The sequence below is a fragment of the Rutidosis leptorrhynchoides genome, chromosome 4 (assembly GCF_046630445.1).
Source record: "Rutidosis leptorrhynchoides isolate AG116_Rl617_1_P2 chromosome 4, CSIRO_AGI_Rlap_v1, whole genome shotgun sequence".
NCBI classification, from domain to species: Eukaryota; Viridiplantae; Streptophyta; class Magnoliopsida; order Asterales; family Asteraceae; genus Rutidosis; species Rutidosis leptorrhynchoides.
In genome coordinates, this window is record NC_092336.1 from 37944399 (window position 1) to 38016487 (window position 72089).

Consider the following 72089-nt stretch of genomic DNA (forward strand, 5'->3'; position numbering starts at 1 on the left):
AATGTATGACATCATAATAAATTTATATGTTAGAACTAGTAGGAAAATAAATTAGATAAGATAACAATTTCCCTTTAAATCTCATTTTCAATTTTCAGTTGTCAAAAAATCACAGCTTGAAATAAGTCGGTATATTTTGCATGTAAGTCAGTCGATATCTACTTGGTGATGTCTTTGTGAAGTTTGGGAATTATTATTATTATTATTAACCCTTACATACTAAAAGTCATTGTAGAATATGTAGTTTTAGTTGTTTTAGAATGTAAGTTTGCATTTGCGTTCACACTACACCCGATCCCTCAACTTCCACTTACTTTACACAACGACCCTTCGATTTTACACTTTTTCGTGGGTAAAAAACGTATTTATATAATTTTATTAAAATAAAAGAAAATAACTCCACCCGAATTTTTAACGGACCCTATCTCCTCGCTCGGTGCGAGTTAAATTTTCCCGAGACCACCGTTCAACTCGAAAAGGTCTCACGAACCCAACGGGACTAACTATACGCGAAACGGACACTTTTAAAAAAACGCTTAACACAACGACAGCCTGTATCTTTCTGTTCGTCGCAAGCTAAATTTTCCCGACAGCACCGTTACACTCGAAAAAATTTTATGAACAAAACGAAACTAACTACGTTCGAAACGGACACTTTTTAAAAAACGTTTAAGACAACGAGATCTAAAACGGCGCTTAAGACATGAGCCGTTTTTCCCTCTGTAAATACACAACGCTACGTTAATTATGAATACACAAGCCGAAAGCCCCCGCTGCATCGCGCGGGCCGGGTCCGGACTAGTTAAAACTAAAAGCAAGTCATTTCAACTTATAAAATTATGCTCCATAGAATTCAAACACGAACAAAGATAAAGAATCTTATTTATCACTAGGCTGGTTTTAATGTGGATAAATAGATAAATTCGATTAAATAAGTAGATATGGTGTCTTAGGTAGGTTCGTACGACACATTTTTCTTTCACACCTACTTTTAAATATACATTAGTTGTGGAATAATTTATATTTCTAAATATCATACTCGTAAAACATCTCAATATATTCATAGAGTGTTAGTATCTTATACTGATATCCATGCGCTTTTATATTTATGTCTTATTGACCGGAACTTGTTTTGAAAGCAGTTCCGTACCCTAGAGTAAAAGAAAAAAATGATTTTCTTCTATTTCATAGAGAAACTTTTTTTTTTTACTCTGAAGTTTTAAAATAACTTTCCATATATTCTATGGTAGAAAAATGGTTGTCTACAACTTATTTCTCTCATGACTCACATTAGTGAGATTGTGTATTGTTGTTTACGAGAAGACTTAAATATAATCTCGTTTCTGAGTCTGATCTTTCGAAATTGTACCGTTTTCAAGGATTGTTCATTTCGGAAAGAGAGTTGATCCGTACACCACATTGTTTTTGCCATACACCACCAAAACAATTATTTAGACAGTTTTACCCTTTCTTTGAGAAGTTAAGGGGAGTTGGTGGTGAACAAAAGGAAGGGTAAAAATGTTCAAAAAATTTATTTAGTGGTGTATGGCAAAAAAGAGGTGGTGTACGGATCACCTCCCTTTCGGAAATGCCACTTGATGGATAGTACCGTGGTTACCGGCTTCAACTATCTGCTAGATTTTCATAAGAAAATATGTAATTGGTCAATGTGGTTGCGATCTCTTTTATCTTCTTTATAAATATTTGTACATTATATTCTTTCTAACTTTTTGCTAGCTATTTAATAAAACTATTCATCCTTCGTAAAAAAAAAAAAAAAAAAAAAACTCAAATATAATCTACCTGGTGATTAGTATTTATGAAGACAAAATTGCTGAAATGGTTCCTGTAGTTTGTACTAAAATGCTGATTTAGTCTCTATGCTTTTTTTATTGAGTCCATCCTCGTGGTTTGCAAATACTGCTGATTTCGTCCCTCCGGCTGATGGCCGTTAAAAAACTCCGTTAACTCAGGTCACATGATAGGCACACGAGGGTAAATCCGTCTTTTAAATTTTTTTCTTTTTTTTTCCTTTTCTTTATTATCTTTAATTAGAAACTCACCTACTCTTCCCCAAATTCCTCAACTTTGTTCTGGTTTCAATTCCACTAAATCCTACTCACACATATACATAAACCCAAATTTTGTTCTAATTTCATTTTCGTCAAATCCCTACCCACCCACCTGCTCCTCCGTTTTTCTCTACATCTATACAAGAAATAAATAAACAAAATCTTTACAGAACATGAGATCAAAAGCTATTAACTTGAAATATAGCTACATCAAAAGCTATTAACTGTAAATACAATAGCTAGAAATAAAGAAACAAACAAGGAGAAAGAATCGGCGAGGAAACCCACCCCCACGGTGGATTTTGGATCTTGAAAAACGAATAAGCTGATGATGGTTCACGATCTGAAAACGCTGAAATTTATATGATATTCCTTGTAAATTAGAATAATGATGACGGCGTCACGGGAAAGATGAAGCAGCGGTAGCGTCTGTCGTAGCAATGGAAGAGAAAAGCGATAGTCGTCACCGGAGTACGAAACCTAGATTCCAATGGCGGTTTTGCGATGGGTGTTCAATTGCAGGTTCCTGGGATTGAACCATGAATTCCGTATTTAATATGTTGGAGTGGAACAAATAATTTAGTTTTGTAGATTATTATTGTTATTACAATATTACCTCATGTTGGTTAAGAAATAAGAACAAGCAGTAGGTGGTTTTTGTTTTGTTTCTCTTTCAATTTCAACACATTGAGTATTGAATGACGTGTTTTTTAAGATCTTGTTTTTGTTTATTGTTGGATTTGGATTTGGATTTGGAGGATATTATACCATGTTAATTAGTCTTTGAAGAAAATAAAAATATTAGGGATTGTTCATCTTATTTGGGGATAAAGATGAAGGGGATGAAAGAGAAAACATAAAACGAATTTTGTTACGAATCACAAGGATTATTTCAGCAAATTTGATACAAATCACAGGGACGATTTTAGCGATTTTGTAAATAAAAGAAAGAAATAGACGAAAATACCATCACATGTCTGGCACATTACTGGAGTTAACGAATTTTTTTGACGGCCGTCAGAAATAAGGACTAAATCAGCAACATTGACAAACCACTGGGATCAAATCCATCCAAAAAAAGCATAAGGACGTAACCAGCATTTTAGTACAAATCACAGGACCATTTCAACGATTTTGTCATTTATGAATTTATGCGTGTGAAAATATTTGATGTGACATATTTACTTGTACAGTTGTACCCAACAATGAACAATAACACATGTAATAAAAGTTATTCGTATATTAGATATCAACGTTGTACGCGTACTATTTAAAATTATTCATCTGGTTTACATATGAATATAGTGAAATATTGTAATGCATATTTTTATTTTACTGCAAAAAATAATTTGGCGGCACGGCGTCATTATAACCCGTTAGATGGGCCCAAGAAACAAACATTAAAATGGATAAAATGGGCCCAAGACATTACGGTAGATAAATGGGCCTAGGCGCCTAAGCTAGCATATACTAGAAGTGGAAGTCCACAAATAATATCGGATGATTGTTAGTATTAGATACTCCGTATATGTTAAAAATCTTCATGTTTGGAGACGATCGAAATTTATCACCGACAGGTAATGTTCAACCGTCAAAGTGTTTTCCAATTACTATTACTCCGTATTATCATTTCATTTTATACAGTTAAAAAAGTACTGTACATATTATCTTATGATAACATACATCAAATCTAAAATATCCACCTCAATTAGCGAAACCAATATTTTATCGTTGATTACACTTTTTATCAAGCAAATAACATTTATTTCTAGTAAAAAAATTTAGCAGCAAGACCACTTTTATTTTAGCGTACCTTACTAAAGAAAAGTCACACCTATTTTGCTGAGTTGGCAAAATGTAACGCCTCTAACCAGGCATTAGAGGTGACGTCTGTAAGGCGTCAGTCACTCAAGTGAGGGGAAAAAAGACAACGTTAGATTACTTTGGACCAATAAGAATTTTACTAAGCTTTTTTATATTTTTAATTTATATTTTCTTTATATCAAACTTCCAATCACATCGCACCATATCATCCAAAACTTTTTTACTCATTTAAATTAAACACTCACTACTATTTAACTTTACTCTTTAACATTGTCACGCCTAAAAAAAAAAGCTCAAAAAATATAAAATATGACTATACCTTACCATCACGGTTAAAAGCTGTCTAAAAGAATGAAAGTGAACTTCATGACAAACTAAAACAAGGTGTACATTTGGACCATTCACATTAGAAGTGTTATTCTTACATCTCTCCAATAACACCAACGGCAGGATATCATTATTCTTGTGTCTTTCTCACTTGTTATTTTGTAAACGACATTGGAAGACCCAAAAATATGTGAATCTGGTTATTTTTTATGTATTGTTTTGGTATTTTGTGTATAATAATATATGATCCTATAACAAGTTCAATCATTCAGGTGTCATCGAACTGAAACGTTCAATTTTTTTTTTTTTTTAAATCTTAGTATGGTGATAAAATGATAAATATATCCTACAGTCTTACAATAATCTATTCAAAGGTCTTAAAGTGAGATGGAAATGATATAATTTTGTCACTTACATTATGTCACAAAAATAATTACTTGGTTTAACTGAAAATAAAATAAGATTAAGATTGATTGTATACTTACTAGAATTAGATGAGATTGTACATTGTACATTCTTCTAATTCTAAGGAATAAAGTTTTATCAATATATTGTCATTTCTTAATAATAATATTGCAAAGATGCAAGGTTCTTTCATTCGAAATGAACAGTTATCATAAATAAGATGTAGAAAGGTATAGGGATGTGATGTAAGTGGGGACAAGAGGAAGGGCAGGTGTCAGAAGGTAAGTGGGGCCACGTAAATCTGAAGAGAACCATCAAGTTAAAGCACGTGATAGATAGCACGTGACCATGCCACGTAAGATAAAAGAGAAGATTAGCCATGAAAGACAGGTCACCTCAGCAAGGAGAACACATGCCCCCCACCAACTTCTTGTGCGTTTGCTTTTTAATGTTTGTTTTCCCCATTTTAATTTTTAATTTTTTATTAATTTAAATTAAAATTAAAATAATCACTTAAGCTTAAGGTCAAATGTGCAATTATACAATGACACACTAACAATATAATTTATTGTTCTTGAGTTAAATTTATTACGTATTAGAATTAGAATTTTTATTCTTTAAAAGAAAATAAGATATTATAAATAAAAGATGGATCGTTTCATTAAAATAATGAAGACTTCAAATATTACAGCAAAAATTTATAAATACGGCTCATAAATTAACGTATGAGTCGTATTTGTAGGTTCATGTTATAATTGACAATTAAAACAAAAACCTACAAATATTGTTCATAAACAAAGATATGAGTCGTATTTGTAGGTTCTTGTTATAATTTACAAATAAAGTGTATTACGTCTTGAATGCTGACTAAATGTACGACGTTTTAAGGTTAGAGTGTGGATATACAATTGATTGACCGTTAACACTCATATTAATTATTAAACTTATATTGAAGATAATACTCAATCGAAGGTGATTAAAACAATTGATCTTTGAAATATTTTGATGAATTTTACAATCTTTATGATGTGTTATATGTAGGAGATTGTGAACGCATATAACATAAACACTTGGGTTGTATATATAAGAGTTTGATGATATAGAAAGTGTATATAGAATTGAGTTAATCATTTACAGAGATACAACAGTATTATATAGCATAGATAATACAACAAACATAGCACAGTATTATATAGCATAGATAATACAACAAACATAGCAATAAGATAGGATCTAGAATAGTTAGCTGGAGGACCAAGTAATTCGGAAGTTTGGTTATTGTATTGACTTGTGATTCGTTGTTGGTGATGTGCCGATATGCCCCCGCAAGACGGAGGTTCCGTCGGTGACTCCGATCTTGGACCTGAATTTGATATAGGACACTCGAGAAAGCGGTTTTGTGAGTGTATCAGCCAGTTGATCATGAGTACTAATATGTTATACACGAAGAGTGCCATTTTGAATTTTTTTCGCGAACAAAGTGATAGTCCAATGCGATGTGTTTCATGCGACTATGAAAAACCGGGTTTGCGCAGAGATAAATAGCTCCTACATTGTCACAGTATAGAATAGGAGGTGTCGTAGGCGCAATACCAAGTTCAGAGAGTAAATTACGAATCCATAGCAATTCGGATGCAGTGTTAGCTATTGACTTAAATTCCGCTTCCGTGGAAGACCAAGAAACATATTTCTGGCGTGTGGATTTCCAGGAAACGACATTGCCCCCAAGATAGAGAATGTATCCGATAGTAGACCGACCATTTTCTTTAGTTCCGCCCCAGTCGGAGTCGCTAAAGGCTGTTAAGGTTAAGTTGCGACCACGGTTTAAGTACAATCCAAAGTAAATAGTGCCTTTGAGATACCGAAAAAGCAGCTTGAGAGCTTGTCAATGTTGTGATGACAGGTTATGCATATATTGAGACAATTTATTGGTGACAAAGGAGATATCGGGACGCGTCATTGCGAGATACTGTAGTTGACCTATTATTCATTGAAAATCATATGCATCAGTAGCACTTTTTGACTCATTAAGTGTGAGGATTTGAGAGTTGCTCATGGGAGTTGAGACAACCTTTGCACCATCCATATTTTAGGATTGAAGGATATCATGAATGTGCTTGTACTAAGAGAGGAAGAGTCCTTCTGAAGTGGGAATGACCTCTACACCTAAGAAATGGTATAAGTCTCCAAGATCCTTTAGAGCGAATTTGTCATCTAGATTTTGAATAAATCGAGTAATAAACTGAGAGTCATTTCCCGTAATAATAATATCGTCAATATAGACAATAAAGTCAACAATCGTGTTTTGGGACTTGAAGATAAACAAAGAGTGATCAGCAATGGAGCTGACAAATCCAGCAGCTAAGAGAAATCGTTTAAGTTCCATATACCACGCCCTCGGGGCTTTCTTGAGTCCGTACAACGCTTTTCTCAACTTGCAAATATGATGCGGATATTGTGGGTGAACAAAACCCACCGGTTGGGACATATAAACGTCTTTGGTGAGACTACCATTTAAAAAGGCGTTATTGATGTCAAGTTGCCGAAGTGACCATCCTTTTGATAATGCTAGGCACATGATGACACGAATAGTGACCGGTTTTGTAACCGGGCTAAAGGTTTCATTATAATCGATTCCAGGTCGTTGGTGGAAACCTTTTGCAACGAGACGAGCTTTATATTTTTGAATCGAGCCATCCGGGTTACGTTTGACCCGAAACACCCACTTATTTTCGAGCACATTCTGATCAGTTTTGGGCACTAATTCCCACGTATTATTGCGAAGGAGAGCATTAAATTTGGATGACATAGCATCACGCCACTCTTTATGTTTTAGAGCTTGAGAAGCGCATGTGGGTTCCACTGTTGTTGGGAGCGGATGAGCGGTGACATGATTTATGAACATTGGGTTGTAGTATTTGGGATTTGGTTTTCGATCTCGAGCTGGTTTTGGCGTGGTGACTGACGTAGGTTGGGGATAATTTATTTGGATAGGTGAAGTAGATGATGGTGAAGGTGGTGCAGAATCTGATGTTGGTGAAGAAGGTGTAGGTTCTGATGGTGGTGGAGATGGTGTAGAGTCTGATGGTGGTGAAGATGGTGTAGAGTCTCATGGTGGTGAAGATGGTGTAAGGTCTGATGGTGGTGAATTAGAATTTGTCGAAGGTGTAACCGGTGATGATTGTGTATGACTTTGAATTTTAGTTGGTGTTATGGGTGTAATAATAGGTGGTGATGGAGAATCCAGTGGAGTAGATGAGATAATGGTTGTAGGTACTGTGCAAGACTTGATGCCCGAAAAATTGGAGTAGTTCACGTGTGACCGTTTAAGCGGAAGCTCGTTTTCAAGGAAACGTACATGTCTCGAAATGTACATTTTGTGAACAACGGTATCATAACATTTATAAGCCGATAGGGACAGGGAATAACCGAGAAACACACACGCTTTTGAATTAGGTTGTAACTTAGATGTAGTATACGGTTTGAGCCACGGGTAACATAGGCACCAAAATACTTTTGGGTGTGAATAATTTGGTCGTCTATGAAATAAGGCTTCAAGTGGTGACTTATTTTGAAGAGTGGGAGTTGACACCGATTAATAAGGTACGCAGCCTTAGATACTGCGTACGTCCTGAATGTTAAAGGTAAGCAAGCTTGTTGCAAAAGTGTAAGTGCAGTTGTGATAAGCATATGATGGCGTATCTCCGCGAGCCCATTATGTTCGGGAGTGTGAGGAGGCGTTGTATAATGAGAGATACCATGCGAGCTCAAAAAAGAAGCTAAGCCCATGTATTCACCTCCATTATCGGAGTACAAATAGGTGAGTGGTTGTTGACATGATTTTTCAACAAGACGTTTAAATTGTGGAAATATGTCAGCTACATATGACTTCTTGTGAAGAGGATAAAGCCATATGTATTTAGTAAAGTGATCATTAAATGTAACATAGTAACGAAATTGATCATGCGATAAATCTGTAGGTCCCCATACATCTGAGTACACATGTTCTAATGGTCGTGTACTAACAGTAGATGATTCGCCAAAAGACAACTTCTAACTTTTATTACAAAAACAAGAATTACAGTTGAAGCTAGTAGAAGTAGAAGCAGACAACTTTGCATTCTTTGAAACATAGGATAAAACTTTCGATGATGGATGGCCAAGTCGGCTGTGCCATACATTATTAACAATCATCGAGTTTATTTGCAGGTTGCTTGATTGAGGAAGATGATATAAGTCACTTTTGCATGCTCCTTGAAACAAATGTGCCCCCATGTTCAGATCCTTCACCAAGTAGTGCCACGGAAAAAAAATTCAAATAAACATTATTAGTACGACAAAAACGAGCAACATAAATAAGATTAGTGCGTGAGTTCGGTGCACATAGTATATCATTTAATTTAAATAGATATGATGACGTTTTAATAGTAGTATTGCCAATATGAGAAATCGGTAAACCTGAACCATCACCAAGGATTATTTCTTCTGGGACCCCATAATCCGAGAAGGATTGAAGGTTGGAAGTATTAGCAGTGACATGATGGGATGATCCTATATCAAGAATCCACGAAGGGGTCGATGAAGATGAGGCCGCAGTGTGGTAAGCAACAGGAGTGATAGCATTCTCTTTTAGAAACCATGCAAGAGAGCGACAATCCTTGGTAGAGTGAGCCCGGCGATGACAAAAATTGCATTAGCTATCTTTGTCTGATGTTGTAGAGACCATTGAAGATGGTTCCAAAGATGAGTTGGCATGATTGGAATTATTGTACCTGTGTTGTGAATAGCTTCCACGTGAGTAATGATTACGATTGGATGATTGACGATGGCCTCGCTGGGTATAATTTACTATTGGAATAACAACAGGAGTCACATGAGTGGACTTTTTCTGTTGCATCTCGAAGTCGACGAGTTTGTCGTGTAATTCATCAAAGGTTATAGGCTTGTCCCTAGCACGAATGACTGCACAAATATCTTTTTAATCAACGTTTAATCGATGAAGGATGTGAAGGACTAAATCATCATCATCAACTGGGTTGTCAACAAGAGTTAGGTCATCTGCAATGGAGCACATCTCCTATAAATAGGTGGCTAGTGGTTTATCATCGGCTGAGTTTTCAATTAACCGTTGCTTTAGTGAGATGACTCTTGTTCGCGACTTGTTGCCATAGAGTACAGTAAGCCGATCCCAAGCTGCTTTGGAAGTGGTAACAGATGAGATGTGAGGTTGAATGTTTGCGGAGCAGCTACTAAGGATAGCACTTAAAAGGATTTGATCTTGTCGATACAAGCGACTGTAAGCTGGGTTTGGTTTATTGTCAATTTCACATGGTGGTGCGGCTGTGGTTGTCAATCCCCGTCCTAATCCATCTGGACGTAGTCACCAACATCTGGTCCCATTGCGATGATCGACTCCAAATAATGTCTTTAAAATGAGCAAATGCACAGCGAAAAATTTCTTTCATACCTGAGAATAAACATGCTTTAAAGTGTCAACCAAAAGGTTGGTGAGTTCATAAGTTTATCATAAAACAATAAAATTCATCATTTTGATAGACCACAAGATTTAAATGCTGCATGGTACAAATGGGCCCGAATCCTATACCCACCTGTAATGTACATGCGATATCTTTTAAATACAGTACATCTTTCTCGTGTACGAAATCATCTTTCATAAATCTTAGTAACCGTACACATATCTCGTGCACAAAAATAACATACACATAACCTGTGTATAAAATCATTCTCTCGATACATAACATTCACTTTTCATTGCTTTCATAGCTTGGCTTGGTAACCGACCTTAAAATATAATGCGCATAATAATATCCCCAAAACAGAACATCTTGTCTGTATAACAATCATATAAACTTCGAAGTACTAAACACCACACCCACTAGCCCTTCCGTCTAGTGAACATTTTGGGTGGGGGTGTTAAACCCGGTAGCTACCTTTAGGATTCGCGTCAATTAGGCGTGCACTAATTCTCAAAATTAGTGATGTTCCCTAATTCTTAGGTTACCAAGCAATAATAATCAGGGAAAAATATTCATATCAATTGTGGTAATTATCACGTCCACATAATTCAATGGTGGTAATTATCACGTCCACATAATTCATTCGAGGAATGTTTTGCTTGTCTCTATCTCGTCAAACATTTATAAAAGCATTTCATGTATTCGCAGTTCAAAATGTATTTCAAAAGCATTTAATAAAGCAGTTGTAAAAGTAGCGCATGTATTCTCAGTCCCAAAAATGTAAAGAGTAAAAGGGAATCAAATGAACTCACAATACGATATTTTGTAGTAAAAATATGCATACGACGGAACTGAACAATGCAAGGTTGGCCTCGGATTCACGAACCTATATCATGTATATATATTAACACATACAATTCAAGTCAAATGAATTTAGGTATGATTATTAATATAACTGTTATTTTTAGTAATTCATGTGTTTCATTATTAACTTAAATATATTTACTTTATATACCTTAAATAAATAATTTATAAAATGTAGTTTTATTAAGTTTATTTTTATATAACTAACCTTTATTGTAGTAATAATAATATTAATATTAATATTAATAGTAATATTATTAATAATAATAATAATAATAATAATAATAATAATAATAATAATAATAATAATAATAATAATAATAATAATAATATAGTTGTAATAATAGTAATGGTAAAAGTAATAATAATGATAGTAATAATATTAAAAAATGATAAAAATATTAATAATAATGTTAATACTAATGATAATAATGATAAAAATAATAATAATGATAATAAAAATATTAATGTTAACAATAACGATAATAAATAATAAAAAGTTGTATTATTTTTACAATAAAAATTATAATTTTGATCCTAACTCTTAATACTAATAATAATTATTAATAATACCTGATAGTAATTAATGATAATAATAATAATAATAATAATAATAATAACAACAACAATAATAATAATAATAATAATAATAATAATAATAATAATAATAATAATAATAATAATAATAATAATAATAATAATAATAATAAGTAAACTACCTCATGAAGTAGTCCCTAAAAAAAATGCCCAAGTCTGGGTTTGAACCTGCGACGTCCCGCTAACCCTATAACATACCCAACCCGTTCCGCTACCCGATACTTTCTGTTATAACTCGTAGTCTATATCTATCTAATCCGTATCTCCTAGTTGTCTTCTCAACACCACAAACCCCATCGTCATCATTATTTTAATTTCCATCATTATCATCATCATAATCAAATCATAACATCATCCTTATCATAACCATCATCAAGGCCTAATCATCATCATTTTATTATCGAGTCGTAAACATAACCATTATCAACGTTATTTTGTCATGGTTACGATCATGATTGCTTCACTATCATCGTATTTACCATCTTTATCTAATCGTATATCATCTATCATTATCTTCATCACTATCATACCCTAACCCTAATCATCATCCTAATCAGAACGTACCCGTTACATAGTTATCATCATCTTTATTTCATCATACCACCATTATTAATACTTTTATTTGTGACCATCATTATACGTATTATTACCACATCATAATCATTATCATAACTCAACCTATCAACATGATCTTCGCTGTAACATATCAACCGTTTATTTGTTTCGTGATGTTCATCAGAATAAACGTAGTATAAGTAATGGAATAGAATAGCTGGGCCTTCCTTGGCTTGATAGTCTGAATAAAACACGGCCCAATTAAGAAGCCTAATTATAGACAAGGATTTGTAATCCTAAATCATGTATCTGCAATCTGCGTTTATAAAATGGAACCAGAATAGGTGTCGTGGGGATAGGACAAACGAATATAATTATTCCCATCCTAGTCACAATACCATTAACATTATTATATAACAATCCCCATCAATTATCATTGTTATTGATTTAAAAGTCGAAGAATGAAGAGCATGCGTGATTAAAATATCATATAAAAGCTGTTGGTCTCGAAACAAGCAGAAGTACACAGTAGGATATATTGGTTATTATTTGGGTTACGTTTACAAGGGAATAGAAACAGAAAACAAAACGCAGATAGGTATTGGTGGTTTCGAGTTGTTGAAACAGAAACAGTAGCCTACAAGCAAATTAAAAGGTTCGATTGTTTAATGGGTTGTGGAGGTTTATGGCAATTATTATTCGATTAGAAACAAGAACAAGTTATTACGCATCAGCAATATAATAATCTTGTTCGAAACAAGGAAGAAACTGGACCGTAGTAGTTCGTGTATGGTATTGTGATGATTGCGAACAGGGACCCGTTAGAGTAGTTTGATTATGGTCTTTGCAGGAGAAACTCAGATATAGCAGCTGTATTGCTGCAGAAATAACGAAGAAGAAAAACAGAAAACCAGCGGGGCAGCCGTTCTTGGTTCATTGGTGTTTGGTTGTGCAAATGTGTCAAACCGAAACAAAAACAGAAATAATAGAAGATAGATGTAGTAGGAAAAGGATTCGATGGTGTTCAGTTGGAAGGTTGTTTTGATCATTCACGATAGTGTGAGGGTGATGGTGGTTTTGGTTGAAGTGGTTCATAATAGTGGTCACCGTGGTCGTTGGTCAGGGTTTTTGGGGTGACAATCAAAAGCAAAACAAAAGAATTTTATGGAGGTGATGGTTTATGTAAATAGTTGTGGTGGTAGTGTGAGGGTAAATGATGATCACAGATTTGTGGTTTTATGGTGATCAAACCTTCTCAATAATAGGTTTATTGAATAAGAACATAAACATAATGAGTAGTAGTGGGTTCGATCAAGAAAAGAAACAAGAGAATAAGGTGGTGGATGGTGGTTAAATGGGTTGAAGAATAAAGTGATTGGTGGCCGATGGTGGCTTTGTAACAAAGAAAATGGTGGTTTCATAATTGATAGACGATGAAGAGGAGTTAAGGTGGAAGGTGTTGTGCAGGGATTAGAGAGAAGGAAATATAGGGTGTTCCTCTATATCTATCTATATGTATAAAGTTATGTATATTTAACATATATGATTTAAGAAATGAAACCAGACAAATTCGGTTGCATATCTCATTCAAACACAGTGATATCATAAATATAATATAATTAACTTTCAACTTTGAAAATGTTTAGGAATCAAACACGCATAGTAGGCTAAATTTATCAATTAAGTACAGTAGTATCGAAATGATTTGTTATTTAGTTACCGACAGTTTGTTACGGAATGTTATATCGTGTCCATTGCTAAACAGTTAACGTATAAAAGTGTCCCTAAAAATCCCAAATTTTTAGATTAAATATATTTAATTATTTCACTCATTAACTGTTTGAAACCTGATCAAAAAGGTTCGATAATTATTTATTTTCTGTTCCAATTTATATGTACCGAGTACTAATATTTAAACTTAAAAAGGTAAAAATATTTTTAACAAATCTAACATCTTCGTAATCGATTTACAGTTCAACTTTTATTTTACTCCTTCATGAACATGTAATATATCTATATTAAAACTAACAAAACGTCAACCGAGTGTTACTGACGTTTACTAATTAGGCTTGAAATCATTCATTTTCAATATACACATTCTATATATATATATATATATATATATATATATATATATATATATATATATATATATATATATATATATATATATATTAAATCTTAATTAACAAGTTTAAGTAAATAAATATATTAATTATATTCTTTTAAATAACTAAATATAATATTATATATTTACAAGCAATATTTATATTTATATATATATATATATATATATATATATATTTAAATATATATTTAACTATTACAAATAGTTGTTCGTGAATCGTCGGGAATGATCGAAGGTCAATTGAATATATGAAACAGTTCAAAATTTTTTTTGAGATCCAACCTAACAAACTTTGCTCATCGTGTTGAAAATACAATATCGTATCGAGAGTTTGATTTAAAATTAGTCGAAATTTTCCGGATCACTACAGTTCCTACCCGTTAAAGAAATTTCGTCCCGAAATTTGAGTGAGGTCGTCATGGCTAACAATAAAAATGTTTTCATGACGAATATGAGTTAGAGTTTTATCATTATTGATTAATATAGATAAAACGATTCGATCATGTGAAGCGTACGAGTGAAGCTATCACAAAAGAGTGAAAAGTTTCGTCTGAACTTTTGACGTAGTCATGGTGGATTTTCGGAATTCAAGGAATTTAAGGAAATCTTCTAATCAAAAAGAAAAAGTAATATCATGATTAATTAGCAAACTGCTGGAATCACGGTAAGGATAGAACTATGAAGAAATTAATCTCTTGATATGTTTAGAGGTTAAGTAGAATGAAAGAGTTATGTATCATGGCACATGATGAGGGTAAGATCTGTGAACCATCATCACGTTCCATTAGAAATTCAGCATGACTTACTGTAATATAACCACATTGGCCTGACGTCATTATATTATACTAACTCATGCTTCAATTCCCAACACTTCTCCAGAAACCATTCATAATTCAAGCTTGAATTTTAAAGAAATTTAGAAACTAAGATAGCTTCCTTTATGACGTAACACGGATAGCACGAAGAGATAGATAATTTCGAATAAAGATATTTATGAAGGTATCTTCAGAAATATCTAAGATATTTATAACGAAAGATACGATGATATCTTTAGAATTTAAAATATTTAAGATCAGAAGATGATGAAGAGATTCGTCCGCTAGGATTTAGAGTAAGGAGCAAGGTATTCGCTAAAGATTTCATCAGCTTTTTCAAAACTCAGAAAACTGATTCATAGACTAAAGCGCTTTTCAGAAATTCAGAATTGAAGTTTTGTAAATCCAGGAGATAGAATATATATATATATATATATATATATATATATATATATATATATATATACACACACTTATATATATATATATATATATATATATATATATATATATATATATATATATATATATATATATATATATATATATATATATATATATATATATAATTGTTGTCGTAGAATCGCTGAGGAATTCGAGATTATCGATAGATGCCTCCCGGTATTTGGTATGGTAATTATCATTACGAGATGCCGATGAGTTCATGATAAGACTTCAATAGATAAATATAGTGATTTGTTAGAGAGATTTAAACCAAGGAGCAACTAGGTTGCTTGTACATCTGCTGGTAATATGGGGGAATATAAAAGGTTCTCCGGTAACAATAAAAGAGCAAGCATATATATCAAGGTTATAATAAGATTGTTTCGAACGAAAAGTCGAAGTTGACTTGCTGGAGCTGTGACAAAACTAACTATTGTGAAAAGAATTGCAATGTTATTTTCTGTAATAACAATGCCAAAGGAGCTAGCACAGATACGTGTTAAACCTTTACTCAGGTTCCAAGAGTTTTTCAGGTGCATAACTATATGCATAAATCTTTTCTTTCGTAGATGAGATGCAGTTGGTTCATCCTCTCGATTGAGGTGTTTTCAAGAATTATGAAAGGTTTGAACGCAGATTGTAACCGTCAAAATACCAATGAGGTTTAAGATGAAATCAAGTGGCAAAATTGAAGAAATGTTTAGTTTCATATGTTATAATCAATATTTTATTTCATTTTAATTGTCCAATGTTATTAGTCCACAGTCGATAGTCCACAGTTAACAGTCCAATAATTCCTATATAGTTTAATTTATAATATTCAAATTAATTAATACGTATCGTGACCCGTGTACATGTCTCAGACTCGATCACAACTCAAAGTATATATATTATTGTAGAATCAACCTCAACCCTGTATAGCTAACTCCAGCATTACTGCATATAGAGTGTCTATGGTTATTCCAAATAATATATATAGATGCGTCGATATGATATGTCAAAACCTTGTATACGTGTCCCGATATTTAAAGTGCGTAAAAAAATAACAGAAATTAAATGACGATAAATAAAATTGCGAGAATATAAACTGCGATAATTAAAATGTAATCAGTTAGCTAGGAACAGTTAGCGTGGATTCTTTACAAAATTTCTCATAGTTAATTTGTCTGTTTCTAACAAATTTTATTTTGTCATATGTTTTCTTCATTATGCCACTTGTTGGATTCTGTTAGGTCAAAATCCAAATATGAAATTGAATGAAAATGGTTATTTTGCGGTGAACGGATACGTATATTTGTGGTTGTAAGTAGGATAGTAAATGACTGTTGTATCAGCTTCGACGAATATACAATGTAACTTATTAAGATGAAATCTAATTATTCCTCGGGTATTACCTACCCGTTAAAATATTTTCACCATTAACAGTTTGTACAAAAGAATTTTTAATTACAATCTTTATGAAAACATATATACGTATATATTTTCTTCAGATGTAATCATGGATTTAATGAGTTAATATGATATTAAACTCATTTGGTTTACCTATAGAACTAGAGTACATAATCTCTAAAACATTAGAGGTTACATAACCATCATGTCGAACGAAGATAAATGATGTAGAACGTCATGTAGAACGATGATTATTCTCGAGATACAGAATGAGATGTTTGAGGCATGTGATGTTGAAACTTGGGTTGTTGGTGGTACTGTTGGTGCCGGTGATGTTGCTGAAGCTGGTAAATTTTGCACCATATTCTCCAAATTTATTTTTCGAGCATGAAGTTTGTTTACTTCTTCTATTATTTCGGGATGATTGTCGGTTGGAACGAGCGAATGAATAAGGTTTAGAATCTGAGATATTATGTAATCATGACGTGATATTCGAGAAATGAGGGTGAAAATGATATTTCGGACTGGTTCACCGGTAAGTGCTTCAGGTTCTTAGCCAAGAGATGAATTCGGTTGGTGGAAAGGATTGCCTTCTTCTCGTCTCCATTGATTAAATCGACTACGAATTCATCAGATGAATTGGGGATGACTGATTGGTTGATTCATTCTGGTGACGTTGCTTCCGGAGTTTAGGTGAACATCCATGTCGGAATAGCTGTCGAAATTCGAGGGACTTGAACTAGTGGCGAGTTCCATTTCGTACGATTGTGTAAAGAGTTTTTCAATATAAAATGATTTTCAGATATCGGATGATATTCTAATTACATAGGATACCTATCCATAGTACAAAAGATCCCGTAGATTACGGAGGAAATTACTAAAACGTGTCAGATAAAGTCTACAGTAACAGATACGCTAAGATATGGATTAGCAGATACGCTAAGATATGAATTTGTCTATACACTATTCATGTAATCAATGCAGTAAGATGTGTCTAGACTAAGAATGATAAGCGAGTGATTCCCTAAGAATGATAAGCAGGTAATTTTCGACACAAAATGATAAGCAAAACTTTTGACATGCAGACACGGTCGAAGTCCAGACTCACTAATGCATCTAAACCACTATCAGTTAGACACACTAATGCAAGACCTGGTTCGCTAAGACCACCGCTCTGATACCACATGTCAATCCCCGTCTGTGACGATCGCTCCAAATCCATATGGACAAACACGTCATTCATCGATTTCATTGCGAGGTATTTGACCTCTATATGATATGTTTTGTAAACATTGCATTCTTTTAAAAAAGCACACCATCAATGAATATTTAAATCAAAGGTTCTCGACATCTGATGATTTCTATATATGGACAATCACCGTAAATAATAGTTTACAATAGTAATTCCGTTGACAATTCAGTCAAAATAAGATACATGGTGATAATTTTGTGAATGCAACGTTTTCTTGAATAAAGCATGCAAGACTCCATGCACATAGCTTGTATAACATGTAAGCAAACAGCGGAAGACTTCTAGGGAACCTGAGAATAAACATGCTAACAAGTGTCAACACAAAGGTTGGTGAGTTCATAGTTTTAGTGTTTCGCATAATCTGTATATAAAAGTGGATCACAAGATTTCAGTTGTTTCATCCAGAAACTTTTATCAATAGATTCTACATAACAGAGCACCCTGGTAACTAAGCTTTAACGTTATAATGATAAATACCCCATACGTTTTAATACACGCAAACCAACGTGTCCTAAACTCAAATAACACACGTCCGTTAAAAGGCTAGCGCTCTAGCCCGGACGGGGATGTCAAGCCCTATGGATCCATATACTGTTATTCGCGCCCACCAGTCCATATCCTATGTACTGGCAGCTACTAGTTACCAAAGCTAAGGGATTTTCGGTTCAAACTCAGTGTAGAATTTAGTATGTACTTGTATCCATTGCGTTTTAAAATAAATTGCATGTATTCTCAGCCCAAAAATATAGATTGCAAAAGCAATTAAAAAGGGAGCAATGAAACTCACCTTAGCAGCATATAAAGTCGTTCACCAAAATGTAACCGAAATTCGGATTACCAAATAACCGTAGATCTCAACCTAGAGAACATATGTTGGTCAATAAATGTCTATCAAGCTAGGTCAGGTCATAGTGTATCACAATCCTAATGCTCGATATCGACATACAAAAGTTATCCAAAGTCGTTTCAAAAAGTCAATTTTGACAGTTGTTTAACAAAACGAGACGTACCTTATATAAGGATTCATTTACTCTGTTGGTAATGTTCAAAAATCCAATTTATCAATCTCGTAAACAAGTTGTTTAAATCTTAATTGTAAATTCAAAAGCAATTTCAATTAACGTTAATCATAATTCAGTTGATCATATCTTTTAATCCGTTCATCGAAATTATTCGATATCTAAATGAAAAGTTATTGATTTTTCGCCAGCTTTTCAAAAACATGTATATCATATACCTTTTACCAGTAATATATGTAATTAATTCGTGATTCATTATAAACTGTTTAACGACGAAATTTAGCATACTCGTATGCATAAATATATATACTCGAGCACTAGACATGGATACGCAATTAATATATAAAAGATAAAATATGAGTGCTTACGTATCAATATTGAGATTCAATATTGTAGGAAAGTACGTAGACGTAACGGAGATGATAAACACTAGGTTTGATTCATAAATATACCCCCGAACATTACCCATAATTTTCTTAGCTCTATCCCGCTTGAAAACCATTTTGAAAGTGACACGCTCAAGACCTCGTCGTAGTATTTTATGTATAATACTAATTAATAATATTAATAATAATAAGATTAATAATAATATTAATCTTAATAATAATAATAATAATAATAATAATAATAATAATAATAATAATAATAATAATAATAATAATAATATAAATAATAATAATAAATACTTACGGAGTAATATTAATAGTGTGAGAAAACATAACTGAAATCGTGCAATTTATAGAACCTTTTCTGAAAAAGTACCCCATGCGATCGCATGGGATTTGTGCTTCAAGGCCATGCGATCGCATGGCCCTCTGATCCAGCTCACAAACTTTTAACTTTTTGTTTGTCGACATAATTTTATATAATATATATAATATATTTAATTTATATAATTAATTATATATTATATTAAATTCACATGCATAGTTGATTTGTAATTTTTGTTCCGATAAGTCGTACGTCATCACTCGACTTATGTCCCGGTTCCGGTTTTTCAAATGTCCTTTCGTACGCTGAGAAAACTTGTATTTTACATTTCGTGTCACGTACCTTTGTCAAAATATAGCCTTAAATTATCCCTAAACTATACCACTCAAAGTATATCTTAAACTTTCGAGTATTTTGATCATTTACTTCTATAAATCATCGTCTCGCTATTTGTTAATATATATATAATAACAATTCGTTTTTATGACCAAGTTAATATTATATTTTATTGTATTGTTAAATATATATTTTCAATATTAATAAACACGTTTTAAAATACATATCGCAAGTTATTCATATATCTAATTCCAACAGTTGATATTCCTTATTATTGTATGTGTCCAAATTACGTTATTTAAACAAACACTTTACCATTTATTCCGAATACCGTTAATAATGAATGATTTCCCAAATCAACGTGGACCTTACAACAGAGACCCGTAATAATATCACAATCCTTAAGGGACTCAATAATTATCTTTTAATTCAATCGTTTGGCATAATCTTTTAACTCTGTATCTAAATATATCAATCAGATAATCAAACCAATAAGTTTAATGCACAGTATCATATACTCAACACTTTGTTATGTTTTCAAGTTATGGTATATATATGTATCTATTTACATAAAATTGTTCGCGAATCGTTGAGAACAATCGAAAGGTAATTGAATAGTTCAAAAATTTTGAGATTCAATTTTATAGACTTTGCTTATCGTGTCGAAAATGTTAAAGAATAAGTTTAAATTTGGTCATAAATTTCCGGGTCCTCACAGTACCTACCCGTTAAAGAAATTTCGTCCCGAAATTTGAGTGAGGTCGTCATGGCTGACAATAAAAATGTTTTCATGACGAATATGAGTTGGTAAATAGAATTTTATCACCATTGAATAATACGGATAAAACAATCCGATTACTCGAAGCGTATGAGAGAAGTTATCATAATAGAGTGAAATGGAGAATAGAGATTCGTGTTATCTCTTGATGTAGTAACGATTGATTTCCGGAATTTAAGGAATAGGAAATCTTCATAATTTAAATAAGATTTGATTCTTCGAAATTTAAGGAAATCAGGATTTCCTTTGATTAAATGCGTAATCTGCCTCGATTGCTATGTCTGATATTTTGCTATAAATTAACCTTTTCCGTTTCATTTATTTTTACCACTCTTATAATCTTCTTTCTTATTTCATACTTACAAAAGATTTGTGAAAATGCTTCATCCAGTTCTGATTCTTCATATTTTCTTGGTTATCATATCATTCATTCTTCCTTTTCATCTGCCACCAGAGGAGGTTATTTTCTTCTACTATTACCTTGGGGTTATATTATTTTTCATTCTCCAGTGTCTTTATATTGCTATACGCATTGATATACACGGTTTGTAATTTCGGGATTGTTTTCGGGCTTTATATTTTCCATTATATTTCGAAGCTTCATGCTTTCGTTTTCTCTTCCCGACTTTAAGTCAAGCGAATAATGGTTCAAAATTCGTAGGTATGGATTTTGAAATGAACATAATTAATGTTCTAAGAAAGAAACGGTAATGGCACAATCTAACTTGTCAAATTACCAGAATACCTCGAAAAAGACCGAATCATCAAGAAAAATATTTTCTTGATATGTTTAGAGGTTAAACAGAATGAAAGAGTTATGTAACATGGTTCATGATGAGGGTATGATCTGTGAACCTTTATCACATTCCATTAGAAACTCAGCATGACTTAGTGTAATATAATCACGTTGATCAAGTGTCATTATATTATACTAACTCATGCTTCAATTCTCAACACTACTTCAAAAACATCCATTTTTCGAAATTTTCAGAAATTAGAAACTAAAATAGTTTCTTTTATGATGTAACACAGATAGCGTGAAGAGATAAATGATTTCAGATAAGAATAGTTATGAAAATATCTTCAGAAATATGGAGGATATTTATAATGGATGATACGATGATATCTTAGAATTTCTAATATCAGAGGATGATGCGGAAAATCTGTCTGTGAAGGTTTAGAATAAGAAGTAAGGTTCTTACTAATGGTTTCAGTAGACACTGAATCATTTGGATTCTTTGAAGGTAGATTTCGTCCTTGTTATTTATCTACAGCTTCCTTCATATTTTGCTCAACCCGTTTTTCAGTTCCAAACCTTCTCTTTTTCTGTGCTTTTCCAACAAACTACTCTTTATCATCAAACTTTCGACTGTTAAAGTAGTTTACAGTTTTTGCTGCTTCATCAGCATTTTTCTAAAATTCGGAGAACTAGTTTCGTAGTTTGGGGTGTTTTTCAGAAACTTCACATTCGAAATATGTAAGTCTAGAAGATAGATGTTATATATATATATATATATAACGGTTGTCGTAGAAAATGCTGCGAGATTCAAAATACTGATTGCTAATTCCCGGTGATTGGTATGGAAATTATTGTTACAAGATGTGGATGAGTACATGATAGGGTTTCAATGAGTATAAGGATTTTTCGAAAGGTCAAGGATTAATAAAGTTGTTTGGTAAATTTACTGCTAATGTGGTGGAACATGAAAGGTTCCCCAGTAACAAAATGTATATATCAAGGTTACAATAAGGCTTAATCTGAAAAGTTGAAGTTGTCTGGTTGGAAGTGTGATAAAACTGGATACTTTGAAAATAAATTGCAAGATTATTTTCGGTAATAACAATGCTAAAGGATCTTTCACCGTTTTGAAGTCAAAGTATAGCTTTGAAAGATGTAGAGATCTAAGAATGATGTCACTTGTTAAATCTTGACTTGGATTCTGCTCTGTCAATATCAGAATATGTAATTGAATTTGTATGGAAATGATTGTATATCGCTGTGAGCATAGTTAATAATTTTTAAATCAAAGTTGAAGAATGTACAGTGTAACATATTAATTGCGAACTTATATATTTCCCGGGTATTACCTACCCGTTAAAGATTTCACAATTAATACTTTGTACAAAAGAATTTTTATTACCGTCTTTATGAAAATATATGTATGTATATTTTCTTCAGATGTAACACAGATTTAATGACTTAATATCATATTAAGCTCATTTAATTTTCGGCTTGACTTAGAAATGATTAATCTCTAAAACATTAAAGATTACATAATCTTTGCGGAGTATTTCGCTAATGTAATCGATACTTCATTATTTATTCTTATTGATATTCCTCGGTGAAGGATGTTGGTGTTCGTGGAATTTTTGTGAACCTTACAAGGCACAGATGATGTTTTCTGAAAAGTATTGAGTATATCGAAATTGAAAATGTAAAATCAATTATGTAATTGATTAATACACTTGGTTTATTATGAAATGGAATTCATTGGGTTGAAACAGAGATTGTAGTTAACAATGGTTAAGTTGTTAAGGAAGGATGTACATCATTGCATATTAGTAATATGAACTAACCGAGTAGTACCTACCAGTTAAGATTCACACGTAATAGCTTAGTACGAAAAGATTTATTTTGATTTCAAAATTCATATATATTAAATATACATAAAATTTCTTCAGGGAAAAAAATGAGTTAATACTTCATCGGTTATTGTTGCTGGTATTTCTTGGTAACTATGGTGCGTATGACGTTGATGCTCGTGGAACAGATTGTGAAGTTGAGGTTTGCGATACGGATGTTGTTGTTGGTGGTAATGGTACTGTTGCTGTTGTTGGTGGTACTGTTGATGCCGGTGATGCTGCTGGTGCTTGTAACCTTTGCATCATATTCTCCAAAGCCACTACCCGAGCGCGAAGCTCGTTGACTTCTTCTACTACACCGGGATGATTGGCGGTTCGGACGAGCGGATTAATAAGATCCAGAATTTGAGATAGTATATTATCGTAACGAGATACTCTGGAAATGAGAGAGAAAATGGTGTCTCGAACAGGTTCGCCGGTAAGTGCTTCAGGTTCTTCGCCAAGAGGGCAATGTGGTGGATGGAAGGGATCACCTTCTTCTTGTCTCCAATAATTAAGTAAGCTACGAACCCATCCCCAATTCATACAGAATAGATGATGGCTAATTGGTTGATCCATTCCAGTTATACTGTCTTCAGAATTCAGGTGAATATCCATATCGGAATAGCTGTCAGAGTTTAAGGAATTTGAACTAGATACGGGATCCATCTTGTATAATTAAGGAGATGATTTTTGATATGAATTAGCTTATAGAATTTAGTTTAGTATTCTTCAATACATAATTTACAAATGTATATATAATACCAAATTCCATAAATTACGGAGAAATTTTCGGAAGATGTCAGGAAAAGTTTACAGTAACAGATACGCTAAGATATGAATTTTGTCTATACACTATTCATGCAATCAATGCAGTAAAACGTGTCTAGACTAGGAATGATAAGCAGGTAATTTCCGACAAGAAATGATAAGCAAAACTTTTAACATGCAGACACGGTCAAAGTCCAGACTTACTAACGCATCCTAACAACTATCAGTTAGACACACTCATGCAAGACCTGGTTCACTAGGACCAACGCTCTGATACCAACTGTGACGATCGCTCCAAATCCATATGGATAAACACGTCATTCATCGATTTCATTGCGAGGTATTTGACCTCTATATGATATGTTTTGTAAACATTGCATTCTTTTAAAAAAGCACAACATCAATGAATATTTAAATCAAAGGTTCTCGACATCTGATGATTTCTATATATGGACAATCACCGTAAATAATAGTTTACAATAGTAATTCCGTTGACAATTCAGTCAAAATAAGATACATGGTGATGATTTTGTGAATGCAACGTTTTCTTGAATAAAGCATGCAAGACTCCATGCACATAGCTTGTATAACATGTAAGCAAACAGCGGAAGACTTCTAGGGAACCTGAGAATAAACATGCTAACAAGTGTCAACACAAAGGTTGGTGAGTTCATAGTTTTAGTGTTTCGCATAATCTGTATATAAAAGTGGATCACAAGATTTCAGTTGTTTCATCCAGAAACGTTTATCAATAGATTCTACATAACAGAGCACCCTGGTAACTAAGCTTTAACGTTATAATGATAAATACCCCATACGTTTTAATACACGCAAACCAACGTGTCCTAAACTCAACTAACACACGTCCGTTAAAAGGCTAGCGCTCTAGCCCGGACGGGGATGTCAAGCCCTATGGATCCATATACTGTTATTCGCGCCCACCGGTCCATATCCTATGTACTGGCAGCTACTAGTTACCAAAGCTAAGGGATTTTCGGTTCAAACTCAGTGTAGAATTTAGTATGTACTTGTATCCATTGCGTTTTAAAATAAATTGCATGTATTCTCAGCCCAAAAATATAGATTGCAAAAGCAATTAAAAAGGGAGCAATGAAAGTCACCTTAGCAGCATATAAAGTCGTTCACCAAAATGTAACCGAAACTCGGATTACCAAATAACCGTAGATCCCAACCTAGAGAACATATGTTGGTCAATAAATGTCTATCAAGCTAGGTCAGGTCATAGTGTATCACAATCCTAATGCTCGATATCGACATACAAAACTTATCAAAAGTCGTTTCAAAAAGTCAATTTTGACAGTTGTTTAACAAAACGAGACGTACCTTATATAAGGATTCATTTACTCGGTTGGTAATGTTCAAAAATCCAATTTATCAATCTCGTAAACAAGTTGTTTAAATCTTAATTGTAAATTCAAAAGCAATTTCAATTAACGTTAATCATAATTCAGTTGATCATATCTTTTAATCCGTTCATCGAAATTATTCGATATCTAAATGAAAAGTTATTGATTTTTCGCCAGCTTTCCAAAAACATGTATATCATATACCTTTTACCAGTAATATATGTAATTAATTCGTGATTCATTATAAACTTTTTAACGACGAAATTTAGCATACTCGTATGTATAAATATATATACTCGAGCACTAGACATGGATACGCAATTAATATATAAAAGATAAAATATGAGTGCTTACATATCAATATTGAGATTCAATATTGTAGGAAAGTACGTAGATGTAACGGAGATGATAAACACTAGGTTTGATTCATAAATATACCCCAGAACATTACCCATAATTTTCTTAGCTCTATCCCGCTTGAAAACCATTTTGAAAGTGACACGCTCAAGACCTCGTCGTAGTATTTTATGTATAATACTAATTAATAATATTAATAATAATAAGATTAATAATAATATTAATCTTAATAATAATAATAATAATAATAATAATAATATAAATAATAATAATAAATACTTACGGAGTAATATTAATAGTGTGAGAAAACATAACTGAAATCGTGCAATTTATAGAACCTTTTCTGAAAAAGTACCCCATGCGATCGCATGGGATTTGTGCTTCAAGGCCATGCGATCGCATGGCCCTCTGATCCAGCTCACAAACTTTTAACTTTTTGTTTGTCGACATAATTTTATATAATATATATAATATATTTAATTTATATAATTAATTATATATTATATTAAATTCACATGCATAGTTGATTTGTAATTTTTGTTCCGATAAGTCGTACGTCATCACTCGACTTATGTCCCGGTTCCGGTTTTTCAAATGTCCTTTCGTACGCTGAGAAAACTTGTATTTTACATTTCGTGTCACGTACCTTTGTCAAAATATAGCCTTAAATTATCCCTAAACTATACCACTCAAAGTATATCTTAAACTTTCGAGTATTTTGATCATTTACTTCTATAAATCATCGTCTCGCTATTTGTTAATATATATATAATAACAATTCGTTTTTTTGACCAAGTTAATATTATATTTTATCGTATTGTTAAATATATATTTTCAATATTAATAAACACGTTTTAAAATACATATCGCAAGTTATTCATATATCTAATTCCAACAGTTGATATTCCTTATTATTGTATGTGTCCAAATTACGTTATTTAAACAAACACTTTACCATTTATTCCGAATACCGTTAATAATGAATGATTTCCCAAATCAACTTGGACCTTACAACAGAGACCCGTAATAATATCATAATCCTTAAGGGACTCAATAATTATCTTTTAATTCAATCGTTTGGCATAATCTTTTAACTCTGTATCTAAATATATCAATCAGATAATCAAACCAATAAGTTTAATGCACAGTATCATATACTCAACACTTTGTTATGTTTTCAAGTTATGGTATATATATGTATCTATTTACATAAAACTGTTCGCGAATCGTTGAGAACAATCGAAAGGTAATTGAATAGTTCAAAAATTTTGAGATTCAATTTTATAGACTTTGCTTATCGTGTCAAAAATGTTAAAGATTAAGTTTAAATTTGGTCATAAATTTCCGGGTCATCACACCGTCCTAATCCATTTGGACGAAGTCACCAATATCTGGTCCCATTGCGATGATCGACTCCAAATAATGTCTTTAAAATGAGCAAATGCACAGCGAAAGATTTCTTTCATACCTGAGAATAAACATGCTTTAAAGTGTCAACCAAAAGGTTGGTGAGTTCATAAGTTTATCATAAAACAATAAAATTCATCATTTTGATAGACCACAAGATTTAAATGCTGCATGGTACAAATGGGCCCGAATCCTATACCCACCTGTAATGTACATGCGATATCTTTTAAATACAGTACACCTTTCTCGTGTACGAAATCATCTTTCATAAATCTTAGTAACCGTACACATATCTCGTGCACAAAAATAACATACACATAACCTGTGTATAAAATCATTCTCTCGATACATAACATTCACTTTTCATTGCTTTCATAGCTTGGCTTGGTAAGCGACCTTAACATATAATGCGCATAATAATATCCCCAAAACAGAACATCTCGTCTGTATAATAATCATATAAACTTCGAAGTACTAAACACCACGCCCACTAGCCCTTCCGTATAGTGAACATTCTGGGTGGGGGTGTTAAACCCGGTAGCTACCTTTAGGATTCGCGTCAATTAGGCGTGCACTAATTCTCAAAATTAGTGATGTTCCCTAATTCTTAGGTTATCAAGCAATAATAATCAGGGGAAAAATATTCATATCAATTGTGGTAATTATCACGTCCACATAATTCAATGGTGACAATTATCACATCCACATAATTCATTCGAGGAATGTTTTGCTTGTGTCTATCTCGTCAAACATTTATAAAAGCATTTCATGTATTCGCAGTTCAAAATGTATTTCAAAGGCATTTAATAAAGCAGTTGTAAAAGTAGCGCATGTATTCTCAGTCCCAAAAATGTAAAGAGTAAAAGGGAATCAAATGAACTCACAATACGATATTTTGTAGTAAAAATATGCATACGACGGAACTGAACAATGCAAGGTTGACCTCGGATTCACGAACCTATATCATGTATATATATATTAACACATACAATTGAAGTCAAATGAATTTAGGTATTATTATTAATATAACTGTTATTTTTAGTAATTCATGTGTTTCATTATTAACTTAAATATATTTACTTTATATACCTTAAATAAATAATTTATAAAATGTAGTTTTATTAAGTATATTTTTATATAACTAACCTTTATTGTAATAATAATAATATTAATAGTATTATTGATAATAATAATAATAATAATATAGTTGTAATAATAATAATAATGGTAAAAGTAATAATAATGATAGTAATAATTTTAAAAAATGATAAAAATATTAATAATAATGTTAATACTAATGATAATAATGATAAAAATAATAATAATGATAATAAAAATATTAATGTTAACAATAACGATAATAAATAATAAAAAGTTGTATTATTTTTACAATAAAAATTATAATTTTGATCCTAACTCTTAATACTAATAATAATTATTAATAATACCTGATAGTAATTAATGTAAATAATAATAATAATAATAATAATAATAACAACAATAATAATAATAATAATAATAATAATAATAATAATAATAATAATAATAATAATAATAATAATAATAATAATAATAATAAGTAATAAGTAAACTACCTCATGAAGTAGTCCCTAAAAAAAATGCCCAAGTCCGGGTTTGAACCTGCGACATCCCGCTAACCCTATAACATACCCAAACCGTTCCTCTACCCGATACTTTCTGTTATAACTCGTAGTCTATATCTATCTAACCCGTATCTCCTAGTTGTCTTCTCAACACTACAAACCCCATCGTCATCATTATTTTAATTTCCATCATTATCATCATCATAATCAAATCATAACATCATCCTTATCATAACCATCATCAAGGCCTAATCATTATCATTTTATTATCAAGTCATAAACATAACCATTATCAACGTTATTTTGTCATGGTTACGATCATGATTGCTTCACTATCATCGTCTTTACCATCTTTATCTAATCGTATATCATCTATCATTATCTTCATCACTATCATACCCTAACCCTAATCATCATCCTAATCAGAACGTACCTGTTACATAGTTATCATCATCTTTGTTTCATCATACCACCATTATTAATACTTTTATTTGTGACCATCATTATACGTATTATTACCACATCATAATCATTATCATAACTCAACCTATCAACATGATCTTCGCTATAACATATCAACCGTTTATTTGTTTCGTGATGTTCATCAGAATAAACGTAGTATAAGTAATGGAATAGAATAGCTGGGCCTTCCTTGGATTGATAGTCTGAATAAAACACGGCCCAATTAAGAAGCCTAATTATAATTGTAAAGAAGCCCAATAGACAAGGATTTGTAATCTTAAATCATGTATCTGCAATCTGCGTTTATAAAATGGAACCAGAATAGGTGTCGTGGGGATAGGACAAACGAATATAATTATTCCCATCCTAGTCACAATACCATTAACATTATTATATAACAATCCCCATCAATTATCATTGTTATTGATTTAAAAGCCGAAGAATGAAGAGCATGCGTGATTAAAATATCATATAAAAGCTGTTGGTCTCGAAACAAGCAGAAGTACACAGTAGGATATATTGGTTAGTATTTGGGTTGCGTTTGCAAGGGAATAGAAAAAGAAAACAAAACGCAGACAGGTATTGGTGGTTTCGAGTTGTTGAAACAGAAACAGTAGCCTACAAGCAAATTAAAAGGTTCGATGGTTTAATGGGTTGTGGAGGTTTATGGCGATTATTATTCGATTAGAAACAAGAACAAGTTATTACGCATAGTAATATAATAATCTTGTTCGAAACAAGGAAGAAACTGGACCGTAGTAGTTCGTGTATGGTATTGTGATGATTGCAAACAGGGACCCGTTAGAGTAGTTTGATTATGGTCTTTGAAGGAGAAACTCAGATATAGCAGCTGTATTGCTGCAGAAATAACGAAGAAGAAAAACAGAAAACCAGCGGGGCAGCCGTTCTTGGTTCATTGGTGTTTGGTTGTGCAAATGTGTCAAACCGAAACAAAAACAGAAATAATAGAAGATAGATGTAGTAGGAAAAGGATTCGATGGTGTTCAGTTGTATAGTTCTTTTGATCATTCACGATAGTGTGAGGGTGATGGTGGTTTTGGTTGAAGTGGTTCATAATGGTGGTCACCGTGGTCGTTGGTCAGGGTTTTTGGGGTGACAATCAAAAGCAAAACAAAAGAATTTTATGGAGGTGATGGTTTATGTAAATAGTTGTGGTGGTAGTGTGAGGGTAAATGATGATCACAGATTTGTAATTTTATGGTGATCAAACCTTCTCAATAATAGGTTTTTTGAATAAAAACATAAATATAACGAGTAGTAGTGGGTTCGATCAAGAAAAGAAACAAGAGAATAAGGTGGTGGATGGTGGTTAAATGGGTTGAAGAATAAAGTGATTGGTGGCCGATGGTGGCTTTGTAACAAAGAAAATGGTGGTTTCATAATTGATAGACGATGAAGAGGAGTTAAGGTGGAAGGTGTTGTGCAGGGATTAGAGAGAAGGAAATATAGGGTGTTCCTCTATATCTATCTATATGTATAAAGTTATGTATATGTAACATATATGATTGAAAAAATGAAACCAGAAAAATTCGGTTGCATATCTCATTCAAACACAGTGATATCATAAATATAATATAATTAACTTTCAAGTTTGAAAATGTGTAGGAATCAAACACACATAGTAGACTAAATTTATCAATTAAGTACAGTAGTATCGAAATGATTTTTTATTTAGTTACCGACAGTTTGTCACGGAATGCTATATCGTGTCCATTGCTAAACAGTTAACGTATAAAAGTGTCCCTAAAAATCCCAAATTTTTAGATTAAATATATTTAATTATTTCACTCATTAACTGTTTGAAACCTGATCAAAAAGGTTCGATAATTATTTATTTTCTGTTCCAATTTATATGTATCGAGTACTAATATTTAAACTTAAAAAGGTAAAAATATTTTTAACAAATCTAACATCTTTGTAATCGATTTACAGTTCTAACTTTTATTTTACTCCTTCATGAACATGTAATATATCTATATTAAAACTAACGAAACGTCAACCGAGTGTTACTGACGTTTACTAATTAGGCTTGAAATCATTCATTTTTCAATATACACATTCTATATATATATATATATATATATATATATATATATATATATATATATATATATATATATATATATATATATATATATATCAAATCTTAATTAACAAGTTTAAGTAAATAAATATATTAATTATATTCTTTTAAACAACTAAATATAATATTATATATTTACAAGTAATATTTATATATATATATATATATATATATATATATATATATATATATATATATATATATATATATATATATATATATATATTTAACTATTTACAAATAGTTGTTCGTGAATCGTCGGGAATTGTTGAAGGTCAATTGAATATATGAAACAGTTCAAATTTTTTTTTGAGATCCAACCTAACAGACTTTGCTCATCGTATTGAAAATACAATATCGTATCGAGAGTTTGATTTAAAATTAGTCGAAATTTTCAGAATCACTACAGTGGTTCCATCAATGAAACCTAATAGATCAAGGCCGATGAGTGTGGAATGAAGCTGTCTTCTCCAAACAGCAAAATTGGACTGGGTTAATTTGGTAGGCAGATGAGTCGGTGCCTGAATTTGGATTATTTCTGTTGAAGTCGACATGGAGAAAATAGTTAGGGTTTGGATCGAGAGAAAAAAAAGAATGTCGGGTTTAAGCTTATACGGCTCTGAATACCATATAAGAGTTTGATTGATATGGAAATTATATATAGAATTGAGTTAATCATTTACAGAGATACAACAGTATTATATAGCATAGATAGTACAACAAACATAGCAATAAGATAGGATCTAGAATAGTCAGCTGGAGGACCAGGTAATTTGGAAGTTTGGTTATTGTATTGACTTGTGATTCGTTGTTGGTGATGTGCCGATAGTATATGTTGTCAAATCCTAACTTCTAATCAGTTCCAGAAGCTTAGCCATGAGAATTTGACATATGGGTCTTTAAAGATATGATTGGTTAGTATAACACATCGCAAGTAATGGTTTACTTGGTGTTGTACAGTTAACACATAGATGTTAGGAGTATGACCATTATAAGTAATGGCAATCATAATAAAATAATATTAACGCGTTGACGTGTCAGTGACATAACCATTGTAGGGTAACGTACTGACACTGTGTTATTAAGCAGCAGGTATATGTGTCTTAATTTTTTCCAATAATCAATCTACTGAGTGTGGCATAAAACTAGTGATGTGCTCCAGCTTGTGATTGGGTGGTGGAAGAATCAGTTTCTTCTGGTACATGATTCATTTGAGCTCGTCATGATCTTAATACGGTGGTTCATAAGTCATTGCGAACACGGGCGAAAATATGTGGGGACAAGGTGGGGCGCCCGCCCCTTATTGGATTTGTAATTTTCAGTGTAAAAATTTTGGATTTTTCGATTTCGCCCCCAATGGAATTTTTTTCTTGCACAAAAGTCTCCATATTTTGCCCCCAAAGCCTCCGTATTTTGCCCAAAAACCTCCTGAATTTTGCTCAAAACCTCAATATTTTGTCCAAAAACCTTCATATTTTCCCCAAAAAAATTGCTACGTTTTTAAAACAAATTTCTCTTCCAGTGGAAAAAAATTTTCTGCTTCCGCCACTGTGTGCGAAGTTAGAATCCGGTGGCATAACCGTTGTGTAATATTCGAGTTGATAAATAATTAGGTCTGCTATCTTCATGTCTCTAAGCTGAGAATATTTCGCAACCTGATTAGATGTCATGGGCAACATTAATAATTACTGCTTTCGTTCTAATTTAATATTCTTTATATAAAAAACACACAGTTTGTGAATAAATGATTGTCACATATAATTTTTTGTGTATTTTTCAGCTTTACACATAATTTTTACTTAGAATTTTTGTCTTACTTAAATAAATTAAATATATAAAGATAATTTAACCAATTATTTTTATTTATTGATAAAAATAAACTATTAATTTTTAACGTACTAAAAAGAGAAGATGAACACGGATGAGGAGTATTATAATGTAAATTTACCTAAATAATTCACTTTTAGTTTGGTAATTTGTCTAAAATAAATTATAAAAGCGGGAGGACGTGTACAGTTGCAATGGGCCCATGATGGCAAATTATAGTTAGAAAATGGGCCAAGAAATCACGTCAGCCACGTGACAACGTCACGAGATAGAGAGAGCGACGCACCGCCTAGGACTCTTAACGCACGTGCTCTCTCACTGGCCCATTCCGTTTGTATGGGCCCATTCAGAATTTATGGGACCCATGATAACTACAGCCCCATCTTCTTGTTTCACTTTGAAGTTTGGTCCAATTAGATTACACATCCCTCACCGTTGATTTATTTTAATCCCATGTATATCTACTAATTACGTCCCACTAAAATCCAACTTGTACAAATACTACCTTTTGATTGATACTACATTACTGCTAATACTCCAACACTACATATATAAGTAATAAAAATAAAAAGTTATTTATATTTTTTATAAGAAAGAGAATTACGAGTACATTATAAATTGTTAATTTACATATAATGATGCTTAAGAAGATGATAATGAGAATGAATAACCTTTTAAAAGTCAAAAAATATATAAAAATTAATTGATATGTTAAGCCGTAGATAAATACGGAGTATAATTTCATTTATTATACATTAAATGTAAAACTAATTATCATGTATCATGAGGTTGTCACCGATCACAATGACAATTTCGTGAATGTCTTCAATTTCGGGGATAATTTGTTAATTTGGCTTTAAAAAAATATCCTTTTCTTTACAACTTTTTTTCACTACTTTTTTCATCTTATTTTTTACACGTTCAATTAAGCTATTAATATCCGACCTTTAATCGACTGAATCATTCTGTGGCAATGCGCATGTTCATATTACTCCTTGTTACTAAAAGGTGATGTATAATATTTCCATAATTAGTAATTATCATAATCCGTAATAGGATTGATTGATACATGTATTTAAACGCTTGTTATAATCAATGAACTTTATGCATATATATTAAAATCGATCAAACCGAAACGGTTTAAAAGTTTATTGATAAAATTCAATGAAGATCAAGAAATGATCATACAAAATCTTGGTTTACAACATCATGTGATGAGGGGTTACGTAATGTTTCTTTCTTTAGTTTGATTTCGTTATACGTATGTATGTAATGATTTTATGGAAATAAATGCGCATTTCTTAGAACGTCATGCTCTAGATTAAAATGTATAACGAATACTTATGCAGACAACTCAGAATTCGAAACCGTTACACTCTCGATCAGTAGTTTATCAAGTCAATTTTAAATTTGCTTTAGATTTAAACTGGTAAACTTGTAACATAATGAAGCGGTCAAGCGGTTGATTAAAACATAACAAATAACAAGTTTTAATATTTGTATATTGGTGATTTTAGTGTCTTACTAAGTGTTGTATCTTTTCGTATGTTGGAAAATACACTATACTTTATGTTGGAAAAGTGTATTCCATTAGATTTTCAGTCAAGTGATATACCTTTTCGTATAACAGATTTTTCCGCCTAAATGAAGGGTTACACCCTTTCATTTCCTATCTACCAATATAACAGTTTTCCTTATCCGATTTTGACATTCTGCATTCATACGTAACAACATAAAACACACTTCTTTCGGACAATTTGATTAGTGATTTCATTGCCAAAAACACTAATTGTGTTCTCGTCTTATCACTCTAAAGATTCGTGAAACCAAGACAATCATTGGGTCAAGATACTTTCTAAAGAAAGTGAACAAACGATTCAAAAATCAATCCGGACATTCAAATCATTCCCTGTTTATAGCATTATATCGATGAAGCAAGCGATTCTAATGACATAAATCAATAGAGGAAACAACATGAAGTTGTCGTAGTGGTATTGACTTGTCTTCTTATATGAGAGATCAGGAGTTCGACTTCCACTCGCAGCAAACTTTCTCTTAATATCCTGTCCATTTCATGGGTCTCGAAAGTTGCGGACGTCTTGCCTTGGAATCTCACCCGATAAGGAGGTTTTACTATCGATATCGCGTTCAACCTCTGTCAATGACTTTTAACCACTGTTAAAAAAAAGTATAGAGGATTGTGAACATAACGTCATAACACGAAGATGTATATGATAGCACACATTACCACAAAGACAAATCTTATGTGATAAACGTGTGCATATGCATTGTTACGCGATTTACGTGTTTAGTTTCCTTTCATTTAAGGTTTATGGTATGTTTAATTCGATGAGACCTTGTAGGGTTAGGAGCTTACAAAGGCTTGATTTTTTTTTTTTATTTAGAAAAGCAGACTTGTATTAACACACGAAAAGTTACAGCAAGATGTATGGCTTACAAGGAAAAGCCATGACATCAGACACGAAAAATCACTACAACTAGAGATTGTGAAGCGACGAGCTATATACAATTCAATCCAACATCTACAAGGAGTTTAGATATATACTTAGGCTCGACATCCACGTTAGCCATTCCATTTTTTTCTTTTTGGCTCTCGAAGAAATCCACAAAAAGGACTTAGATTGTATTTCGTTTAGAGCCATTGGGGCATTCCAACATTTTCCTTGGAATACCGAGTTGTTCCGATATTTCCAAATGTGATACGTTGTAACCCATTTAATCGATTGCCAAAGAAGCCCACCGAAAGTTGTCGTTGAAGAATACGTGCTTGATCCTAATAAGTCCGATATACTCGAGTAAGCCTGATAGTTAACACCCCACCAATTATGCACCCGCACCCACACATCGATCACTTGCTTGCATTGAAGGAAAGAGTGGTCAATAGTTTCCAAATCGTCATCACAGAGCGGGCATCGCAACGAGTGAAGATCTATACCCCTCTTGTCAAGTTCCGCTTTGACCGGAACCCGTTTTTTAAGGAGTCTCCAGATGAAGATTTCAACCTTTTTTGGAACTAGAATGTTACGAATTGTAGGTTGATTCGAGCTGAAATGACAGAGTACCTGATCATCAATTAATGAGGTGAGCTTTTTGACAGTGAATAAACCTTTACGATCGAGGGTCCAACTCCAAGAATCTGGTTTGCTGTCGCTGCTGAAATCGTAGGCCCGTAACAGAACAGTCAGCGAATCAAGTTCAGATGCCGTTCTTCCTGATGGAATTCTTGACCAGTTCCACGAAGTAATGGTGTCCCCTTCTTCCTTTTTAACACGATCTCGAACACATACCGACTGCTGCGTTTCTAGCCTGAATAAACGTGGATAAATATTACACAGTTTGTCTTCTCCAATCCAATGCTCAGTCCAGAATGAAGTCGAACCACCGTCACCGATAGTCTTGATAAAGGAGTTTCGAAACGCCACTTGAAGTTCATCCAATGAGTAACCTGCACTAACAATGTTACTCCATAGACTTAGTGGCGGAGAACGTGATAGACCATCCTCAACCACTAAGCCACCGTCCAACCCATAAATACTATGAATAATTTTGGCCCAAAAGGAATCGGTTTCGGTTTTGAACCTCCACCACCATTTCCCCAACAAGGCCAAGTTTTTCCCTTTTAAGGTACCGATATTTAACCCCCCATTCCCAAAATTGTGTAAAACATTTTCCCATTTCACCCAAGATATTTTATTTCCCGAACCCGAATTACCCCAAAAGAACACTCTCCTCACTTTCTCAAGAAATTTTAACACACAAGGCGGAGCACGAAATAACGAAAAATAGTACAACAGAAGACTATTAAAAACCGATTTAATTAGAACCAATCTTCCTCCAAAGGAAAGCGGACGCATTTTCCAACTCGCAAGCCTATTTTTGAATTTTTCAAGTACCGGGTCCCAACTAATCAATTTATTCATTTTAGCCCCGATTGGTAACCCTAGGTAAATAAAGGGGAATTTCCCCACATTGCACCCGATGTGTCTAGCGGTACGGCTTACTTCTTCAAAATCCACACCAACCCCGTATAAACAACTTTTTTGAAAGTTGACTTTTAGACCCGATGATAATTCAAAACATTTTAGGAGATTACAAAGATTAAGTGCATTAGAACTTCCCCATTCCCCGAAAAAGATAGTGTCATCCGCATATTGTAGGTGTGAGACTAAAACTTTATCCTCCCCGACTTCAATCCCTTTAAATAAACCTCTGTCAATGGCCGTTTTAGTAAGAATATTCAACCCCTCCGCCGCAAGGATGAAAAGGAAAGGTGATAGAGGGTCACCCTGTCGAACGCCCCTACCCAACAGAAATTCATCAGTTGGCGACCAGTTGATCAAGATGGAAATGGAGGCCGACATAAGGCAAGAAGAAATCCATTTGATCCATTTACTTCCGAACCCCATGCATCTCATAACTTCTAACAGAAAATTCCAATTGAGACTATCAAATGCTTTTTCAAAGTCAACCTTAAAAATAACACCTTTTCTTTTTTTGAATTTGAGGAAATCAATAGTTTCGTTTGCAATTAAGGCGCCATCAAGAATAAAACGACCTTTTAGAAAGGCACTCTGCTCCGAACTCACCAACTTAGGTAGGACCTTTCGAAGACGGTTTGATAGGATCTTGGATACAATCTTATAATAGCTACCAATTAAGCTAATTGGACGAAAGTCACCAAGCCCGACCGGATCCGACTTCTTAGGTACGAGTGTAACGAATGATGCATTACACCCTCTCGAGATTTCACCATGTTCCCAAAACCATTTGATTGCCTCAACCAAGTCATCTTTAACAATATCCCAACACTTCTTAAAAAAGCGCATATTAAAGCCGTCCGGGCCCGGAGCTTTCGTACTCCCACACTCTAAAATAGCTTCATGTATTTCTGATTCTGCTATAGGAAGTTCGAGAGCTACGGCTTCATCTGAAGAAATCGAGGGATATAACAGCCCTTCCATCGAAGGTCTCATCGTATCAGGTTCGTTGAAAATTCTCTTAAAGTGATTAAAAGCCTCCCGTTTGATATCCTGCCGATTTTCATTCCATAAGCCTTCGATATTGAGTCCTCGAATATTGGTTTTGTTGTACCTGTTTCGAATGATGGAGTGAAAAAATTTTGAGTTCTCATCTCCCTCGAGAGCCCATCGAACTCTAACTATTAAAAGTTTTGGCTCATATAAATGAGCTTCTGATTTTCGTTTTAAATAAATATTCTTTAAAATAGTTGATAAAAATAAGACATATATTAAAACTACAAAATCAACAAAACTGTGAAACAGTTTTGTTTAGTTATATACAAAACACGCACACACATTTTATTTATTTATTTTTTTTTTTTGGAAAAATGAAAGAACTATCGTAACTCAAATGAGGATTTATCAAAAATGAAACCTTCTTCAAACATACAAAAGAAAAAAACCGAGCTAAGTAAACAAAACCTAATTATAAAACTAAGCTCGCAAACTAAATATTAACAATCCCAGGACAATGATCGTCAAAGAATAAGAACACCAAAAAAGGAAAGATGAAAATCAATCTACACGATAAACGGGATAATAAGAACCATCTAAAAAACCCGAGAAAGCCACCGTTAACACGCGAGAAAAGCACTTTAGCATCTTTGATGATAATGCCAAAAGATTTCATCTCGCACCTTGAAGCAATTCTTCTTTCTCTCCTTTCTCGGCTTTTTAACACGCATCGATTCGAAAGGAGGATCGCATGAATTAGATCCCTTTTTGAGGGGGCCGTACCCGCCGCCTTCTCTAACCTCTTAACATTATCATTAATCAAATCGGGACATTCCGGCTTCTTGTGCCCTTCCTTACCACAATTATAACAAGTGAGTTTGGTTGTGGAAGATGGTTTGGTGCAATCACGGGCCATATGCCCACCATATTGTCCATAACCTCGCTGAAAGCCGCTAGAGAATCGTCCTCGGATTTATCTTTAGAACTCGGGAGGATAGGCATATTATCAATGGGCTTTTCGAATTAGGACGCAACAGTCTTGAAGCCACTAGAATCATTCCCACAACCATTCATCTTCCCAGAAGAGACAATCTGGGTAGGCCCCAACAGACGACGAGCCCACAAGAATCGGCCCATAATCCAATCCATCGCCAATAAGAGGTAAAAACCACTTGTGACGCATGAATCACTGGTACCAAATCGATCGCTTTAACATCGAGCTCGTCAACGAAATCGAACGGCGGAAAAATAACAACAGTAGGTGAAGCCATAACCCGGTTAACATCTTCCAAATTCGATTCGAGAACAACCGGACTGGGAATAAGAAAACTACTGACAAACAAATCCTTAGACGCCGTAGAAAGTGACACGTACACACATATAGTGATCAAGGATGAAGCATCAATTATTGAGAAGCGGGAGTGAATCTCAACCAAACAAATCTCATCAGCTTCAGATATGAACGGAAGAGTATTTCTGTCCAATTGTGTTGTTTTAGGAAAAATGTTCACCATAATAGATATTAACTTGTGTATTTTCCTAAACATTCATTCCGATAATTATTATTATTTTATTATTCATTATTATTACTTATACTTATTTTAAAACTATCCTCTAGAAAGATTCAATTTGACTTTATTTAACCTTTTTTTTGCTTTCAATTTGACTTTATTTAACCTTTTTTTTTTTTTTTCAATTAAGCATCAAGACTTCATTACCGTAATTTTTTTTTATTTAAAATTTATTTGCAACTAAGCATCAAGGCTTTATTTCATTTGCATATTACCTGTCAAAAACAAATATATATGTATCCGCTACAAAGCCGGAATAATTATATTATATATATATATAATCAAAAGGAAAAGCATTGGGTTAAGCTTGCATGCCACGTGGCAGGCTCGAATTAGTTTTGTAGGTTCGGTTTTACTATTTCACATGTCACATCACCCTCTTTTTTTTTTTTTTTTTTAAGAAAAATGGGAAATTACACTTTACCTTTAATTTGTTTTGCTCGGTTTAAAGCTTGTAAAATTTTCGGTTTGAACCCTCCGTTATCTTTTGATCGTTTTTAGCTCTCCACGTCTTAAAATTTTTTTAACAACTTTTTAAACTTTTTTAACAAATTTTTATAAAAAATTTAAATAACTTTTCAACTTTTTTTACAATTTGTTTACAACTTTTTTTTTTCCCTTAACCACATTGATCGTATACATATACACACACGTACACGCGCACACACACGCACACGCGCACACACACACACACATGCACGCGCACACACACACACACACATATATATAGTTACTATATAATCGAAAGGAAAAACATCAATCTTTGTTACAATTATCTTAATGCTTTTTTTATTTCTGTACCCACATCATATGATTTATATAAATAGTTAGTATATATAATCAAAAGAAAAAAAATAAAAACAACGTTACGTTCTTTTTATATTTGCAACATGTGCGAATTATTGTTTCTTAAGTTATGTTAAGCTCTTTAACTTTAACAAATTTCTATTTTTTTGGGTAAAGGATTTTACCCGGTAAATATTATTTAAAAAATAATAAAAAATACAAATAAGAACAATGACTTCAAACCATCTTGTGGCCTCTCAAACAACCACAGAACAAGCTAGAACCTTCAAAACAGGACTAGCAAAACCAAAACCTTACAACCCATCTAGACAATGACTACCTAACTATAACCAACCCGACTTCATACCAAACAGAGTCGTTATCTTAGGGTCCTTCTTCCTAGCCATAAATGCGGTCGTCTCCTCATCGTCAGATTCAACGTCGCTCGGTTCATCAACTAGGTTATATGTATCTTTATTTAGAGCTCTGAACGCATTTTGAATTTCACTTGGGAACCCTTACTTGTCCCAATATTAGAACTGATTTTATCTACCTTCAGACGGTAGACTAATTTTTTCTTTGGTTTACCAACCACAATACCTCTTTATTCCGTATTTTCTGAGTCACTGCTACATGGCCTTTTCCTTTTTTCTTTTTCACCTATTGGAACCCATCTGTTGTAACATCCCGCCTTTTTCCGTTTACTTTCCGTTTAACTATTTTAAATTCCGTTATATATTTATAACATCTCCCGTTGATACGCGTTTAAATTATCTCGTTTAGGTAATTCACGCACCTGAATGAAACTTGAGGGACTAGACTTGCCAAATGACCAAAGATGTTACTAGGTCAAAGTGGTCAACATTCACTCTCATCCATTCATTCATCTCTTTCTCTTTTACTACTTCAACATTTTTCTCTCAAACTCAAATCTAAAGAATCATCATCTAAATCCAATCTAACAAGTGTTTTGCAAAACAAATTACATATTTAAAATCCTTGCATCTCCCTCTTCGAATCTATACCGATTTCATTACATTTGGGTAACTTTCTAAAATTACTAGATTTTATGTTCTTGATGTTTTTAACTTATAGAAGTGTTAATTAGTGTCCATGGCTCAAGTCTAACATGAATATGTAATTTGTATGCTCGATCTCATTGTTTTGAAGTAACTAGCATGAACTTAAATTTGGTGTGTTGTTCTTGAGATTTAGTTGCTTAAAAGTTGTTAGATATTAAAAGTTCATGTTTTAATTGTGTTACTAGTATCACTAGCTTTAATTTGATGTGTAGGTTGTTTTAGAAAACTTCATAAACTTGATTATTGATTTTGGTGATGTTGGTTAGGGTTTGATAGAACTAAATGTGAACATTTGATGCATTGAATGCCATGAATTGTTGTTGGTAAGTGTTTAGTTGGGTTGTATGCTTGATTACATACGAAACGGCGTATTGTATGTAGGTAGTAAGTTCCCGAATCACCAAACCGCATTTATGAACTTGAATGTAATAAATGTTGAGCATTCAATATGATTTTGGTTGTTGTAAGTGGTAGATTGATTGATGAAATATGCTTAGTTGTTTTCCTCGTCAAAATACCTTTCCGATGATATAAGATACATGTTTTGATTGTTTACGGGTCATAAATTGGGATTGTTTGGGTTTTGGTTTATGCATTTGTGTGTTTCAGCAAAACAGGACCTGCATACTGATCTGGACGCCATCCAGATTCTTGGACGCCATCCAGTCCTTCAATGCTGGATGCCGTCCAGCAAATCTGGACGCCGTCCAGATGAACTGCCAGGGACTGTTTTGGTTGGTCATTTTACGAAAAATGTTTGCTATGCTATGGACCTCCGATTCACATGTAACTTGTTCTAACATGCTCATATATGATTAAAAACCTCAGAAAAATAGTTCGAGACCCGACCCGAACGTGTTGACTTTTTCGTTGACTTGACCCGACCCAAGTTGACTTTTAATCAAACTTAACCAAATGTTTGTGCAATCGTTCTAACATGCTTTTTTATTTGTATCTTGCATGAAACGTGACAACTTGACACACATGCTATAGTAATCGAGTTGTAACGAGCCATAGGACTAATTGAACACTTTGACCGACCGTGTTTACCGATATTGATACAAACCTATTTGTTTAGGTCAAGACTAGCATTCGTTCTTGCACACGTTTACTTGTTGAAGTACTTTTACATACGTGCACTCAAGGTGAGATCATAGTCCCACTTTTACTCTTTTGAACTTACATTTGGGATGAGAAAACATAAACGTTTCTTTTTACTAAGTGAACACAAGTACGGGAAAACAAACATTCTACATACGAGTTTGAACAAAAATCCTCAATTCGATTATCATTAGTTACACTTCCCGGGTGTAAGCGAGAACTTATGTTATATGGCCATATGGGTTTGACAAACCCTCATTCGGACGGTTCGCTACCGTTATTCGGATGAAATGTATTTTCGAGATACAGTGTATGTTCTAACACTATTGTGATAGGGTTCTATGGATGGAAAGTTAAGCCTTGATAATTGGGTGCTCGTGATAACAATTTTTAGAATGGTTTACTATTAGTTCAATGATATAAATCTTGTGGTTCATTTGTACTTACTTACTTAAACCTATGATTTCACCAACGTTTTCGTTGACAGATTTCTATATTTTTCTCAGGTCCTTGAACGTTTTGTGATACATGCTTCCGCTCATTACTTTTGATACTTGCTTGGATGTCGAGTATACATGCATACGTGGAGCATCTTTTGACTTAACTTAATTTGTGTCGCATAGATTTTAATTGTACTTTTAACATTGTAACATGTTTGGTCGCCGAACCTACTTTGTAAACTTTAAAACATCTTTATAATTGAAATGAATGCGACATATTTTGGTCAAACGTTGTTTTAAAGACTTATGACCACGTGACGGGACCTAAGTAGTTGGCACCGTCAATGACAATTTTGTCAGGTCGCTACAGATGGTATCAGAGCGTTGGTTGTAGGGATTTAGAGTTCATTGGTGTTAACCCCGAGTCATAGGGTACATTAGTGAGTCTAGACTACAACCGGCATACAGACTTGAAGTAGGAATTACTTGACTACTTGTGCATTTATCCTCTAACGTTTCTACTCATATCTACTCGTATTTCATCTTAATCTCAAGCTGTTTAATTTGATTGACGCGCCACCTTTGAAATGTCCCGTTCATATTGATTATAAACGTTCCATATTAATTGATTTCGTTGCGAGGTTTTGACCTCTATATGAGACGTTTTTCAAAGACTGCATTCATTTTTAAAACAACCATAACCTTTATTTTATTAATAAAGGTTTCAAAAGTATTACGTAGATTATCAAATAATGATAATCTAAAATATACTGTTTACACACGACCATTACATAATAGTTTACAATAGAAATATATTACATCGACATATGTTTCTTGAATGCAGTTTTTACATAATATCATACAAACATGGACTCCAAATCTTGTCCTTATTTTAGTATGCAACAGCGGAAGCTCTTAATATTCACTTGAGAATAAACATGCTTTAAACGTCAACAAAAATGTTGGTGAGTTATAGGTTTAACCTATATATATATCAAATCGTAACAATAGACCACAAGATTTCATATTTCAATATACATCCCATACATAGAGATAAAAATCATTCATATGGTGAACACCTGGTAACCGACATTAACAAGATGTATATATAAAAATATCCCCATCATTCCGGGACACCCTTCGGATATGATATAAATTTCGAAGTACTAAAGCATCCGGTACTTTGGATGGGGTTTGTTAGGCCCAATAGATCTATCTTTAGGATTCGCGTCAATTAGGGTGTCTGTTCCCTAATTCTTAGATTACCAGACTTAATAAAAAGGGGCATATTCAATTTCGATAATTCAACCATAGAATGTAGTTTCACGTACTTGTGTCTATTTTGTAAATCATTTATAAAACCTGCATGTATTCTCATCCCAAAAATATTAGATTTTAAAAGTGGGACTATAACTCACTTTCACAGATTTTTACTTCGTCGGGAAGTAAGACTTGGCCACTGGTCGATTCACGAACCTATAACAAATATGTACATATATATCAAAGTATATTCAAAACATATTTACAACACTTTTAATACATTTTGATGTTTTAAGTTTATTAAGTCAGCTGTCCTCGTTAGTAACCTACAACTAGTTGTCCAACGTTAGATGTACAGAAAAAAATTGATATATATTATCTTGAATCAATCCACGACCCAGTGTATACACATCTCAGGCTAGATCACAACTCAAAGTATATATATATTTGGAATCAACCTCAACCCTGTATAGCTAACTCCCACATTACTGCATACAGAGTGTCTATGGTTGTTCCAAATAATATATACACATGGGTCGATATGATATGTCAAAACATTTGCATACGTGTCTATGGTATCCCAAGATTATATAATATATTAGAATACATTTATAATACAATATAAGTTAGCTAGGATATGATTAATATAGATTTGTTACCAATTTTCACGTTGCTACAACAAGAAAAATTATCCAATCTTGTTTTACCCATAACTTCTTCATTTTAAATCTGTTTTGAGTGAATCAAATTGCTATGGTTTCATATTGAACTCTATTTTATGAATCTAAACAGAAAAAGTATAGGTTTATAGTCGGAAATATAAGTTACAAGTCTTTTTTTGTAAAGGTAGTCATTTCAGTAGAAAGAACGACGTCTAGATGACCATTTTAGAAAACATACTTTCACTTTGAGTTTAACCATGATTTTTGGATATAGTTTCATGTTCATAAGAAAAATCATTTTCCCAGAAGAACAACTTTTAAATCAAAGTTTATCATAGTTTTTAATTAACTAACCCAAAACAGCCCGCAGTGTTACTACGACGGCGTATGTCCGGTTTTACAGTGTTCTTCGTGTTTCCAGGTTTTAAATCATTAAGTTAGCATATCATATAGATATAGAACATGTGTTTAGTTGATTTTAAAAGTCAAGTTAGAAGGATTAACTTTTGTTTGCGAACAAGTTTAGAATTAACTAAACTATGTTTTAGTGATTACAAGTTTAAACCTTCGAATAAGATAGCTTTATATGTATGAATCGAATGATGTTATGAACATCATTACTACCTCAAGTTTTCTGGATAAAGCTACTGGAAATGAGAAAAATGGATCTAGCTTCAAAGAATCCTTGGATGGCTTGAAAGTTCTTGAAGCAGAATCATGACACGAAAACAAGTTCAAGTAAGATTTCCACTCGAAATAAGATTGTTATAGTTATAGAAATTGAATCAAAGTTTGAATATGAGTATTAACTTGTATTAGAAAGATATCTTACTGTAAATAATAAATATTTCTTGAGTTTGGATGATCACTCTATAAGATTAGAAGTAAGCTAGCAAACTTGGAAGTATTCTTGATTTTATGAAACTAGAACTTGTAGAATTTATGAAGAACACTTAGAACTTGAAGATAGAACTTGAGAGAGATTAATTAGATGAAGAAAATTGAAGAATGAAAGTGTTTTTAGGTGTTTTTGGTCATTGGTATATGGATTAGATATAAAGGATGTGTAATTTTGTTTACATGTAAATAAGTCATGAATGATTACTCATATTTTTGTAATTTTATGTGATATTTCATGCTAGTTGCCAAATGATGGTTCCCACATGTGTTAGGTGACTCACATGGGCTGATAAGAGCTAATCATTAGAGTGTATATACCAATAGTACATACATCTAAAAGCTGTGTATTGTACAAGTACGAATACGGGTGCATACGAGTAGAATTGTTGATGAAACTGAACGAGGATGTAATTGTAAGCATTTTTGTTAAGTAGAAGTATTTTGATAAGTGTATTGAAGTCTTTCAAAAGTGTATGAATACATATTAAAACACTACATGTATATACATTTTAACTGAGTTGTTAAGTCATCGTTAGTCGTTACATGTAAGTGTTGTTTTGAAACCTTTAGGTTAACGATCTTGTTAAATGTTGTTAACCCATTGTTTATTAAATCAAATGAGATGTTAAATTATTACATTATCATGATATCATGATGTATTAATATATCTTAATATGATATATATACATTAAATGTCGTTACAACGATAATCGTTACATATATGTCTCGTTTCAAAATTATTAAGTTAGTAGTCTTGTTTTTACATATGTAGTTCATTGTTAATATACTTAATGATATGTTTAATTATCATAATATCATGTTAACTATATATATATATATATATATATATATATATATATATATATATATATATATATATATATATATATATATATATATATATATATATATATATATATATATATATCCATATATATGTCATCATATAGTTTTTACAAGTTTTAACGTTCGTGAATCGCCGGTCAACTTGGGTGGTCAATTGTCTATATGAAACCTATTTCAATTAATCAAGTCTTAACAAGTTTGAATGCTTAACATGTTGGAAACATTTAATCATGTATATATCAATTTCATTTAATATATAAAAACATGGAAAAGTTCGGGTCACTACAGTACCTACCCGTTAAATAAATTTCGTCCCGAAATTTTAAGCTGTTGAAAGTGTTGACGAATCTTCTGGAAATAGATGCGGGTATTTCTTCTTCATCTGATCTTCATACTCCCAGGTGAACTCGGGTCCTCTACGAGCATTCCATCGAACCTTAACAATCGGTATCTTGTTTTGTTTAAGTCTCTTAACCTCACGATCCATTATTTCGACGGGTTCTTCAATGAATTGAAGTTTTTCATTGATTTGGATTTCGTCCAACGGAATAGTGAGATCTTCTTTAGCAAAACATTTCTTCAAATTCGAGACGTGGAAAGTGTTATGTACATTCGCAAGTTGTTGAGGTAACTCAAGTCGTAAGCTACTGGTCCGACACGATCAATAATCTTGAATGGTCCAATATACCTTGGATTTAATTTCCCCCGTTTACCAAATCTAACAACACCTTTCCAAGGTGCAACCTTAAGCATGACCATTTCTCCAATTTCAAATTCTATGTCTTTTCTTTTAATGTCGGCGTAGCTCTTTTATCGACTTTGGGCGGTTTTCAACCGTTGTTGAATTTGGATGATCTTCTCGGTAGTTTCTTGTATTATCTCCGAACCCGTAATCTGTCTATCCCCCACTTCACTCCAACAAATCGGAGACCTGCACTTTCTACCATAAAGTGCTTCAAATGGTGCCATCTCAATGCTTGAATGATAGCTGTTGTTGTAGAAAAATTCTGCTAACGGTAGATGTCGATCCTAACTGTTTCCGAAATCAATAACACATGCTCGTAGCATGTCTTCAAGCGTTTGTATCGTCCTTTCGCTCTGCCCATCAGTTTGTGGATGATAGGCAGTACTCATGTCTAGACGAGTTCCTAATGCTTGCTGTAATGTCTGCCAGAATCTTGAAATAAATCTGCCATCCCTATCAGAGATAATAGAGATTGGTATTCCATGTCTGGAGACGACTTCCTTCAAATACAGTCGTGCTAACTTCTCCATCTTGTCATCTTCTCTTATTGGCAGAAAGTGTGCTGACTTGGTGAGACGATCAACTATTACCCAAATTGTATCATAACCACTTGCAGTCCTTGGCAATTTAGTAATGAAATCCATGGTAATGTTTTCCCATTTCCATTCCGGGATTTTAGGTTGTTGTAGTAGACCTGATGGTTTCTGATGTTCAGCTTTGACCTTAGAACACGTCAAACATTCTCCTACATATTTAGCAATATCGGAATTCATACCTGGCCACCAAAAATGTTTCTTAAGATCTTTGTACATCTTCCCCGTTCCAGGATGTATTGAGTATCTGGTTTTATGAGCTTCTCTAAGTACCATTTCTCTCATATCTCCAAATTTTGGTACCCAAATTCTTTCAGCCCTATACCGGGTTCCGTCTTCCCGAATATTAAGATGCTTCTCCGACCCTTTGGGTATTTCATCCTTTAAATTTCCCTCTTTTAAAACTCCTTGTTGTGCCTCCTTTATTTAAGTAGTAAGGTTAGTGTGAATCATTATATTCATAGATTTTACTCGAATGGGTTCTCTGTCCTTTCTGCTCAAGGCGTCGGCTACCACATTTGCCTTCCCCGGGTGGTAACGAATCTCAAATTCGTAATCATTCAACAATTCAATCCACCTACGCTGCCTCATATTCAGTTGTTTCTGATTAAATATGTGTTGAAGACTTTTGTGGTCGGTATATATAATACTTTTGACCCCATATAAGTAGTGCCTCCAAGTCTTTAATGCAAAAACAACCGCGCCTAATTCCAAATCATGCGTCGTATAATTTTGATCGTGAATCTTCAATTGTCTAGACGCATAAGCAATCACCTTCGTCCGTTGCATTAATACACAACCGAGACCTTGCTTTGATGCGTCACAATAAATCACAAAATTATCATTCCCTTCAGGAAATGACAATATAGGTGCCGTAGTTAGCTTTTTCTTCAATAATTGAAACGCCTTCTCTTGTTCATCCTTCCATTCAAATTTCTTCCCTTTATGCGTTAATGCAGTCAAGGGTTTTGCTATTTTGGAGAAATCTTGGATGAATCTTCTGTAGTAACCAGCCAATCCTAAAAATTGACGTATATGCTTCGGAGTTTTTGGGGTTTCCCACTTTTCAACGGTTTCGATCTTTGCCGGGTCCACCTGGATACCTTCTTTGTTCACTATGTGACCGAGGAATTGAACTTCTTCCAACCAAAATGCACACTTTGAAAACTTAGCGTACAGTTTTTCTTTCCTCAATAGTTCTAGCACTTTTCTCAAATGTTCTTCGTGCTCTTGATCATTCTTTGAGTAAATAAGTATGTCATCGATGAAAACAATGACAAACTTGTCAAGATATGGCCCACACACTCAGTTCATAAGGTTCATGAACACAGCTGGTGCGTTAGTCAATCCAAACAGCATAACCATAAACTCGTAATGACCATAACACGTCCTAAAAGCAGTTTTTGGAATATCATCCTCCTTTACTCGCATTTGATGATATCCAGAACGTAAATCGATCTTCGAATAAACCGACGAGCCTTGTAGTTGATCAAATAAGTTATCAATTCTCGGCAGTGGATAATGGTTTTGATGGTAAGTTTGTTCAACTCTCTGTAGTCAATACACAACCTAAATGTACCATCCTTCTTCTTGACAAACAAAACAGGAGCTCCCCATGGTGATGTGCTTGGTCGGATGAAACCACGTTCTAATAGTTCTTGCGGTTGGCTTTGCAGTTCTTTCATCTCGCTGGGTGCGAGTCTATAAGGAGCACGAGCTATTGGTGCAGCTCCTGGTACAAGATCTATTTGAAATTCAACAGATCGATGTGGAGGTAGTCCCGGTAATTCTTTCAGAAATACATCGAGAAATTCTTTTACGACGGGAACATCATTGATGCTCTTTTCTTCAGTTTGTACTTTCTCGACGTATGCTAGAACAGCATAGCAACCTTTTCTTATTAGTCTTTATGCCTTCAAATTACTAATAAGATGTAGCTTCGTGTTGCCCTTTTCTCCGTACACCATTAAGGGTTCTCCTTCTTCTCGTACAATGCGAATTGCATTTTTATAACATACGATCTCTGCTTTCACCTTCTTCAGCCAGTCCATGCCAACTATTACATCAAAACTCCCTAACTCTACGGGTATCAAATCAATCTTAAATATTTCGCTACCCAGTTTAATTTCTCGATTCCGGCATATATAATCTGCTGAAATTAATTTACCGTTTGCTAATTCGAGTAAAAATTTACTATCCAACGGCGTCAATGGACAACTTAATTTAGCACAAAAATCTCTACTCATATAGCTTCTATCCGCACCCGAATCAAATAAAACGTAAGCAGATTTATTGTCAATAAGAAACGTACCCGTAACAAGCTCCTGGTCTTCCTGTGCCTCTGCCGCATTAATATTGAAAACTCTTCCGTGACCTTGTCCATTCGTGTTCTCCTGGTTCGGGCAATTTCTAATAATGTGGCCCAGTTTTCCACATTTATAACAAACTACATTGGCATAACTTGCTCCGACACTACTTGCTCTGCCATTACTCATTCCGACACCATTTGTTCCTTTCGTTCTGTTAACTCCTGGTCCATAGACCTCACACTTCGCCGCGCTATGACCATTTCTTTTACACTTGTTGCAAAATTTGGTGCAGAACCCCGAGTGATACTTTTCACACCTTTGGCATAGCTGCTTCTGATTGTTGTTGTTGTTGCGGTTGTTATTGTTGTTGGGATGATTGTTGTAGTTGCCGTTGCTGTTGTTGTTGTTGTTGTTGTAGTTGTTGTTGTTGTTGTTGTTGTTGTTGTTGTTGTTGTTGTTGTTGTTGTTGTTATTGTTGTTGTTGTTGTTGTTGTTGTTGTTGTTGTTGGGCCGTTTGTTGTAGTTGCGATTGATGTTGCGATTGTTGGGATAGTTGTTGCGATTATTGTTGTAATTGCTGTTGTTGTTGTATTGGTGATTCTTATCACCGTTTTCCTCCTACTTTCTTTTAACTTACTTCACATTGGCCTCTTCAGCCGCCTGTTCTTTAATTCTTTCCTCAATCTGGTTCACTAGTTTGTAAGCCATTCTACATGCCTGTTGTATGGAGGCGGACTCGTGTGAACTTATATCTTCTTGGATTCTTTCCGGTAATCCTTTCACAAACGCGTCGATCTTCTCTTCCTCATCTTCGAACGCTCTCGGACACAATAGGCACAATTCTGTGAATCGTCTTTCGTACGTGGTAATATCAAATTCTTGGGTTCGTAACCCTCTAAGTTCTGTCTTGAGCTTATTGACCTCGGTTCTGGGACGGTACTTCTCGTTCATCAAGTGCTTGAATGCTGATCACGGTAGTGCGTAAGCATCATCTTGTCCCACTTGCTCTAGATAGGTATTCCACCATGTTAACGCAGTACATGTGAAGGTATACGTAGCGTACTTCACTTTGTCCTCTTCAGTACACTTACTTATGGCAAACACCGATTCGACCTTCTCGGTCCACCGTTTCAATCCGATCGGTCCTTCGGTTCCATCAAATTCCAAAGGTTTGCAGGCAGTGAATTCTTTGTAGGTGCATCCTACACGATTTCTTGCGCTGTTAGCTGCATTGCTAGATTCGGAGTTATTGTTGGTATGTAGCGCAGCCTGTACTGCGGCTATGTTTGAAGCAAGAAAGGCACGAAATTCCTCTTCGCTCATATTCAAGGTGTGTCGAGTAGTCGGTGTCATTTCCTTCAAAATAGTCAAATGAAACGAGTTAATCATATAGAATATCAAGAGTAGTCAATAGTATTTCGTAGCGTAATATGTACTTATTTATAAAAGATCTTTCTTCATATTAGCGTTTTATACTCTTTAATTCGGGTAGTACCAAGTTCATACTTAGTAGCTAACATACCATTTCAACTACTACAATTCTATATGAAAAACTAATCACAATAAAAAAAATTATCATATTCAAACCTTTATACAATAACTTGCAAACTTACAATACCATTTTTTTTACATATAGCACATAAAACTTTGATACAAAGTAGTTGCGAAGATAATTCTAGTTAATAAATAAGGCGTTCAGCAAAGGCAATAAAGACACGTAATTCATACGTCCAGAAACAAGTCATGCATTCTGGTTTTACTAATACCACTTCCCATCCTTGGTTTTGTAGAACATAACTGTTGTGACCAATAGTAAGACAATGTGTTGTAACGTTGTCAAAAGGATGAAGGTTACGTAATGACCAACAGTCTCGTAATAACCTAAAAACCTCATTTCTTACCCCAATTACCGACTCCGTCACTTGTGGGAACGTTTTGTTTAATACTTGTAGCCCGATGTTCTTGTTCTCACTTTGGTGAGAAGCGAACATTACTAACCCGTAAGCATAACATGCTTCTTTATGTTGCATGTTAGCCGCTTTTTCTAAATCACGAAGTCCTATATTCGGATATATTGAGTCAAAATAATTTCTTAACCCGTTGCGTAAAATAGCATTTGGGTTCCCAGCAATATATGCGTCAAAGTAAACACATCGTAACTTATGGATTTCCCAATGTGATATCCCCCATCTTTCGAACGAAAGCCTTTTATAAATCAAGGCATTCTTGGAACGTTCTTCGAATGTCTTACAAACTGATCTCGCCTTAAATAGTTGTGCCGAGGAATTCTGACCGACTCTAGACAAGATTTCATCAATCTTGTCTCCGGGTAGGTCTCTTAAAATATTGGGTTGTCTATCCATTTTGTGTTTTTATACTGTAAAATAGACAAGAGTTAGATTCATAAAAAAATACTTATTAATACAAGCAATTTTTACATATATAATAAAGCATAAGCACACTATATTACATATATTACACCACACGAATACAACTATCTTATTCCGACTCGCTCGTTTCTTCTTCTTCGGTTTTGGTTCGTTTTGCCAAGTTTCTAGGGATATATGATGTTCCCCTAATACGAGCCATCGTTTTCCACATTGGTTTAGAAAAACCTGGTGGTTTAGAGGCTCCCGGGTTATTGTCACAACTTAAGAAATACGGGTGTTAACGATACATATATAGTTCATCGTGTTTGGAATCAAATTTCTCTATTTTTATGCCCTTTCCCTTATTGTTCTCTTTTGCCTTATTAAATTGTGTTGGGGTAATTTCTATAACATCATCGGAATCCTTGTCGGGATCCGATTCATCGGAGAATTGGTAATCCTCCCAATACTTTGCTTCCTTGGCGGAAACACCATTGACCATAATTAACTTTGGTCGGTTGGTTGAGGATTTTCTTCTACTTAACCGTTTTATTATTTCCCCCACTGGTTCTATTTCTTCTTCTGGTTCTGATTCTTCTTTCGGTTTCGATTCTTCTTCCGGTTTCGACTCTTCTTCCGGTTCCTCTTCGGGAACTTGTGAATCAGTCCATGAATCATTTCAATTTACATTTGACTCTTCATTATTATTAGGTGAGTCAATGGGACTTGCTCTAGAGGTACACATCTATCACATAATATCAAACACGTTAAGAGATTAATATATCACATAATATTCACATGTTAAAAATATATAGTTTCCAACAAAAATGTTAAGCAATCATTTTTAAAGAAAACACGGTCGAAGTCCAGACTCACTAATGCATCCTAACAAACTCGATAAGACACACTAATGCAAATTTTCTGGTTCTCTAAGACCAACGCTCGGATACCAACTGAAATGTCCCATTCATATTGATTATAAACGTTCCATATTAATTGATTTCGTTGCGAGGTTTTGACCTCTATATGTGACGTTTTTCAAAGACTGCATTCATTTTTAAAACAACCATAACCTTTATTTTATTAATAAAGGTTTCAAAAGCATTACGTAGATTATCAAATAATGATAATCTAAAATATACAGTTTACACACGACCATTACATAATGGTTTACAATAGAAATATATTACATCGACATATTTTTCTTGAATGCAGTTTTTACATAATATCATACAAACATGGACTCCAAATCTTGTCCTTATTTTAGTATGCAACAGCGGAAGCTCTTAATATTCACCTGAGAATAAACATGCTTTAAACGTCAACAAAAATGTTGGTGAGTTATAGGTTTAACCTATATATATCAAATCGTAACAATAGACCACAAGATTTCATATTTCAATATACATCCCATACATAGAGATAAAAATCTTTTATATGGTGAACACCTGGTAACCGACATTAACAAGATGCATATATAAGAATATCCCCATCATTCCGGGACACCCTTTGGATATGATATAAATTTTGAAGTACTAAAGCATCCGGTACTTTGGATGGGGTTTGTTAGGCCCAATAGATCTATCTTTAGGATTCGCGTCAATTAGGGTGTCTGTTCCCTAATTCTTAGATTACCAGACTTAATAAAAAGGGGCATATTCGATTTCGATAATTCAACCATAGAATGTAGTTCACGTACTTGTGTCTATTTTGTAAATCATTTATAAAACCTGCATGTATTCTCATCCCAAAAATATTAGATTTTAAAAGTGGGACTATAACTCACTTTCACAGATTTTTACTTCGTCGGGAAGTAAGACTTGGCCACTGGTCGATTCACGAACCTATAACAAATATGTACATATATATCAAAGTATATTCAAAATATATTTACAACACTTTTAATACATTTTGATGTTTTAAGTTTATTAAGTCAGCTGTCCTCGTTAATAACCTACAACTAGTTGTCCAACGTTAGATGTACAGAAAAAAATTGATATATATTATCTTAAATCAATCCACGACCCAGTGTATACACGTCTCAGGCTAGATCACAACTCAAAGTATATATTTTGGAATCAACCTCAACCCTGTATAGCTAACTCCCACATTACTGCATATAGAGTGTATATGGTTGTTCCAAATAATATATACACATGGGTCGATATGATATGTCAACACATTTGCATACGTGTATATGGTATCCCAAGATTACATAATATATTAGAATATATGTATAATACAATATAAGTTAGCTAGGATATGATTAATATAGATTTGTTACCAATTTTCACGTTGCTACAACAAGAAAAATTATCCAATCTTGTTTTACCCATAACTTCTTCATTTTAAATCCGTTTTGAGTGAATCAAATTGCTATGGTTTCATATTGAACTCTATTTTATGAATCTAAACAGAAAAAGTATAGGTTTATAGTCAGAAATATAAGTTACAAGTCATTTTTGTAAATGTAGTCATTTCAGTCGAAAGAACGACGTCTAGATGACCATTTTAGAAAACATACTTCCACTTTGAGTTTAACCATGATTTTTGGATATAGTTTCATGCTCATAAGAAAAATCATTTTCCCAGAAGAACAACTTTTAAATCAAAGTTTATCATAGTTTTTAATTAACTAACCCAAAACAGCCCGCGGTGTTACTACGACGGCGTATGTCCGGTTTTACAGTGTTCTTCGTGTTTCCAGGTTTTAAATCATTAAGTTAGCATATCATATAGATATAGAACATGTGTTTAGTTGATTTTAAAAGTCAAGTTAGAAGGATTAACTTTTGTTTGCGAACAAGTTTAGAATTAACTAAACTATGTTCTAGTGATTACAAGTTTAAACCATCGAATAAGATAGCTTTATATGTATGAATCGAATGATGTTATAAACATCATTACTACCTCAAGTTTTCTGGATAAAGCTACTGGAAATGTGAAAAATGGATCTAGCTTCAAAGGATCCTTGGATGGCTTGAAAGTTCTTGAAGCAGAATCATGACACGAAAACAAGTTCAAGTAAGATTTCCACTCGAAATAAGATTGTTATAGTTATAGAAATTGAATCAAAGTTTGAATATGAGTATTACCTTGTATTAGAAAGATATCTTACTGTAAATAATAAAGATTTCTTGAGGTTGGATGATCACTCTACAAGATTGGAAGTAAGCTAGCAAACTTGGAAGTATTCTTGATTTTATGAAACTAGAACTTGTAGAATTTATGAAGAACACTTAGAACTTGAAGATAGAACTTGAGAGAGATTAATTAGATGAATAAAATTGAAGAATGAAAGTGTTTGTAGGTGTTTTTGGTCGTTGGTATATGGATTAGATATAAAGGATGTGTAATTTTATTTACATGTAAATAAGTCATGAATGATTACTCATATTTTTGTAATTTTATGAGATATTTCATGCTAGTTGCCAAATGATAGTTCCCACATGTGTTAGATGACTCACATGGGCTGCTAAGAGCTTATCATTAGAGTGTATATACCAATAGTACATACATCTAAAAGCTGTGTATTGTACGAGTACGAATACGGGTGCATACGAGTAGAATTGTTGATGAAACTGAACGAGGATGTAATTGTAAGCATTTTTGTTAAGTAGAAGTATTTTGATAAGTGTCTTGAAGTCTTTCAAAAGCGTATGAATACATATTAAAACACTACATGTATATACATTTTAACTGAGTCGTTAAGTCATCGTTAGTCGTTACATGTAAGTGTTGTTTTGAAACCTTTAGGTTAACGATCTTGTTAAATGTTGTTAACCCCTTGTTTATTAAATCAAATGAGATGTTAAATTATTACATTATCATGATATCATGATGTATTAATATATCTTAATATGATATATATACATTAAATATCGTTACAACGATAATCGTTACATATATGTCTCGTTTCAAAATCATTAAGTTAGTAGTCTTGTTTTTACATATGTAGTTCATTGTTAATATACTTAATGATATGTTTACTTATCATAATATCATGTTAACTATATATATATCCATATATATGTCATCATATAGTTTTTACAAGTTTTAACGTTCGAGAATCGCCGATCTACTTGGGTGGTCAATTGTCTATATGAAACCTATTTCAATTAATCAAGTCTTAACAAGTTTGATTGCTTAACATGTTGGAAATATTTAATCATGTAAATATCAATTTCATTTAATATATAAAAACATGGAAAAGTTCGGGTCACTACAACCTTGACTTAGTGAAATAATGTCTAATGCACATATGAATTAGGGTAATATAATTTCCAGGATTATATTACGGTGACTCATATGAACGTTACGACACTATGACATAAAGAATCTAAGGCGAGTCAAGGAAAATTTTCTCTCTATCCTTATTCCATATCATGATTAGTATTATTGAAAATACTAATCAACGGTATTCTTGTGTTTTGAAGGAACAATGCCTCCTCGCCGTATACCACGCCACGAAACACCCGAACAAGCTCTACAATGAATGATAGCCACCGCCGTGGATGCGGCCATGGCCGGGCACTCATCCAACAACAACAACAATAACAACAACCACAAAAACAACAACAATGGAGCCGGTAATTCAAATGAGGGATGCTCCTATAAAGCTTTCATGGGGTGCAAACCTCATACTTTTGATGGGATCGGGGGACCGGTTACTCTCACTCGATGGTTCGAACAAACGGAGGCCGTTTTTAGCATAAGCGGTTGTCGGGACCAAGATAAGATCAAATACTCCACTCACACTTTCACCGGTGTCGCCCTCACATGGTGGAACGCCTATATACAATCGGTGGGTACCGATGAAGCTCACGCCCCCCCTTGGGCCAACTTAAGGGAAAAGATGATCGTCGAATATTTCCCTCGTGAAGAAACCCAAAGGCTCGAACAAGAGCTAAGAACTTTGAAAGCAGTCGAAAAAGATCTCAAGGCCTATAATCAACGATTTTCCGAACTAGACTTGATGTGCCCAAACCTTGTGAACCCCGAATATTTAAGGGTTGAAATTTACATGGATGGTCTTCCAAAGAGCATCAAACACGGAGTCATGTCATCCAAACCCACTAATCATCAAGAAGCTTTGAACATGGCCCGCAAATTGATAGAAACGGTGGACAAAATTGTAGTGCCAGCACCTAAAGCCGAGGATATGTCGGGTAACAACAAAAGAGAATGGGAAGCCCCCCAATCAAGCAACAACAACTTTGCCAAGAAACCTTTCACCTCCGACATCAAGAAGGGTTATGCCGGAAACCTACCACTTTGCAACAAATGCAACAAGCATCACTATGGTGAATGTGGCAAACTAATTTGCCATCGGTGCCAAGGAATTGGTCATAAGGCCAACGAATGTAAAAGTGTCACCCCCGTCGCTGAAAGGGGCCCAATGCACCAAAGACGGTCACTTGTTACGAATGTGGGCAAACGGGCCATTATAGAAATGAATTCCCGAAGAAGAAAGATAACCCCAACACGCGTGACCGAGCTTTCAACTTTAACACCGAAGAAGCCCGAGATGACAATGAACTAGTCACGAGTACGTTTCTTCTCAACAATTCTTATGTCTCATGCTTATTCGATTCGGGTGCCGATAAGAGTTTTGTATCCAAGACTTTGACTCATTCTCTTAGCACTCCACCACTTCCACTAGATACCACTTATACCATTGAAGTAGCCAACGGGAAACTATTGAGTGCCGACACTTATTACCGGGGGTGTACGTTAAACATTTTGGGTAATGAGTTTGAAATTTACTTGATACCCATGGAACTAGGAAGCTTCGATGTAATAATCGGTATGAATTGGTTAGCCAAAATGAAATCTCACATCCTTTGTGATCTTAACGCAATCCGAATTCCTATCGAGAATGGTGAACCGTCGATTGTTTATAGCGCTAAGAGTTGCTCCGGACTCAACCTCGTTTCGTGCTTTAAAGTTAGAAAACTACTCCGTAAGGGTTGTTTTGCGATCCTGCCCATGTTAAGAAAGTCGAGTCCGATGAGAAGCATATCGATGATGTGCCAATTGTTAGTGACTTTTTCGATGTATTTCCCGACGAATTGCCGGGTCTTCCACCTCATCGACCGGTAGAATTCCAAATCGATCTTATTCCGGGAGCCGCTCCCGTAGCACGTGCACCGTATAGACTTGCTCCCTCCGAAATGCAAGAATTGCAAAGTCAAATCCAAGAACTACTTGACCGTGGTTTTATCCAACCTAGCCATTCACTATGGGGCGCTCCGATTTTATTTGTTAAAAAGAAATATGGATCCCTACGAATGTGTATCGACTATCGTGAACTAAATAAATTGACGGTTAAGAACCGATTTCCTCTTCCACGCATCGACGACCTTTTCGATCAACTACAAGGATCTCGTGTATATTCAAAAATCGATCTTCGCTCGGGTTATCATCAACTAAGGGTTAAGGGGGAAGATGTCTCCAAAACCGCTTTCCGGAATCGCTATGGTAGTTACGAATTTCTTGTAATGCCATTTGGTCTCACTAACGCACCGGCGGTGTTCATAGACCTCATGAACCGCGTGTGCAAACCATACCTCGACAAATTCGTTATCGTGTTCATCGATGATATTTTGGTCTATTCAAAAAGTGAAGAAGAACACGAACAACATCTCCGACTTGTGCTTGAACTCTTGAGACAAGAACGACTCTATGCCAAATTCTCCAAGTGTGAATTTTGGTTGAAGGAAGTTCAATTTCTTGGTCATGTTGTAAGTGATCAAGGTGTTAAAGTCGATCCCACGAAAATCGAAGCCATTAGTAAATGGGAGACTCCTACCACTCCTACTCACATTCGCCAATTCTTAGGTCTCGCCGGGTACTATCGTAGATTCATCGAAAATTTCTCTCTGGTTGCACGTCCTCTAACCGCGTTAACTCACAAGGGAAAGAAATTCATTTGGTCAACCGAGCAAGAATCCGCCTTTCAAATCTTGAAAACAAAACTAACCACCGCTCCTATCTTATCGCTTCCCGAGGGCAATGATGATTTTGTTGTATATTGCGATGCCTCGAAACATGGTTTTAGGTGCGTATTGATGGAACGAAAGAAAGTCATTGCTTATGCCTCTCGACAACTCAAAATTCATGAACGAAACTACACGACACATGACCTCGAACTCGGAGCCGTTGTCTTTGCACTTAAAATATGGAGACACTATCTTTATGGAACCAAAAGTACCATCTTTACCGATCACAAAAGCCTCCAACACATCTTCGATCAAAAACAACTAAACATGAGACAATGACGGTGGATTGAAACTTTAAACGATTATGATTGTGAGCTTCATTACCATCCCGGGAAGGCAAACGTAGTAGCCGATGCCTTAAGTCGAAAAGAAAGAGCGGTGCCTCTTCGTGTCCGAGCTTTAAACATCACCATCCACACCAATCTTAATAGTCAAATTCGTGTAGCCCAAAACGAGGCTCTCAAGGATGAAAACATCTCTCTCGAACACTTGAACGTCCTCACCTCTCGATTCGAAGTTAAAGAAACCGGACTCTGATATTTCACCGGAAGAATTTGGGTGCCTAATTATGGGGACTTGCGAAGCCTTATTTTAGACGAAGCCCATAAGTCAAGATATTCGATTCACCCCGGTGCCAATAAGATGTACCAGACCTCAAAGAACAATATTGGTGGCCGAACATTAAAAGGGACGTTGCTACTTATGTTGGAAAATGCCTAACTTGCTCCAAAGTCAAAGCCGAACATCAAAGACCGTCCGGACTACTTCAACAACCTGAAATATAGCAATGGAAGTGGGAAAGGATAACGATGGATTTTATCACCAAACTACCAAAGACGGTTGGCGGTTATGATTGTAGCGACCCGACAAAATCGTCATTGACGGCGCCGTCTACTTAGATCCCGTTACGTGGTCATAAGTCTTTAAAACAACGTTTGATCAAAATATGTCGCATTCATTTCAAATGTAAAAGTGTTTCAAGTTTACAAAAGTAGTTCAACGATTAGTTACATTACAAAGTTTAACGTACAAATGAAACCTATGCGACACAATTTAAAAGTAGTCAAAAGACGCTCCAACTATGCATGTATACTCGGCATCCAAGAAAGTATCAAAAAGAGTGCGGAAGCATGTATCACATGGCGTTCAAGGACCTGAGAAAACATATAGAAAACTGTCAACGAAAAATGTTGGTGAAATCATAGGTGTATTAGTAAACGTGCATTTGAACCACAAGATTTAATATAAGTTGATTATCTAAATCGTTTGCATTCCAAAAGTTGTTGTGCGCGAGCACCCAATTATCAAGACTTAACCAATGTTACCCCATCACAAATAGTGTTAGAACATACACTGTTTCTCGAAAATATATTTCATCCGCTAACGGTAGCGAACCGTCCGAATGAGGCTCGTCAAGCCCATGTGATCACATAATATAAGTTCTCGTTTACACCCTGCAAGTGTAACTAATGATAATTGAATTGAGGCTTTTTGTTCAAACTAGCACGTGGAATGTTTGTTTTCGTACTTGTGTTCAAAGCATAAAAGTATGATACGTATATGTTTCTCATCCCATAGTTTAAAACGTAAAAGTTGTTGAAAAGGTGGGACTATGATCTCACCTTGAGTGCATGAGTAAATAAAGTACTTCACAAAGTAACGTGTGCAAGGACGAGTGCTAGTCTTGACCTAAACAAGTAGGTTGTATCAATAACGGTAAACACGGTTGGTCAAAGATGTTTAATTAGTCCTATGGCTCGTTACGACTTGATTAATGTAGCATGTGAATCAAATTGTCAAGTTTCATGCAAGATTCAAGTATAAAAGAATGTTAGAGAACGATTGCATAAGTATTCGGTTAAGTTTGATTAAAAGTCAAACTTGGTCAAACTTGGTCAAAGTCAAAGTCAAAGTCAACGGGGTCGGTTCGGGTATCCGACGATTTTTCTATGATAGATAAGCATATATAAGTATGTTGGCCAAGTTTCATGTTAATCGGACATGTTTAGCATAGCGGGAATTAAACGAAAAACGAAAAATACAAATTGGACAGCAGCCTTCAGATGCGCCGTATCTGCAAGTGATGCGCCGGATCTGCAGCAGATGCGCCGCATCTGTACCTGAGTCAGTGAGACTGCTTTAAAAACTTACAAGTCTCGAACCAAACTTCAATTTAAAGCAATTTATGATTCGTAAATATTTAAAACATGTATCTTATATCGTTGGAAAGGTAATTTGACAAGGAACACAACTAAACACATTTCAACAAATAATTCAATACTTGCAATAACCCAATTCACATTCAATGCTCATCATTTAATGCACTCAAGTACATAAATGCAACTCAATGATTCGGGCAACCAATTTACATGAATGACATGCCGTTTCGAAGATAATTAAACATACAATACAACTAAACACTTACTAATAACATCTCATGTCATTCAAAGCATCAAAAGTTCATTTCAAGTTCATTAACCCTAACTCGAATTCACCAAAATCAATAATCAAGTTTGTGAAGTTTTCTAAAGCAACCTACACATCAAATTGTAGCTAATCATGCTAGGAACATATTTAATACTTGCGCTTTATCATAACAACAACATTAAATCATCCAAAACTCAAAATCAAACACACTTTTCATGTTCATGCTAGTTACACTAAAATAACAAGATCGAGCATATAAATCATATATTCATGTTAGACTTGAGCCATAGACACTAATTAACAACTTTATAAGTTAAAAACATCAAGAATACAAAATCTAGTGATTTTAGAAAGTTACCCAAATGTAATGAAATCGGTATGGAATCGAAGAGGAAGTTGCAAAGATTCCAAATATGTAATTTGTTTTGTTGCTAGCTTCCTAATCCGAATTTAGATGATGAATTCTTGTTGGTGTTCTTGAGAGAAAAAGGAAGTAGTAAAAAGTGAAAGAGAAGAATTGAATGGATGAGAGTGAAGTATTGACCCTTTGACCTAGTCAAAGGTTTAGTCATTTGGCAAGTTTGGTCCCTCTAGTTTCATTCAGGTGCGTGAATTACCTAAACGAGATAATTTAAAACGCGTATTAACGGAAGATGTTATAAATATAAAACGGACTTTAAATAAGTAAACAGAAAAGTAAACGGAAAAAAGCGGGATGTTACATTACCTACTCCTTAAAAGAAATTTCGTCCCGAAATTTAAGTAGGCGTAGTAGTCGTTGTTTCTTCCTCGGAATCTTGCGTTTCCGGAACCGGGAATAGATGAGGGTATTTCCTTTGCATTTGATCTTGCCTTTCTCAAGTAAACTCGGGTCCTCTCTTGGCATTCCAACGGACCTTAACAATCGGAATTCGGATTTGTTTTAGTACCTTGACGGAGGTGTCCACAATTTCAACCGCTTCCTCTACAAAATGAAGTTTCTCGTCAATAGTTAACTCCTCGAGAGGGATGACGACATCGGGTTCGGCAAGACATTTCTTCAAGTTTGATACATGGAATGTAGGATGAACGGAGCTCAATTGAGGTGGAAGATCTAAACGATAAGCAGCGGTTCCAACACGCTCCAAGATTTCGAAAGGACCAATATATCGCGGATTTAGCTTCCCACGTTTTCCGAAACGAATTACACCTTTCCAAGGTGTGACTTTTAACATTACGCGGTCACCGACTTGAAATTCGAGGTCGTTGCGTCTTTTATCGGTATAGCTCTTTTCACGACTACGGGCCGTCCTAAGCCTATCTCGGATTTGAACGATTTTCTCGGTTGTTTCATGAATGAGTTCGGGCCCGGTGATTTGTGCGTCACCAACTTCGGTCCAACAAAGAGGAGAACGACATTTACGGCCATATAACGCTTCAAAAGGTGTGGCTTTAATACTCGAGTGATAACTATTGTTGCAGGAGAATTCGGCGAGAGGCAAGTGCTTATCCCAAGCTTTTCCAAAGTCGACAACACAAGCTCGTAGCATGTCTTCCAAGGTTTGAATTGTGCGTTCGCTTTATCCATCGGTTTGCGGATGGTATGCGGTGCTTATGTCTAAACGCGTTCCCAACGCTTCTTGTAAAGTACGCCAAAATCTAGAAACAAATCGGCCATCTCGGTCGGAGATAATCGACAAGGGTACACCGTGTCGGGCTACGACTTCTTTAATGTAAAGTTGTGCGAGTTTCTCCATGTTGTCGGTTTCCTTCATGGCTAGGAAGTACGCGGATTTGGTGAGACGGTCAATAATAACCCAAATAGTATCATAACCGCCAACCGTCTTTGGTAGCTTGGTGATAAATTCCATCGTTATTCTTTCCCACTTCCATTGTGGGATTTCGGGTTGTTGAAGTAGTCTGGACGGTCTTTGATGTTCGGCTTTGACTTTGGAGCAAGTTAGGCATTTTCCAACATAAGTAGCAACGTCCCTTTTAATGTTCGGCCATCAAAATTGTTCTTTAAGGTCGTGGTACATCTTATTGGCACCGGGGTGAATCGAATATCTTGACTTATGGGCTTCGTCTAAAATAGGGCTTCGTCTAAAATAAGGCTTCGTAGGTCCCCATAACTAGGTACCCAAATTCTTTCAGCGAAATATCAGAGTCCGGTTTCTTTAACTTCGAATCGAGAAGTGAGGACGTTTAAGTGTTCGAGAGAGATATTTTCATCCTTGAGAGCCTCGTCTTGGGCTACACGAATTTGACTATTGAGGTTGGTATGAATGGTGATGTTTAAAGCTTGGACACGAAGAGGCACCGCTCTTTCCTTTTGACTTAAGGCATCGGCTACTACGTTTGCCTTTCCGGGATGGTAACGAAGCTCGCAATCATAATCGTTTAAAGTTTCAATCCACAGTCGTTGTCTCATATTTAGTTGCTTATGATCGAAGATGTGTTGGAGGCTTTTGTGATCGGTGAATATGGTACTCTTGGTTCCATAAAGGTAGTGTCTCCACATTTTAAGTGCAAAGACAACGGCTCCGAGTTCGAGATCATGGGTCGTATAATTCCGTTCATGAATTTTCAATTGTCGAGAGGCATAAGCAATGACTTTCTTTCGTTGCATCAATACACACCCAAAACCATATTTCGAGGCATCGCAATATACAACAAAATCATCATTGCCTTCGGGAAGTGACAAGATAGGAGCGGTGGTTAGCTTCATTTTCAAGATTTGAAATGCGGATTCTTGTTCGATCGCCCAAATGAATTTCTTTCCCTTGTGAGTTAACACGGTTAGAGGACGAGCAACCAAAGAGAAATCCTTGATGAATCTACGATAGTATCCAGCGAGACCCAAAAATTGACGAATGTGAGTTGGAGTAGTAGGAGTCTCCCATTTACTAATGGCTTCGATTTTCGTGGGATCGACTTTAATACCTTGATCACTTACAACATGACCAAGAAATTGAACTTCCTTCAACCAAAATTCACACTTGGAGAATTTGGCATAGAGTCGTTCTTGTCTCAAGAGTTCAAGCACAAGTTGGAGATGTTGTTCGTGCTCTTCTTCGCTTTTAAAATAGACCAAGATGTCATCGATGAACACAATAACGAATTTATCGAGATACGGTTTGCACACGCAGTTCATAAGGTCCATGAACACCGCTGGTGCATTAGTGAGACCAAATGGCATGACAAGGAATTCATAACTACCATAACGAGTTCGAAAAGCGGTTTTGGAGACATCTTCCTCCTTAACCCTTAGTTGATGATAACCCCGAATGGAGATCGATTATTGAATATACACGAGACCCTTGTAGTTGATCAAAGAGGTCATCGATGCGAGGAAGAGGATATCGGTTCTTAACCGTCAATTTGTTTAGTTCACGATAATCAATGCACATTCGTAGGGATCTGTCTTTCTTCTTAATGAACAAAATCGGAGCGCCCCATGGTGAATGGCTAGGTTGGATAAAACCACGGTCAAGTAGTTCTTGGATTTGACTTTGCAATTCTTGCATTTAGGATGGAGCAAGTCTATACGGTGCACGTGCTACGGGTACGGCTCCTGGAATAAGATCGATTTGGAATTCAACCGGCCGATAAGGTGGAAGACCCGGCAATTCGTCGGGAAATACATCAAAAAAGTCACTAACAATTGGCACATCATCGATATGCTTCTCATCGGACTCGACTTTCTTAACATGGGCAAGGATCGCAAAACAACCCTTACGGAGTAGTTTTCTAACTTTAAGGCACGAAACGAGGTTGAGTCCGATGCAACTCTTATCACCATAAACAATCAAGGGTTCACCATTCTCGATAGGAATTCGGATTGTGTTAAGATCACAAAGGATATGAGATTTTGTTTTGGCTAACCAATTCATACCGATTATTACATCGAAGCTTCCTAGTTCCATGGGTATCAAGTCAATTTCAAACTCATTACCCAAAATGTTTAACGTACACCCCCGGTAATATGTGTCGGCACTCAATAGTTTCCCGTTGGCCACTTCAATGGTATAAGTGGTATCTAGTGGAAGTGATGGAGTGCTAAAAGAACAAGTCAAAGTCTTGGATACAAAGCATTTATCGGCACCCGAATCCAATAAGCAAGTAACATAAGAGTTGTTGAGAAGAAACGTACTCGTGACTAATTCATTGTCATCTCGGGCTTCCTCGATGTTGATGTTGAAAGCTCGACCCCGCGTATTGGGGTTATCTTTCTTCTTCGGGCATGCATTTCTATAATGGCCCGTTTGCCCACATTCATAATAAGTGCCCGTCTTTGGTGCATTGGGCCCCTTTCGGGCGACGGGGGCGACACTTTTACATTCGTTGGCCTTATGACCAACTCCTTGACACCGATGGCAAATTAGCTTGCCACATTCACCAAAGTGATGCTTGTAGCATTTGTTGCAAAAAGGTTTATTTCCGCCATAACTTTTCTTGCGTCGGAGGTGAAAGGCTTTTTGGTGAAGTTGTTGTTGTAGTTGTTTGATTGAGAGGGTTCTCACTTTCTTTTGTTACCACCCGATTTATCCTCGACCTTAGGTGCCGGGACTATGATTTCGTCCACCGTATCTATCAATTGGCGGGCCATCTTCAAAGCTTCTTGGTGATTAGGTTTGGATGACATTACCCCGTGTTTGATGCTCTTTGGAAGACCATCCATGTAAAGTTCAACCCTTAGGGCCTCGGGGTTCACAAGTTTTGGGCACATCAAGGCAAGTTCGTAGAATCGTTGATTATAGGCCTTGAGATCGTTTCCGACCGCTTTCAAAGTTCTTAGCTCTTGTTCGAGCTTTCGGGTTTCTTCACGAGGGAAATATTCGGTGATCATCTTTTCCCTTAGGTCGGACCAAGAGAGGGCGTGAGCTTCCTCGGTACCCACCGATAGTATATAAGTGTTCCACCAAGTGAGAGCGACATCGGCGAAAGTGTGAGAGGAGTATTTGACCTTGTCTTGGTCCCGACAACCGCTTATGCTAAAGACGGCTTCCGTTTGTTCGAACCATCGAGTGAGAGTAACCGGTCCCCCGGTCCCATTAAAAGTATGAGGTTTGCACCCCATGAAGGCTTTGTAGGAGCACCCTTCGCTTGAGTTACCGGCCCCTTGATTGTTGTTGTTGTGGTTGTTGTTATTGTTGTTGTTGGAGGAGTGACCGGCCATGGCCGCATCCACGGCGGTGGATATCATTCGTTGTAGAGCTTGTTCGGGAGTCTCATGGCGTGGCACACAGCGAGGAGGCATTGTTCCTTCAAAACACAAGAATACCGTTGATTAGTATTTTCAATAATACTAATCATGATATGGAATAAGGATCGAGAGAAAAATTTTCCCTTGACTCGCCTTAAATTCTTTATGCCATAATATCGGAACGTTCATATGAGTCACCGTAATATAATCTCGGAAATTATATTACCCTAATTCATATGTGCATTCGACATTATTTCACTAAGTCAAGGTGGCGTGTCAATCAAATTAAATAACGTGAGATTAAGATGAAATAAGAGTAGATATGAGTAGAAACGTTCGAGTATTATGCACAAGTAGTCAAATAATTCCTACTTCAAGTCTATATGCCGGTTGTAATCTAGACTCACTAATGTACCCTATAACTCGGGGTTGACATCAATGAACTCTAAATCCCTACAACCAACGCTCTGATACCATCTGTAGCGACCCGACAAAATCGACATTGATGGCGCCATCTACTTAGGTCCCGTTACGCGGTCATAAGTCTTTAAAACAACGTTTGACCAAAATATGTCGTATTCATTTCAAATGTAAAAGTGTTTCAAGTTTACAAAAGTAGTTCAACGACTAGTTACATTTCAAAGTTTAACGTACAAATGAAACCTATGTGACACAATTTAAAAGTAGTCAAAAGACGCTCCAACTATGCATGTATACTCGACATCCAAGCAAGTATCAAAAAGAGTGCGGAAGCATGTATCACATGGCATTCAAGGACCTGAGAAAACATATAGAAAACTGTCAATGAAAAACATTGGTGAAATCATAGGTGTATTAGTAAACGTGCATTTGAACCACAAGATTTAATATAAGTTGATTATCTAAATCGTTTGCATTCCAAAAGTTGTTGTTCGCGAGCACCCAATTATCAAGACTTAACCAACGTTACCCCATCACAAATAGTGTTAGAACATACACTATTTCTCGAAAATATATTTCATCCGCTAACGGTAGCTAACCGTCCGAATGAGGCTCGTCAAGCCCATGTGATCACATAATATAAATTCTCATTTACACCCTGCATGTGTAACTAATGATAATTGAATTGAGGCTTTTTGTTCAAACTCGCACGTGGAATGTTTGTTTTCGTACTTGTGTTCAAAGTATAAAAGTATGATACGTATATGTTTCTCATCCCATAGTTTAAAATGTAAAAGTTGTTGAAAAGGTGGGACTATGATCTCACCTTGAGTGCACGAGTAAATAAACTACTTCACAAAGTAACTTGTGCAAGGACGAGTGCTAGTCTTGACCTAAACAAGTAGGTTGTATCAATAACGGTAAACACGGTTGGTCAAAGATGTTCAATTAGTCCTATGGCTCGTTACGACTCGATTAATGTAGCATGTGAATCAAATTATCAAGTTTCATGCAAGATTCAAGTATAAAAGCATGTTAGAGAACGATTGCATAAGTATTCGGTTAAGTTTGATTAAAAGTCAAACTTGGTCAAAATTGGTCAAAGTCAAAGTCAACGGGGTCGGGTCGGGTATCCGACAATTTTTCAATGAAAGATAAGCATATATAAGTATGTTGGCCAAGTTTCATGTTAATCGGACATGTATAGCATAGCGGGAATTAAACGAAAAATGAAAAATACAAATCGGACAGCAGCCTTCAGATGCGCCGCATCTGCAAGTGATACGCCGCATCTGCAGTAGATGCGCCGCATCCCAGGTCAGATGCGCCGCATCTGTACCTGAGTCAGTGAGACTGCTTTAAAAACTTACAAGTCTCGAACCAAACTTCAATTTAACGCAATTTATGATCCGTAAACATTTAAAACATGTATCTTATATCGCTGGAAAGGTAATTTGACAAGGAACACAACTAAACACATTTCAACAAACAATTCAATACTTGCAACAACTCAATTCACATTCAATGATCATCATTTAATGCACTCAATTTCATAAATGCAACTCAATGATTCGGGCAACCAATTTACATGAATGACATGCCGTTTCGAAGATAATTAAACATACAATACAACTAAACACTTACTAATAACATCTCATGTCATTCAAAACATCAAAAGTTCATTTCAAGTTTCATTAACCCTAACTCGAATTTACCAAAATCAATAATCAAGTTTGTGAAGTTTTCTAAAGCAACCTACACATCAAATTGTAGCTAATGATGATAGGAACATATTTAATACTTGCGCTTTATCATAACAACAACATTAAATCATCCAAAACTCAAAATCAAACACACACTTTTCATGTTCATGCTAGTTATACTAAAACAACGAGATCGAGCATATAAATCATATATTCATGTTAGACTTGAGCCATAGACACTAATTAACAACTTTATAAGTTAAAAACATCAAGAATACAAAATCTAGTGATTTTAGAAAGTTACCCAAATGTAATGAAATCGGTATGGAATCGAAGAGGAAGTTGCAAAGATTCCAAATATGTAATTTGTTTTGTTGCTAGCTTCCTAATCCGAATTTAGATGATGAATTCTTGTTGGTGTTCTTGAGAGAAAAAGGAAGTAGTAAAAAGTGAAAGAGAAGAATTGAATGGATGAGAGTGAAGTATTGACCCTTTGACCTAGTCAAAGGTTTGGTCATTTGGCAAGTTTGGTCCCTCTAGTTTCATTCGGGTGCGTGAATTACCTAAATGAGATAATTTAAAACGCGTATTAATGGAAGATGTTATAAATATAAAACGGACTTTAAATAAGTAAACGAAAAAAGGCGGGATGTTACAATGATACTATTTGGGTTATTGTTGACCGTATCCCTAAATTCGCGCACTTCCTAGCCATGAAGGAAACCGACAACATGGAGAAACTCGCACAACTTTACATTAAAGAAATCGTAGCCCGACACGGTGTACCCTTATCGATTATCTCCGACCGAGATGGCCGTTTTGTTTCTAGATTTTGGCGTACCTTACAAGAAGCGTTGGGAACGCGTTTAGACATGAGCACCGCATACCATCCACAAACCGATGAACAAAGCGAACGCACAATTCAAACCTTGGAAGACATGCTACGAGCTTGTGTTATCGACTTTGGTAAAGCTTGGGATAAGCACTTGCCTCTCGCCGAATTCTCCTACAACAATAGTTATCACGCGAGTATGAACGCCGCACCATTCGAAGCTTTATATGGCCGAAAATTTCGTTCACCTCTTTGTTGGGCCGAAGTAGGCGACACACAAATCACCGGACCCGAACTCATTCATGAAACAACTGAGAAGATCGTTCAAATCCGAGATAGGCTTAGGACGGCTCGAAGTCGTCAAAAGAGCTATACTGACAAACGATGCAACGACCTTGAATTTCAAGTCGGTGATCGCGTAATGTTAAAAGTCGCACCTTGGAAATGTGTAATCCGTTTCGGGAAATGTGGGAAGCTAAATCCGCGGTATATTGGTCCTTTCGAAATCTTGGAGCGTGTTGGAACCTTTGCTTATCGTTTAGACCTTCCGCCTCAATTGAGCTCTGTTCATCCTACTTTCTATGTATCCAACTTGAAAAAGTGCCTTGCGAACCCGATATCATCATCACTTTCGAGGAGCTTACCATTGATGACAAACTTCATTTCGTGGAGGATCCGGTTGAAATTGTGGACAACTCCGTCAAAACGTTAAAACAAAGCCGAATTCCAATTGTCAAGGTCCGTTGGAATGCCAAAAGGGGACCCGAGTTTACTTGGGAAAGACAAGATCAAATGCAAAGGAAGTATCCTCATTTATTCGTGAATTCAGAAACGCAAGATCTCGAGGAAGAAACAACGACGACTACGCCTACTTAAATTTCGGGACAAAATTTCTTTTAAGGAGTAGGTAATGTAACATCCCGCCTTTTTCCGTTTACTTTCCGTTTAACTACTTTAAAGTCCGTTATATATTTATAACATCTCCCGTTGATACGCGTTTAAATTATCTCATTTAGGTAATTCACGCACCCGAATGAAACTTGAGGGACTAGACTTGCCAAATGACCAAAGATGTTACTAGGTCAAAGTGGTCAACATTCACTCTCATCCATTCATTCATCTCTTTCTCTTTTACTACTTCAACATTTTTCTCTCAAACTCAAATCCAAAGAATCATCATCTAAATCCAATCTATCAAGTGTTTTGCAAAACAAATTACATATTTGGAATCCTTGCATCTCCCTCTTCGAATCCATACCGATTTCATTACATTTGGGTAACTTTCTAAAATCACTAGATTTTGTGTTCTTGATGTTTTTAACTTATAGAAGTGTTAATTAGTGTCTATG

The 72089-nt window shown here is 34.8% G+C and overlaps 1 protein-coding gene across 1 annotated transcript; it reads right to left on the reverse strand.

Moving 5' to 3' along the window:
• Nucleotides 1-8865: 8865 nt before the first annotated feature.
• Nucleotides 8866-39510, reverse strand: LOC139840567 (uncharacterized). The gene is made up of 5 exons (XM_071830830.1): nucleotides 39418-39510; nucleotides 36208-38751; nucleotides 35564-35669; nucleotides 9352-9590; nucleotides 8866-9285 (listed from the first exon to the last, which is right to left on the reverse strand). The coding sequence occupies exons 1-5, from the start codon at nucleotides 39508-39510 to the stop codon at nucleotides 8866-8868; spliced, it is 3402 nt and encodes a 1133-aa protein (XP_071686931.1).
• Nucleotides 39511-72089: the final 32579 nt, after the last annotated feature.

Bases quoted from the DNA above. Each gene is read 5' to 3' on its own strand.
- LOC139840567 (XM_071830830.1), bottom strand. From the start codon at position 39,510: ATGCCTATCCTCCCGAGTTCTAAAGATAAATCCGAGGACGATTCTCTA. The intron at 38,752-39,417 runs GTGATTGCACCA...ACTATTTTAAAG, and splicing joins ATATGGTGGGCATATGGCCC to AATATTTATTTAAAACGAAA. The intron at 35,670-36,207 runs GTATTCCAAGGA...AGTCATTGACAG, and splicing joins GGAAATATCGGAACAACTCG to AGGTTGAACGCGATATCGAT.